The 72089-nt window shown below is 34.2% G+C and overlaps 2 protein-coding genes across 2 annotated transcripts; both read left to right on the forward strand.

The window, feature by feature from the left end:
- The first annotated feature begins 7380 nt into the window (after positions 1-7380).
- On the forward strand, positions 7381-34069 carry LOC133179288 (transmembrane matrix receptor MUP-4-like). The gene is made up of 12 exons (XM_061314075.1): positions 7381-7492; positions 8483-9043; positions 9170-9298; positions 20210-20272; positions 20475-20501; positions 22855-22965; positions 25173-25208; positions 25410-25439; positions 26202-26321; positions 26403-26468; positions 31748-31867; positions 33861-34069. Exons 1-12 carry the CDS (start codon positions 7381-7383, stop codon positions 34067-34069), a joined length of 1584 nt encoding a protein of 527 aa, XP_061170059.1.
- A 31614-nt stretch (positions 34070-65683) lies between these two features.
- Positions 65684-68910, forward strand: LOC133179443 (ankycorbin-like). The gene is made up of 5 exons (XM_061314199.1): positions 65684-65791; positions 67163-67506; positions 67741-67842; positions 68118-68324; positions 68509-68910. Exons 2-5 carry the CDS (start codon positions 67167-67169, stop codon positions 68724-68726), a joined length of 867 nt encoding a protein of 288 aa, XP_061170183.1. The 5' UTR covers positions 65684-65791; positions 67163-67166; the 3' UTR covers positions 68727-68910.
- Positions 68911-72089: the final 3179 nt, after the last annotated feature.

A 72089-nucleotide genomic window follows, 5' to 3' on the forward strand; every position in this document is an offset into this window, starting at 1 on the left:
GAATTGAGAAAAATTAATTGAAAGGAATTAACAAGAACATATTGGACATAAAACTCGTGTGAATTAAGAGAAAACATCAGTGAAACGGGAAAGTGTAACTTTGGAATTACTGTCATCGTGTTTTTCTTCCATCAAAGCTCTTCCCTCAGTTGTCCGAGTATTGTCGAACGTCTGTACATACGGCAACGAAGGACTGTACATGTACACTTAAAAGAGTCTGTATTTACAATTAAATACCAAGTTCGTCTTTACTTGGCCATCTGGATCCCTGCCTTGAAGGCCTCCAGGGTTGGCAAGACAGCTAGTGTGTTTGACAGGGTATTCCACAGGCGGGTGGCTGAAGGGAAGAATGGATACTGATGAGTCTTGATCCGGGAGTGTGGCACGGTATGTTATCATCTTTGATACGATGCTGTATGTCGAATAGTCCCCATCGACAAAACGTGCCTCTCTACGTTGGACTTGTTCCAATTTGTCGATGTTTTGTTTAGTATGTGGTTCCCATACTGTGGCAATGTATTCAACGTTAGGTCTGATTAGGGTGGTATAATACTGGGCTTTTACTTTCTTGCTGCAGCTGCTGATGTTACGTCGCAGAAAGGCACAAGTGGAGTTCGCCTTCTTGGTTTTGATATCAATGTGTTTGTTCCATGTCATGTTGGTGCTATAGGTTAGACCCAGGTATTTAGCACGGGGTACTTGAGCTAGTGTCTATCCATGCATGTTACAGTCATGGTGTACATGTGATCTTTTGTTGGATATGTTGATCACCTCACATTTGTCGGGGTTAAATTCCATAAGCCAGATTTGTTCCCATCTTTGAAGTCTATCCAGATCTTTTTGGAGTTCTTCAACATTCTCTATACTGTTGCTTGTTTGATAAGAAACAATCGTCAGCAAATAATCTAGCTGTTGGTGATATCTTCTCTGGCATGTCGTTTATGAACGGGAGACACAGTAGCAGTTCCAACGTTAACACAGTTCCTTGAGGGACGCCTGATGTTACGTTTGATGATGTTGAGTTTTCTCCTTCTAAGACTATTTGTTGTTTTCGTCCATCTAGAAACTCGCTGACCCAAATACTAGAGTATTAGGGTTATCTCTGATGCCGTAATGTCTAAGTTCTGCTAAAAGTCTCTGATGAGGAACCTTTACTTTACTAAAGTCTAACAGTATCGCATCTACTTGCTGGTTCTTGTTGAGGCTGGATGCTAGGTCTTCCACTGTTAGAAGGAGCTGCGATTCACATGAATGTGATTTCCTGAATCAGTAAGAATGCTGTTGGTTTCTAGATGTTTCATGACGACGCTGAATATAATATGCTCCAGTATCTTGCAGCAAATGGGTGTTAGGGATACTGGCCGGTAATTTGATGGTTTACTGCGGTCGCCCTTCTGGAACAGATCGAGGTGTAACAAAAGCATTTCTCCAGTCAGATGGTATTTTGTCCTGTGTGATGGAAGCTTCATAAATTAGGGTCAAAGATGGTGTAATCTCATTGGCTAGCACTTTTAGAAACTGTCCAGAAATGCCGTCTGATCCTGTGGCTTTGTGTGGATTTAAGCCAGATGACAGTTTCAGAACTCCTTTTTGGTCGAAGTCCGGTACCTTTGGATGGGTTGTTGTGTCTAGTTCAGGTACATAAGTTTTTTTCTCGTATGTAAATACAGAGGTGAATTAATCGTTAAGGATGTACACTTTCTTTATACTGTCACTATGGGTGATTCCGTCCTTGGTTAGTGGAGCAACCCCCCCCCCCCCCCCGAAGCGTCGTGTTGATCAAGGTAATGGTATTTTCCCTTACTACTGACATCAGTATGTTAAGCTTCTAAGGTAATCCACCAGAATCCAATAGTAAGCCTTCAGAGAGGAGTTGCAGTCCGATTGTGTCAGCTTAACCTAGAGAAGGAATATGATGTACGGGTACATTTGGACAGCTGTTTTAACAGTTTAATAGGTAGGATTTAATATAAATTCACAGTTATAGATGATTATTAATTAGATTTTATACAGTAAAATTTGTATGGGGAAAATTTTTCGGGATGGCCAGTTCCTACATGCCATATCAATATCATGTCCATTTTGAAAAAAAAAAAATGACATCTTGCACATGTACAAGTTAGAATAATGTTACTGTGTCTTGGGAAAGGCCCTCACCACAGTTACAATGCCTTCCATATTCCCGCAATGTAGCAGAAAGTGGCAGAAACGCTCTGAAATAATTTTAGAGAAAAGAAATGAAATTGCATGGAAAATAAGCGTCAAGTTAATAATAACAAACCTTTTTAGCTCACCTGAGCCGAAGGCTCAAGTGAGCTTTTCTGATCACATTTTGTCCGTCGTCCGTCTGTCTGTCCGTCCGTCTGTAAACTTTTCACATTTTTGACTTCTTCTCAAGAACCACTGGGCCAATTTTGACCAAACTTCGTACAAAGCATCCTTGGGTGAAGGGGAATTTAAATTGTTAAAATGAAGGGCCAAGTCCCCGCACAAGGGGAGATAATCAAGAGAAGACAAAAATAGGGTGGGGTCATTAAAAAATCTTCTTCTCAAGAACCACAGGGCCAGTAAAGCTGAAACTTATATGGAAGCATCCTGGGGTAGTGTAGATTCTAAATTGTTCAAATCATGACCCCCGGGGGTAGGGCGGGGCCACATTGTGGAATCAATGTTTTACATAGAAATATATAGGAAAAATCTTTAAAAATCTTCTTCTCAAGAACCACTGGGCCAGAAAAGCTGAAACTTATGTGGAAGCATCATGGGGTAGTGTAGATTTTAAATTATTCAAATCATGACCCCCGGGGGTAGGGCGGGGCCATTATAGGGAGTCCAAGTTGTACATTGAAATTAATAAGAAAAATCTTTTAAAATTCTTCTTCTCAAGAACCACTGGACCTGAAAAGCTGAAACTTATGTGGAAGCATGCTGGGGTAGTGTACTTTCTAAATTGTTCAAATCATGACCCCCGGGGGTAGGGCGGGGCCACAATAGGGAATCCAAGTTTTACATTGAAATATATAGGAAAAATCTTTAAAAATCTTCTTCTCAAGAACCACTGGGCCAGAAAAGCTGAAACTTACGTGGAAGCATGCTGGGGTAGTGTAGATTTTAAATTGTTCAAATCATGACCCCCGGGGGTAGGGTGGGGCCACAATAGGGAATCCAAGTTTTACATTGAAATATATAGGAAAAATCTTTAAAAATCTTCTTCTCAAGAACCACTGGGCCAGATAAGCTGAAACTTACTTGGAAGCATCCTGGGGTAGTGTAGATTCCAATTGTTCAAATCATGACCCCCGGGGGTAGGGCGGGGCCACAATAGGGAATCCAAGTTTTACATTGAAATATATAGGAAAAATCTTTAAAAATCTTCTTCTCAAGAACCACTGGGCCAGATAAGCTGAAACTTACTTGGAAGCATCCTGGGGTAGTGTAGATTCCAATTGTTCAAATCATGATCCCCGGGGGTAGGGCGGGGCCACAATAAGTACTACGGGGGGGGGGGAGAGAAATCAGGTGAAAAACAGCAAGGCCAAAGTTACTCAGGTGAGCGCTGTGGCCCATGGGCCTCTTGTTTTTTTGCTCCTTTGTTATTCCTACAAGTCCGAAGCCAAGTCAACTAAGCTAGTTTTTTGATGGATTAAGAGAAAATAACAGCAGTGTTGAAAGTGAAAAAATGTCATTTATTCAAGTAAACGACGCAAAACAAAAATACACATAGTTAGGGGGTCAGAAGAGACTAGAATAAACTTCTAAAGAACACAAAAAGTTTGACATCATATTATGCAAGAACTGACCCCCTAAAGTTAAACATTCCATAAATCAGGCACTTATATCCATCAAAAAAGGGTGGGATAAAACATGCAACAAAATTTTCCCTCGCAATTTGGCATGGCTTTCTCCTTTGGTAAATAAATAAATATGATCACGTGATTGAGAGAAGCCAAGCCGATTGGCTGTAAATTTAGACAATCATGTCATAGATTAAAATTAGACAATTGATCCCGAGATAAATAGTTTGTAAACACCAAATACAAATACAATTACAAAAATACAATCATGTCACATCAAAAATAAATTAAAACAAATAAATCAAATACAGATTCTTCAACTCCTTCACATAAAGGATATTATAATTTATAAATAATAATAACTGATTTTGTCAATGTGGATACTTTTAACACCCCCCCCCCCCCATTGGTCTATATAATGTAAGAATTCAACACTTTTTGTCAAAGTATTTTACTTGATTCAAATATACACGCCATGTTGACAGTCAGATATCTCAATTTGTACAGAGTAAATGAGCTGACCAGAGTTAGAGTTATCGCCCGGTTCAATGTTTTGCTTCATTGCTAATACACATTCTATCATTAAACCGGGTCTGTAGGACAATATCATCTTAACAATAGAACGTTCTATCATCATATGTGCATGAAACATAGTCTGTGCGCTCATCGTTAAGAAATACATGTACCATACAACAACCATTATTGAACGTGGCCAAATTTAAAGGGATTCAGTGGAAAGGTCCGGGTGTATGGAAATTCAAATTTAAAATGATCATGTAAATTTTTTTTCTAATTAAAAGAAGTATATTAATGCTTAAAGTCATAGGTTTTGATTTTTTAGCTCACCTGAACCAAAGGCTCAAGAAAGCTTTTCTGATCAAATTTTGTCCGTTGTCTGTTGTTGTTCAAGGTGTCGGTGTTATCGTTGTTGTATACAGTGCTCCAAGTCACACTTACTATCAATTCGCTAAATGGCGACCCAACAAATTTGTTTGGGTCACCATCAACAGATATTTCACTCGCCATGGTGAAAACAATTTGTGAATAACACATTTATATATTACAAGAGGCCCAAGGGTCTTAACGGTCACCTGAGTATAATACAACAATTTAGAGGATCCATAGAGTATAAAAAGAACTGAAAGGTGAAGCTTTGTTGCCCAAAAGCAAGAAATTTAGAGTGATCAGGATCAACAAAATAATTAGTCTAACATTCATTAACAGTTCATAAATTAGGTTCTAATCTGTTCCCCATTTATCACTATCACCATACAGTATATTAACAAACAATCAGTGCTTCTGTACTATCTTATTCCTTGTTGAAATCTCTTACATTTGCCTCTCTTGTCTTTGATGAACATTTAATAAGACAAGTTATTTATGTCTCATTTTTATTTATCAATTAATTACAAGTTTACGTGATCATTTAAACTATGAAAGTACTTTTTGTATTATACAATAAACATTCTTGCATAATTCTCTTATTCTATTAACCTTTCAAGTACATTATTTACAGTGATTAATTATCAAAAGTAAATGGCAAAGGGGAATAACTCCTCTCAGTAGATTAAAAATTAATAGAGCCCTAGCCAGGACCAGAGCACTTGACCAAATGGTCCAGATGTTCAAAAATCTGGTAAAAATACCCTTCCTTATGAAAGCTTTTACTCTTTTTGCCTCTGATATGCCCAGGTGCAGAGAAGATTTTTAAAGAAATAATGCATTTTTACTACAGATTCACTATATTATCAATAGAGCTCTCCTCCCCATTGAGAAACACCGGAGCCTCTCACCCTGGGACCAGAAGTTTGCTCATCATAAGTAATCACTTTGTTTATCTGCTTAACACTAAGGAGCAGACAGGATTATTTAATAGAATTAATGCATTTTCACATTATCAAGATCCCCACCCTTACACCAGCACATCTGACCCAGGGGTCATGCAATTCACTACTCTGGAAGAAGCACTCTTGCTCATCATAACTATGCACTTAGCTTCTTTGCTTTCTAACCAGAAGAAGAAAAGAATATTTTCAAAGAAATTTTGCTTTTTCACTATATAATCAATAGAGCCCCCCCCCCCCCCCCCCCCGTTTTCACCAGAACCCTTGACCCTGGGGCCATGCGAATTATAACAATATACTTAGTTTGTTTAAATAATACCCAGGGACTGAGAAGATTTTCAAACAAATAATTCACCTTCACTATAGGACCTGTGTTGCCCCAACCTAGCACCAGAACCCCTGTCCCTGGGGCCGCCATGAATTTCACAATTTTTGGAAGAGGCATCCTTGCTTGTCAAAACAATGTACTTAGTTTGTTTAAATAATACCCAGGAACAGAGAAGATTTATAAAGCATTAATGCATTTTCACTGTATAATAAATAGATCCTCACCCTAACACCAGAACCCCAGATCCAGGGGCAATGAAATTCACAATTTTGGAAGAGGCATCTTTGTTTTTCATAACTATATATTTAATGCACTTTCACTATATGATCTATATAGCCTCGCCCTAGCACCAGAACCCCTGACCCTGGGGCTATGAATTTCACAATTTTGGTAGAGTTCATCTTGGTTATCATAACTATATATTTAATTTGTTTCAATAATGCCCAGGGGCGGAGAAGAAGATTTTCAAAGAAATAATGCACTTTCAATATATGATTTATATAGCCCCGCCCTAGCACCAGAACCCCTGACCCTGGGGCCACGAATTTCATAATTTTGGTAGAGTCACTTTTGCTTATCATAACTATGTATTTAATTTGTTTAAATAATACCCAGGAGTAGAGAAGAAGATTTTCAAAGAATTAATACATTTTCACTATATAATCAATAGAGCCCCGCCCTAACACCAGAACCCCTGACCCAGGGGCCATGAATTTCACAATTTTGGAAAAGGCATCATTGCTTGTCATAATCATGCACTTAGTTTGTTTAAATAATACCCAGGAGAAGAGAAGAAGATTTTCAAAGAAATAATGCACTTTCACTATATGATCTATATAGCCCCGCCCTAGCACCAGAAACCCTGACCCTGGGGCCATGAATTTCACAATATAGGTAGAGGGCCCAATGCTTATTACAATCATGTCAACAGTTTGACTGCTTGATGTCCAAGAGTAAAGAAGAAGATTTTTAAAGATTGCATTAATTATGGTGGTTTTAGCCCCACCCCTCAGGCCCCAGGGGGGCAGGGACATGAAATTCACAAATTTCGTTCCCCTTCACACATAGATGCTTTATGCTAAAATTGGCTGAAATTAGTTCAGAGAAGAAGCTGAAAATGTTCAAATGTTAACACACGACGGACGACGACGGACGAAAACAGATAGCAATAGGTCACCTGAGTGACTCAGGTGACCTAATAAGTTCAATGCCGCATAAAATTTAAAGATAATAAGTTCAATGCCGTATAAATTTTAAAGATAAAAAGAACAAATTCATAGCTGACACCGTTATTTTATTCTATAACGTAGGATTGACCTTATTTTGGGATGGAACATTATAGCAATCGTGACCTATCAGATCTTATCTAGTGTTACGAAACCAGTGAAAGGGGACAAAAGGAAACACCGTAAAAATGATTTATTTCTTAATTCTTGGTTTTCTTTGTTTACGGGCAAATGGATTCTTGATGGACAGCATAAGTAACATTCTTACCAACCCAATGGGTACACCAAATCCTCTCCTTCGTAAGTTTACTATAAAAGCAATTCCAGGAATCTTTATTCTTTTTGAAATATATTTTCAATTTCAAAGAGCATTTAATATGCCAAAATGAATATATAGCTGAGGACCACAGAAAAGATGTAGTTTAATTGATGACGTATTTAAAGGAGCTGTGAATCATTACTAAAAATTATGAAGTTAAATATATATAAAATAATATTTCAATAACTCGGTAATTTCAATAGATAACATCTAGTATTAGGGTTGTCACTTTAAACTCGAACTAGCTTTCTAAATTGTCCTAGGAAACTAAAACTAAGTTTTTATTGTGTATAAGTGGAGTCCTTCGAAGCTTCCTGTATAACGCAGAAGCTTTCTTCTCCAGTGCATGGATTGTTAAAGAATGAAAAAGGTAAAAATAACAGTTATCAGTCTCATAAATCCCGTAACCATAACAAATCGCTTATCATGGACCGACGGACACAGGTACCCAAGAAGAGTAAGCATTCCGTGTCAACCTGTCACACCCGCCCTGGGACAGCTATATTGATAAGATAAAATTCGTAGTGAAAATTAGTAGAAAATCAACGCCTTAAGGTATTTCACTCTTGACATGAGTTATATTTTAAGGATTTTTTTTTAGAAGTATATTTTAACTATTTCTACTCATAGCATGACTCATTATCGCAAAAGAAATTCGGGGCCAGTATAAATAATCACGAAAAAAAAATATATATATATTTTTGCAATATGAATAAATCTGAAGTTTATCTCGTTTTCATGAATTTGTCCCGGACGGTCACATCAACTTGTGTTTTTCTATAAAAACGGGTTGTGATATTAACCTTTCACAGATTGAATCTGGAGCTAGTCTTTCGGGGACTCAAGTAGCGTTAAGTGCAACCAAAAGACAAACGCAAGTGTATTTTCTATTCATACTTCATCTACTGCTCCAAAAATCAAAAAGGAGACTAGAAGTTCTATTACTTTTATGTTCAATATTTACTTTTCAGATTGCAACTTGAAACCAGCTGATATTGTCTTTCTGTTGGATTCCTCTGGAAGCGAAGGAGCGCGTCATTTTAGGGAACAATTAAACTTCGTTAAAAATTTTGTAAACGAGTTTGACATAGGCCCCTCCAACGTACAAATAAGTGTCGTTTCTTTTGCAACCAGAGTCCGTGAAAACTTTAACTTAAAAAGATATCATACTAAGGCAGACCTTCTTAATGCCATCGATAAAATTCCATATATGTCTGGTTCCACACATACTGCTGACGCGATCACCTATGCCATTCAGCACAGTTTCACCCCAATAGCTGGTGACAGGGCACCTGTGACTGACGTTATGTTCGTAGTGACAGATGGTCAGTCCATTTCACCTACAGCAACAAAGCAAGCAGCAAACCTTGTTCATAAAGCCGGTGTTAAAACATTTGCAATAGGTGTTGGAAATTCCATTTCAAAACAGGAACTTTTGAATATAGCCTCTGATCCACAGCATGTTTTTCATGTCTCCTCATTTGATGCCCTTCACTTACTGCAAAGTGAGCTGAGAAATAAAACTTGCGAAGGTAACTATTATCCATGTTATGTTTTAAGTCAGATAACTGGATAAATCACATAATAAAGTGCATAGTTACTTACTGAAACATTACTTGTGTCTTTGTATTAACATCTTTAATTTCACATTTGTACAGCGTTATCATACAGCAGTCTATATTGCTCCAACCACATCACTAACTGTGGAAGCTATGGTCATTCTGTTTGCATTACTTACGCCCAGTGGGGACGAGATAAATGTCCACTGTACTGTGGATACTGTCAAGGTAATACACATATAATGATCTTCATATGTAATATTAATACGGCATTTGACTTTAATGTTCGATTTGTTCAGTGCATTTCTTTAAGAAAGGACAAGGTATGCAGACGCCGAATTTGGCCCGGTAGAGCACTCGCTCCTTGATCGGAAGGTCGTGGGTTCATACCCCGACCGCCCCAAGTCGATAAAAATATGTAGCAACTGTTCCTTATCCTCGTCTCTTTGAAGTGAAAGTTGCGGGTCTTTCAGATTAGACCTTGAAAACCGAGGTCTCATGTCACGGCAGGCGTTGGCACGATAACGATTCCTCGCTGCTCAATGACCGAGTAAAGGTCAAAATTTAAAGCCCTTCACCATTATATGGTGACGTCTCTATTTGAGTGATATATTCTCAAATGGAACGTTACCATATAATCAATTAATCAACGTTTAATTTAAAAACAGAACACATTTGAAATTGTAATCGTTTGCAATTAAGAATTTGAAATGACGTGTATATTAAAACCAACACTGGTTTAGATTCCAAGCGTACATGATGGAGGCCACTAGAGGGTGACAGAATGGAAAATTTCATCAAGTTTCTTCATAGCTGATGGAATTTCGTCACATTTGAGATACTTTACACTTCGGGAAACAAAAAGTGCAAACCTTCCTGGGATTTTACATACTCAGGAAGCATCCAAAAGTACTGCAAATAAAAATTGTAAATTTGTTGATAGGCACGCTTGCGCCCTGTGTTTTCTAAAACAAAATTTTGCTTAGGATTGTTGAAAATTTGATTAATAAGAAAATTCGAAAAATTGATCATTTTTTTTACTTTCTACTGACCTCTTTGTATCTTATCACTTAAAATTAATTCTACTCATTTTGTCCCCCGCTTTCACTGAAAGTCATTCTGTCTGTGTGTAACACTCTCGTTTCCGGATGATATCTCAGAAAGTCTTGGAACTTTTGCAATGAAATTGCATATTTGCTCGAAAGAGGATTCCCGTTGATTTTGAGGTCAAATATCAAGGTCAGAAGTTGATACGTTGTCTGTGTAACACAGTTTTGTTTCCGGAAGGTATCTCAAAAAGCCCTTGGACTTTTGCGATGAAATTGTATATCACAACTGTAACGTATTTACATAAAACACTTGGATCGTACCTGGTCATTTCCAGGGTTTGGGGTGTTCAACATTAATTGATTTGAAATAATTGGTATGATTTTAGCGGATTGCCGAAATATACAAATATTTCCTAACCTTATCTAGGATAACAATAATCAAATAGTAAATCACTAATAATCAGAGGCAAACTATAAAAGATTGAAACAAAAGACCAGTTGCCCTCGGATTACCGCATATACTGAAGGATGCCTTATTCAGGACGGACAGTATATGTGATAGCCCTTCAACTACTACACTCACTAAAGGATGCCTTATTCAGGACGGACAATGAGTATAGCAGTCTGGACGACGGTCTGTTCATCCAATGCAGACGAGACACAATACTTATGGCTAGTCTCTCTACTGGAGATCAACCTTTCCGTGGCAGGCCTTAACTGGTTTTGGCAAACCTCAAATGACCTTCCAAATCCTCTCACTTAACTGTAAAATAGGCGAGGAATAATCGCCGTAGACTTTATGTACTAAACTTACTCTCATCTTCTCTCCTTAGCTAAGTCATCAACAATATGATAAAATAAGATAATATTTATTTAAAGTCGGGTAAATCAAAACAAAAAACATTAGCTCTCAAGAGCTATTTTCCAACTATAACAACAGATTGCGGAGTTTCAGTATATATATATATACACAATGTCACGTGATGTGAACAGTGACTAATTGAGAACTCCGCATGGCCGTACCTTAGAATCCCGGAATCATTACACAACTCCCTTAGGCTTAAGAAAGAATTGATTTTGAAGTCAAAAAGTAAAAGAAAGAAATTGATACATTTTGTGTGGAACACTTTCGTCTCCGGTCGATATATCAAAAAGCCTTTAATATTTTACTCACAACTTCGTATTGTCTAAAGAAGACACCTTTTGATTTTGAGTTCAATAGATCAAGATCAGAAATTTATACATTGCAAAATATGTTTTCACGAGTTTTCTTCAGCTTCTGCCCTCCCCCCCCCCCCCCCCCCAAATGTCGTAACTCCTAATGACATATTTATGGCAACCCCTATTAATTTTGACGTAAAAGAACAAGATAAAAATTCATTGAAAGATCGCTGAATAACAGTTAGAGAAATAGTTGAAAAATATAACAACATACTTGCTCCACACTAGATACATGACGTACCAACGTTGTGATGGACACCATGTTCATAAAAGGAAAGGAAATTCTAATCGACTCATTCTATTTACTTGTTGGGACATTTTGTAATGAATTGAGTATTCTTATAAAAAAAATAACCTGTGTGAGTGAGAAGAAATAATCTCTGGGCTGCTGTGAACAGTACGCTTCGGAGCAGGTCACGTGACCGCCTGGACCACGTGCTTCTTGCATGGGCAGAACAGTGGCATATGTGGATTAAAACAGGAAGTGCCTACATCACAAAAGAATTAACACTAAAACTCAATTTGATTTCTTTTAGAGAATTCATTCAATTAGTCCGCACATCCCTTATATATATATATATATATATAATTTCAAAAACAAAATGAAGAACCGGTACAGTTTTGCTGGGTGTATTAAAAATAAAAAATCCAAAAAATCACAGAATATTTTCTGCAAGCGCTTTCGCCATGTTAGGCTCTTCAGGCAGTTATACAAATGTCAGGTAGGTTACCTGGTAACGTCCAAAAGCAAAAGTTCATTGTGACGTCATAATAGATCAAGGTAGCGTAAAGTTGCCGTATTAGATAATGTACAAATATTGCATTAACTTGAACACATAATATGCATAAAATCTTACAATATGTTATATAATAATGTATCATTTTCGATTAAGCTTTGGTTTAAAGAGTTTGATAAAGTAGTCCTCTTTTGCCAAACGTAGATTTTCATTTTCATTGGGAAGTTTATAAAAAGGGAAAATCTTAAATATTCCTTTGCCGCATTTTGTAAAATGTTCACAACATGGTGTATTACGCACACTAGGGTCTTTAATTTGTTGCTTGTGTACACGAACCCGGGCATTTAGTTTCCCCGTTTGTCCAATATAGAATTCCTTGCATGTCGGACAGATTGCACAGTAGATAACGTTTTCGGATTTATAGTTCATTGGTGAATTGGTTCTAATTTCCATTCCTGATTTAAGTTGGATTCTATTTCCCTCTTCTAAATATGTACACGTTCCGCATCTTGGATCTCCGCATTTTTTAATGGTTGGAATTTCCTCCTGTGTAGTAAAACGGGCCTTGGTTAACAATTTCTTAAGATTGGGTGCCTGTCGTCGACTATTGATAATATCATTTGGTTGTATTAAACTTTTCATATTTTCCGATTGTTCTAAAATTGGGTAGGATCTTTTAGCGTCCATAAGGATATTTCTGTTTCGTGGGTTATGGGTCACAACAAAGGCTATTTTCCCGTCATCGGTGGTGTCATCTACACGACGTGGATTTCTAAGGTTCTCTATTGGAATTTTGGACGCCTTGTCTATTCCAGCGTTGATTAAATCAATTGGATAGTTTTGTCGTCGTAGATATATTTTTAATTCCTCCAAACGTCTAGAACGCAGGGTTCTATCTGTAATAATTGTACAAATTCTTCGTGCTAAATTAAACGGGATATTACGTTTTGTGTGGGATGGATGGCACGATCTAAAATCCAAATACTGATGCGTGTCCGTAGGTTTACAGTATAAGTCTGTAGTTATACAGGATCCATTCTTTATAATAAGAAGATCTAAAAATGGAAGTTCCGCACGACTTTTTTCTATTGTAAATTGTATAGAATCATGGAGGTTATTAAGAAGTGAATGGAATTTATTTAAGTCTTCTTCACTCTTGGTCCAAAATATGAAGCAGTCGTCTAGGTAACGTTTCCAATTATTTCTAATATAGTTACCAAAGTCGTCATCAAAGAGTTCCGGTATTTTCCCATATAATTGATCCTCTAAGTATCCCATCACCAAGGTTGCATATGAAGGAGCAACTTTTGTCCCCATAGCTGTTCCTTTTATTTGTAGATAGAACTCATTGTTGAAGTGGAAATGATTATTTTCTAGAACTAACTTAAGTCCTTCTAAAATGAATTCCTTTGAGAATCGTTCATTTATAATATCCGGATGTTTGTCTATCCAGTAACTTACTGCTTCCAGTCCTAAAGCATGTGGGATATTTGTGTACAAACTTGTTACATCAAAGCTGACGAGAATGGTGTTTGGGTCTACATTTTGAGGAATAAAATTAAGGAAATCCATATCATCTCTTACGAAGCTAGGTATTAGTTTGCATAGAGGTTTCAATAATATGTCCAATAAATTACTCAGTCTCTGAGTGCTTGATGCAGGTCCGGCGATGATTGGACGTATTTTAAGGTCAGCTGGTTGAGGTATTTTAATATATGCGTTATCGCAATTTTTCACTGCTTCTTGGATTTCCTTAGATTTGTGGACTTTTGGTAATCCGTAGAAATTACTAGACTTCAACTCAAAATGTGTTAAGAAATCAATTTCATCTTTTGTTAAGTTGTCGGCATATTTTTTAGTTAATTTCTCAACTTTGAGCATTGTGTGACGATCCTCGTTAGTGGTTAATTTCCTATAAAACCGACAGTTTTGAAGCTCGTTTAACACCATTTCCTTGTAATGGAGTTTGTCCATAATAATAACAGCGCCTCCTTTATCGGCTTCTTTTATAATTATAGATGAATCATTCCGTAAATTCTTTATAGCATTTTGTTGGGATTTAGATGTATTACTTTTTGTCCTTGTTTCTACTTTGTTAGAGTGAGCGGAGGACTTAAGGCATGTTATAAATTCTTCTAAATGTTTGTCTCTGTTTATTGGTGGTCTAAATCCTTTTTTGTTTCTAGCAAGTGATTCATCGTCATAAGAAGAATTTTGAAAATATTCTCTTAAACGTAATTTGCGACAAAACTCGTCCGTATCAGCAATTAAGTCCACTTCGTCCCTGTTTGGTGTTGGTGTAAATTTTAATCCCCGTGTTAATATCTCTTTTTCAGTGTCATTTAAATCTCTCTTTGAGAGATTAATAATTTTGGGACCTGTTGATTTATTTTCTAAAGATTCTTGAAACGAAAAGTCACTTGTTTTTTCCGTGTCCTTTGAGGTTGGCGTGGTCCTAAAAAATATTTTCTGTTATTCGAATTTTGAGCCGTCTTTCTCTAATCTCATGATCCTGTGATGGCTGATTTTGAGGGCCGCCATTTTGTCGTCTTCCGCCAATAAGATTGGTTCTCATATTGTTGAATCTTCCTCTGATCGGGGCATAATTGTTTTGATTTTTTGAGGTAAATCCTCGTGGGTTGTTTGGTATTCTGTGTTCGGCATTTCGCTTAGGTAACTTATTACCATTTTTTACAGCATCTGCATATGATGTCTGACGTTGTTGAGGTGTCTTTGATCTAGATCTAGAGTTGGTAAATCTGTTGTATGTTCTTTCCGGGAGGTTGTCTCTAGTTTTTCTACTGGAATTTTTCATGGTTGACCTGCTTTTTGGTTTTGATTTATTGGGAGCTTTGGTTATTTCATTGCCGTAGTTTTCTTTGTATTGATCTAACCACATTTTTTTAGATTCCAAGAATTTTTGTGATTTCTCCTCTTCTCTTGACACATCCTTCAGCCATAACTCTAGAAGTTTTTCCTCCATTTTGCCATTACTGCATTTTCATATTTCTTCGGCCATGTTTTTATCACAATTTTCGAACTGATTTTTGAATTTAGGAACTCTCAGTCGAAGTAATGTAATTTCCGTCTCAAATCGTTGCAGTGCTAAATTAATTCTAATTTGTGTTTCTTCACTGGATTCCGAGTCGATGTTTTTGATCCTAAATTTCCTGGGGAAAACAATTTCTTCTTCATTTTTCCAGCTTTCGTAGGTGTCTGCAAGATTTTCATTCTTGATAGCATTCCAATACGCTTGTTTCCGTTGGTTAAGAAGTTTAAACCATACCCTTTTCAGCTGTTTCCTCTTCTTGTAAGCTTCCTTTTCAAGATTTATTTCATTCCATTGTTGAATTATATCTTGTGCATTAGTCGCATAATTATCTCTATGTGCCATAATATTTCCATCGTTGTCATCACTCCTAATAGATAATAGAATTTGGACTTCTTCTCGAAAAATGCGATTCAGTTCCTCCATATCTCTAATTGCAGTAGTAAGATTCTCATACTTACTACAAAGAGTAGAAATTTTCTCTGAAATTTCTTCTAAAATCCGTTCAATTCCGTTAGATTCCGCTACCGTCTTAGCTCTGGTTTGTGACATCCTGGATTCATGTACCGATCAATATATAATTTCAAAAACAAAATGAAGAACCGGTACAGTTTTGCTGGGTGTATTAAAAATAAAAATCCAAAAAATCACAAAATATTTTCTGCAAGCACTTTCGCCATGTTAGGCTCTTCAGGCAGTTATACAAATGTCAGGTAGGTTACCTGGTAACGTCCAAAAGCAAAAGTTCAATGTGACGTCATAATAGATCAAGGTAGCGTAAAGTTGCCGTATTAGATAATGTACAAATATTGCATTAACTTGAACACATAATATGCATAAAATCTTACAATATGTTATATAATAATGTATCATTTTCGATTAAGCTTTGGTTTAAAGAGTTTGATAAAGTAGTCCTCTTTTGCCAAACGTAGATTTTCATTTTCATTGGGAAGTTTATAAAAAGGGAAAATCTTAAATATTCCTTTGCCGCATTTTGTAAAATGTTCACAACATGGTGTATTACGCACACTAGGGTCTTTAATTTGTTGCTTGTGTACACGAACCCGGGCATTTAGTTTCCCCGTCTGTCCAATATAGAATTCTTTGCATGTCGGACAGATTGCACAGTAGATAACGTTTTCGGATTTACAGTTCATTGGTGAATTGGTTCTAATTTCCATTCCTGATTTAAGTTGGATTCTATTTCCCTCTTCTAAATATGTACACGTTCCGCATCTTGGATCTCCGCATTTTTTAATGGTTGGAATTTCCTCCTGTGTAGTAAAACGGGCTTTGGTTAACAATTTTTTTAAGATTGGGTGCCTGTCGTCGACTATTGATAATATCATTTGGTTGTATTAAACTTTTCATATTTTCCGATTGTTCTAAAATTGGGTAGAATGTTTTAGCGTCCATAAGGATATTTCTGTTTCGTGGGTTATGTGTCACAACAAAGGCTATTTTCCCGTCATCGGTACAATGTTACATTGTACATTATCTAATACGGCAACTTTACGCTACCTTGATCTATTATGACGTCACAATGAACTTTTGCTTTTGGACGTTACCAGGTAACCTACCTGACATTTGTATAACTGCCTGAAGAGCCTAACATGGCGAAAGCGCTTGCAGAAAATATTTTGTGATTTTTTGGATTTTTATTTTATATATATATATATATATATATATATATATATATATATATATATATATATATATATATATATATATATATATATATATAAATATCATACATAGTTTCAGATGATACCTTTAGTTCTTTGTTAGCTCTTCCGATGAAACCTAAGGTCATGACAAACCTTTTTTTCTTTCTACATCTGCATTCCGTTCAGTCCTTCCACCCTTTTCTTTTTTCTGCAAGCGGGGGAACAAAACTTCCCTTAATTAGCTTATCTAAACTCTAGTTAATTATTTTAAATTGGGCTATGGCTGCATTGTCTCTGTCTCGGCATGGACTTTATATAATACATGTAGGTCTTCACACAATCCATATCAACCCCTACACCCTGTATTCAAAAATAGCGGTGCGAAAATGTCGTTCGATTTGATATTATGCCTTAATAGATGACGATTGTGAATGAAAATTACATAGAATTAGGCTATCATTCTGTCGCAAAATTTAAATTTCCTTTCCGTATCTAAAATATCTAAGTGAAAACTTGTTTAACGCATTTTCGGACTTGCTGTTTTGCTTATAAAATAAAAACACTTTTAGATATATTACTTCAGTATTATCATTTCACACAATATAATTGAATTTTACTGGATTAAAAGTACTAGTATATTGGTATCCTTGACAACATTAAGACTCATAGTGCTACAAAAACTACATTTCAGTATGAAATTGCACACTTCAAAATTCCTTATGCTGATCCAACACATTTGTAAAAATTTTACATAAATGCTCTTTGGTAATATATATATATATATATATATATATATATATATATATATATATATATATATATATATATATACATATATATATATACATATATATTATTGAAATTTTGTGATATACACTTAAACTTTATGCCATGGAAAATAAAATTAACAAATCCAACAACTTCGATCTGAAAAATCAAGAAGTAATCATTTAAGAATATATTGGTCAATCACAAATATCTCACTTCTTCTTACTCAATGGGGAACTCCAGCTTAAATGCATATGTGTGAGTCCTTTTACTATACTCCTTATATTCCTTTAAGCATGTACTGATTTTTCGCCTATTCGATCCGCGAAGGAGGCAACTAAATGATATGCAAACGATGCATGAACTATTTATAAATATTAACGTTTATACAATTTTAGATTTTATGCACAAAACGTATTTTAAAGAAAAGGTTTAAAAGTGCATAATTTACTAAATGCTGAATCGGTATTTAGAAATATATACGCTTTATCAATAAAATCTATTCTCATTTTTAGTTATAAAAAGGACAACAGTTTTTTTTTAAATTATGAAGTATTTAATCGTTCTGAAAGATGTACATTCAAGCCTGTCTTTGTCTATCTTGTCCTTTGAATTCACAACTATTGGAACCAATTAGAATTTTTTAAGAGGGCTGGGTGGTTGTGGCCATTTTTAGACTATATTGATCTCCTTTAGAAGAAGAGCTCCATATAAAGATATACAAAAATGATCAAATTTTAAAACTAAAATGTATGAAATTTTTGTGTGCCAAATGATAGTTGACACCTTAAGATATCATATCTAAAAAATAAAGTTATATCTGATGGTTAATTTGTTGACCCCCAGCCTCCTTAAGCACCAATGAGCTCCTGACAGATTACCAAATATTTATGAGCTGTTACTTTATCATTTTTTTCGATCTCTTTCACTGCAGAATATCTGAGTAAGCTCTCTTACCACAGCATGTTGAACATAATTTAAAGTCATCATAGGTTCCATTGTATGAACATTTCAAATCATTAAATTTTATTTTCATTTTCTCCTTCATCAATTTCGCAAGTTGGACAATAGCTCAAACACGACATCAAACTTAACTCAACTTTCATTAGATTCATTTACAAATTGCTGGTGTCGCCCGCGTGGCGCAGTGGATAGAGCGTCTGCTCTAGAGTCGCAAAGTAAGAAGCTGACCCTGACCTCGCGGGTTCGAATCCACTGCAGGACGTGGAGACCGGTCCTTCGGATGAAACCGTATAAACGGAGGTCCTGTGTCGCAGTAGGTGTTGGCACGAAAAAGATCCCTCGCTGCTCAATGGCTCTGAGTGCCATGTTTAGGTATAAATTTTGAGCCCTCCACCGGCACGTAGTGGCGTCCTCGTATGAGTGAAAAATTCTCAAGAGGGACGTTAAGGTAGTCCGATCCTCTGGTTCTGAAAATCAGCTTTTTATTAATTGAAAATGCTCACAAAAAAGTCTCTGATTTCACATAGTAACGTTAATTTACCCATGAAATTTCTTCAAAGTTCATCATTACAGTTAATCATATTATATAGGGAAAATTATCAAATCTAAAATATATTTACAGGAAAAGCGAATAAAAACACCAGCTATGCATTTTCTAATTGAACATTGATCAACAAATATAATTTAGGATAGAAAAATATAGGTATCCAGGCATTTGGAGAAAACTGTATCTTTTTATGCTTATACAGTATTTTAGATCCTCTTTTTACTTCAGTTGTCATGTAATACATAGTGTAAAAAAACTTGTGCTATCATTGCTAGACATCACATATTACAACTAATTTCATATCATGCTAATAAGCAGTCGTACATGTATCTAATGCTAGACGAAAGGAAATTCAATTTCTCAAGAAATGAATTCATTTTATAGGGTACAAATGTCAACTTTTTACAAGACTTCAAAAAACCTTGAATCATATTTAGATGCATAAAATGAAAATTGTTGCACGAAAAGATCTCAATTTCAAGCTTCATTTTGAGACTTTTTAAATAAAATAATAAATTTGAGAGTTATCCTCGCTGGCTGAGGATCGGATATCCTTTAACAATACGAAACAAACAAGTTGGTGGTCTTCTCATAACACCTGAAATGCAAATTTTCCTGTAACTAATATATACATGTTAGAATATATTATAGGAAGACCTACTTTCTCATACATTTTGATTGATTGTATGGTGTTTTACGTCCCGTTCGAAAAAAAATTTCACTCCTGTATCCACGTCACCAAATACCAGTTAAGGGCTTTCTACTTTAGACCTTTTCTCGGCACTCAGGGCCATTGAGCAGTGAGGAACACGGGGCCTCGGTTTTAAAAGGTCTCATCCGAAGGACTCGCAACTTTCACTTCAACGTGCCGAGCGCTTTGTAAAGGAACAGTTGCTACCTATTTTTTATCGACTGAGGTCAGTCGCGGCTGGGGCTCGAACCTACGACCTTCCGATCACGAACGAGCGCTCTACCGAACGAGCTTCCGGGACGGTCATACATATTAAAAAAAAAAATGTGAATCCTTAGTACATTATTATAGGTATAAATCGTGCATTATTTAAAGTAGATATCGTTTTAAATATCTTTATGACGATAAAAGAATTTAGCATCTTATATATTCTTCTTGTATCGACAGCTCAAGGAACGCCAACACCAATGGCGCCTGTGACCACAACACAAGGTACAGACCCTTTTATCTGTTTGATCTGAAATTTCTTATCGGTAGAATGCTGCTAAGCACCGTTTTAAGAACAGCCGACTTAGTGTATGCTTCAGAATTAAATCAAGATTTTTTTTTCAAATAAGCTCCATGAATTCTTTTTGAAGTGTTTATCAGAATATAATGTCAAAATTTGTTTTTTTAGAGATGGATAATTATGCAAATTTTTATCCTTTTACAGCTAATACACCTGCCCTGATTACTCAAGGTATGCTCATTACGACCAAGGTATCAATGGTATCACTCAATGTTCATTTTTCGTCGATTTCTTTGTCATTGGATGAGTAAGGAATGTGATTTTTAATCCTATTTACTTATTATATTTTTTATTATTCTTTAAAAATTAAAAGGAGGCAGTAATTGTTAATTCATGGTTTTTCTGCAGTTTTGAGGGGAAAAAAGAACAAAACATTCATTAACAAAATTTGGAAAAGAATTATTTTGTTACGACATGAATATAAACTGCAGCGCGAAAAAGACGAATTAAAACCATGTTTACAATACAGTTGTGCGAAATGTACATCATGTCATTGACCTTGAACCCTTTCTTTTATTAATCCGGTTTAGCATTTTAAGAAATCCGAAGGAAGGAACTAACATGTTAAATGTTAAAGTTTTTGCAAAACTGGGTCAAACTCCAAGGTCAAGGTCAAAGTTGTTGGTATCCAAAGTAAGGTCTTGTCAATTACATATGTGAAGTATGAAAGCCCTAGCACCAACCGTTCAAAAGTTATGGCCAAAGTTAAAGTTCGGTAACATTTTGCAAACTGAGTCAAACTCCAAGGTCAAGGTCAAAATGATGGTACCCGAAGAAAGGTCTTGTCACAAGGAATACACATGTGAAATATGAAGGCCATAGCTTCAACCAATCAAAAGTTATGCGCAATGTTAAAGTTTTTGCAGACAAACAGACAGCCGGCGGACAGGGCAAAAAATATATACCCCCGAATCTTCGATACGGGGGGCATAAAAAGAGCATCTGGATAGGGGCATTAGTTGTTCTGATATCCGAAATTAATATCCAATAAAGTAAGTAAGAACGCTGAGTGGGACGTATCAGTAGCACGCCACATCTCCAGTAAGCCTAGTAAGACTATCAGTAAAATTTATGAGAAAAAAGTTATGAGTAAAAATGGCAGATATTGACAATGAAGAAAAGACTTATAGTGGTGTAGATTAGGGAAATGTGTTAGTATATATATCAAGCATTACAAAGATGCAATGTTTTCATTATAAAGGTATACGCATTAACACTGCCCCTTTGTTGTCCAGTCACCAGTTGAGGAGTATGTTTATTGAGATGGGGAAAATTGTAAAAGTAAATCAATAAAGAGTAAAATGAAACGGTCAATTAGACTAAGACAAAGACCTTTGAATACGTAAAATGTATACATTATTTTTTATATTACATGGGTCTATATATTATAGCTTGTAATGTGTACGTTTCCATTAACATGTAAAAACTTGTACTAAAAACAATAATCATAGGGATATCAACAAAATTGTACTTGTAAATTTGTAGATCAAATGATGCTGGTGTACCTACGCGTGTATATTGTGATAAAAATTATCTTTTAAATAAACTTACAATATCTTGTATTAAATATCAATTTTGAACGCTACAACGAAAGAATTTCCTTATTTAAAATTGTTGTTACATACAACGTATGTAATATAACAACAGCCATGGTTTTTTTTTAAATTTATTATTAACAATTATCTAGTCCAAATTATTTAACATTTCAAGTATTTAAGTATATCTTATCTGAATTTTTTTTCAGAAACAAATTACATTTATATTCAGAAGCAAACACTTATTTAAATACAGATACAGACACACACTCACATACAGACACACACTCACATACAGACGAGTACACATGGAAGAGGGATGAAACAAGTATCTGTATTACATAAGTTTACAATAATGTAGCATTAGTAATAAAAAACTCCTATGCTAAATCATACTTGAAAGAGACATTTCCAATTTGACCATCTTTTTTCAAATAATTCCTCACCATATAATTTTTTCTCTATAATAAATTAATTATTGAGGTACAATAATAATTCATTTAATAAAATGGTACTCTTTTTTGACGTTTGAAAAATATATCTCTTTACTAATACAATAATCATATTTAAACCCACATCAATCTATATAGTACAGAGTATTACATTTTGTATATTAAACTCTACTATTCTACCAGATTTTTGTCGAATCCAATCTTCTAAGGATAACCAGCTAGATTATCTTAACTACTTCACATTCAAAAAATAAATGTCTAAGTGTCTCAGGTTCCTGTGAGCACAGTGCACATTGTTGATTATCAACAAGTTTGAAAAATACAAATATTTGTTCAAACTAAGTATTCCATGTAAAATTCTGTATTGAAACCAAAAACAATGTTGTATCTTTTGTTAGATTTTTAAGATTAATATAAACTTGTTTCCAATTAAAATCATCTTGTAGTGATAAATCATTAGTCATTTTCTTTTTACATATAGGTTTATGTTGCCCTTGAGACATTAACAAATCACATATTCTATATTATATTTTATAGGAATATGTATGGATCAAATTTCGAATTGCCATGACTATGGTTTGTCCGTCTGTTCAACCTACAGACAATGGGCCGATACAAACTGCCCTCGTTATTGTGCCTTCTGTAAAGGTTTGTAATTTTTTGTTAAATTTTAACAGTAAGGATAATTAATCAGTTACTGCTCTTTAAACTTGTCGTTTATGCATCAGATAAGAGAACCAAACGATGCCTTGGAGGAAAAGTCTTCTTGCCGCAATACAATTATAGATGCTATCAGCTATTTTTATTTGCCTTGATTGGACCATAAAGACATCAAATTTTTTATATGGACATGTAAAGGAAAAAAGAGACCCCCTTTAAAAAGAGGCCCATGGACCCCTAGCTCACTTGGGCACATTGACTAAGAAAATCAGTTCAGTATTGGAAAGTTTCCGAAGGGGGGGGGGGGACTTAAATTTACACTCTTTCAGGATGCTTCCATATCAATATTACTTATCATTGCTTTGCTGTTTTTGAGCGGAAGAATTTTAAAGATCTCCCCCCCCCCCCCCATATGTTTTCCTATGTTAAACTCTGATCGCTCTGATGGCCCCACCCTTAATTTGAACAAATTTGAATCTACAGTACCTAAGGATGCTTCTAAAATAATATGACTAGTCATGGCTTTGCTGTTCTTGAGCAGAAGATTATTTCAAGATGATTCCTATATATTCTTATGTAAAACTTTGACTTTCTGTTGTGCCCCAAAACCCATGGGGGTCTACTGGATAAGGTACTACTTGTACCGTGTTTCTCCCCTATGTTCTTACTGATAGATTAAAAACCGGGTGTCTCGATCTTTTTCAGATTAACTACACCCAGAACTTAACATCGGTTCCTTAGGATACTTGCCACTTATGCTTATAACTTTTTTACTTTTACTTTACTCTTACCTTCAACTCCTTTATTGCTGATTCAACCGCCAACTTTTTCAGCTAACTTCTGAATGCTTGACATTCCCAAGGTTTTGTCTTATATACCCTTTGGCTAGTCCAGGGTTGTAAAGTCATTCCACTATTTGAAACTTTCGATTCGTTTACGCAAATGCCCCTTAAACATAACACTTATATATTTCTATGTAAAACTTTGAACCACCGTTATAGCCCCGCGTTACCCCGGGGGACATAATTTAAAAAACTTGAATCTACACTACCTGAGGATACTTCTACATTACTATAACTAATAACAGCTTAGCTGTTCTTGAGAAGATAATTTTTAAATATATTTCCTATCTATTCCTACATATATGTAAAACTTTGGCACCCTGTTTTGTCTGTGCCCTACCCCCAGGGGTCATGATTTGAACAAACTTGAATGTACACTACTTGAGGATACTTCTATATTAATATGCCTAATAATGGCTAAACTATTCTTGAGAAGAAGATTTTTAAAGATATTTCCTATATATTCCTAAGATGGAAAACTTTGACCCCTTGTTATGGTTCTGCCCTACCCCCAGGGGTCATGATTGGAACAAACTTGAATCTACGCTACCTGAGCATACTTCTATAATAATATGACTAATCATGGCTTAGCTTTTCTCGAGAAGAAGATTTGGAAGACATTTCCTATATATTCCCATGTAAACCATCGACCCGTCTTGTGACCCCGCCTTACCCCGGGGTTATAATATGAACAAACTTGAATATAGAGTACGTAATGAAGCTTTTACATAAGTTTCATTTTTTTTTTGCCTAGTGGAACATATTTAAATGATGCCACCAAATTTTCGCGAATTATTAATTATATCCCCTTGAAAGATGGCGTGGCCCTTCCCGTGAATAAACTAAAATCCCCTTTACCAAAGGATGCTTTGTGGCAGGTTTAGTTGAAATTGGCCCAGTGATTCTTGTGAAGAAATTGAAAAATGTGAAAAGTTTACAGACGACAGACGGACGCTGGACACTCTTTGATAAAAAAAAAATCTCACTTGAGCCTTCGGCACAGGTAAGGTAAACTTTTATACAGTCTTTATATACATGTACTGTAAATTCGATTTCGTTCAAACAATTGCCTTTGAACATTTTAACATCGAAACATTCAAGAACAATACATTGAGGATGTGAATACAAACATGTTCCATTTTTTTACGCAATACAATACACAAGGAAAAACAGCTGCAAATTATCAATGTAATATTAAAACCATAATTCACTTGATATGTATATGTAGATTAAAGCTTTGTGTAGATCATGGCCCTTTAAATATGAAGGAAATGCATTTAAGGTTTGAGAAAGAAAGATGAACTAACACTTTTAATGATATTGCTACTTATCAATGATCTCGTATATTTTCAGCACCTTCCACTCCACCACCACCAGTGACTACAACAGGTTTGTAAACTTCGAATTAGAACGTACATCTGGTAAACAAAATACATATTAAGTTAACAGTTCCAGTAACTAGTATAAAGAAGTATTATAGATAAAATGCTAATATTTACCTATAATTATGAATGGTATATTTTTAGGTCCTAAGAAGGCAAGTTTGATTTGTAAATAATCTTTCAAAACGTCAAATATTTTTAATTACAGTTATCCCAACTCCCCCGCCTCTTGTTGCAGGTAAACAATATACTGAACAGCCATCACATTCTGATTGAGTAATAAAATGAGATTTCAAAACTGTGTCATGTTGTAAAGAACAAGGTACGGTTTCAATACAAATCTTGCCCTGTGTATTTCTTTAAAAATGAAATTGATGTAAAAAGTTACAACTCATGCTTTCTGAATCACTGAAATTCCATGCAGAAAGATCATACAAATCATTTTTCTCACATGACCTTATAAATGCTAATTGTGACGTCATAAACTTGTATATTTTACCGTATTTTCTTAAAAAGTTGCAGAAGACACCAATTTTCAATGGAATTTTCTTTCAGATAATATTGTCCACAGCCATCGCCCACCAAGATTTTGACATATGTGATTTTTCAAAGAATTTTACACAACATATCCAAAAATTAAAGTGGGCGACGACTGTGGACACTATTTTCCTAAGGAAAATAACCCTTGAAATGGGTCATTTGGTGGCCTTTTCTGTTTGAAATTGAGAAATGCATCAAATTTATGATATCATATTTCCAGAATGGTACTCCTTCCTGCTATATTCTTTCCTGATTTATCTTTGAAGACATTAAATGGTAGGGCACAATACAGCTATAACCGTACCTTCTTCTTTTGAATTATGCCTGGTAGCAGAAAATTCAAACTTTGCAACATGAAAATTGCCAAAAAGTCACCATTATTAACGATAAATTCTATACATTATCATCATGCATTATGTAATCTAAAGAGATTCAACACACTGTATAAATCATTTCATAGGACCATGTGAGGATAAAATGCCTACCTGCAAAGATTACCTTGCCCGTGACAGTAACACCTGTAACAGATATTTGGATTGGTCAACCTTCAATTGTAGAAAGACCTGTGGAATATGTCATGGTAGGTATATAATACTGCATTTAATGCTTTCACAACTAGTCACATTATAATTGGATGTATAAGTGTAGTTTTCTTTTGTAGATACATTCAGCTCTCCCCCTCCATTATCAGCTACAACAACCTCAACTAGCGCTCCCTCTACAACATGTGAGTCAAATACTGTCTTTCAATAATTGACCAATGAGTACATGACAAATTGAAAAATTGTTACATGTACTTATTCAAAGACAATATAGCGATTATGCTAAGATAATGTTCCTGGCTTTGATCTTTTTTCTGGTATATATCTCAATTATTTTGCCTGGAAATTTTACATCTACATATAAGATAACTGTATGGTATTATAAATTATAGCTTTTTAATATAAATCCGGAAAATCGTCCCTTCGTCTAAAGTAAAATGAAAAAAAATTAAATGTTTAGATAACGAGCAGTGATCATGCTCAAAACCTACATAAACAATACAAGTTGTGAGCAGAGTCAACAAGGACTTCTGAAAAAAGTTGAATCAGGTGCTATACAGGAGTAAATATCCCCTGTCGACCCATCATGCCTGGTGTGTGCCCCTTTGCATGATCGGCTAAACGGGAAAAAATCCTTGGACAATCCAAAATTAAAATAATGGCCTAAGAAATTGCAGTAAAGATGTCAGTGAACATTCGACCTAACGATTGACTGTATTTGCGAACAAGATCATTGTATATCTACCATAGACAATGCGAAATGTTGATTTTAAACGAGATAGTTGATATCATTGTATCATCAACTTATTTTTTTTTTTTTTGGATAGCCTGCTTCGTTTTAGAAATTATATTTACGTGGAATGATTACCTGCACATACATATAAATCATAATCATAAATAACTTATTAATAATCGCTAACCGAAACTTCGAATATACATACCTAACAAGCATTGTTTTAGCTGTCACAGGTTCCGTAAAATGAGGTAAGGTTCCTGAAAAAAATATTTGAGATGGCTACATGTATTTGCCGAACGTTCAGGTGTACGGAAAGAGGTTCTTTTTAGATAATGGCGGTCATACTTTGTATCAATTTATACAAACACAATTGATACAAATATAATTTGTATCAATGTCAAAAATAATTTTTTTTTTTAAATTAGTTACATATTAAAGAATTAATAATATTATATCTACTGGAAAAAGTTAATAGAATCTTTGCCTTAAATCTATAATGAAATGTTAATTATATTCCTTGCAGATGTTCTGCAATAAACAAACGTATAAAGTTAAGCCTATTCAATAGATATTGCTTGAATTATCTAATCAGGTCTCACGAAAGTTCATATTTGAACGTCATAAAAATAATTGGTATGATAAGATTTTATTATTTGTTAATTTTACAAATTGATGAATGTTCAGGAATGTTTTTCTTATTGTTTACATTATTTTCAATATTTAAAAAATAATTTATCGAAAACAGCTATTAAAATTGATTTCGCTAATTTTCTTAAACGATCAGTTCAAAATATGAGTTCATGTCGAACCCCCTAGATTTGACAAGTTTGAAAGAATTTCGCTGATAAAAATAACGTGAATCAAATGATATCATTGGAAAATTACATTACGTTGCGTATAATAACATTATATTAAAATTAATGGCATTAAAATTGCTCTATTAAAGTGAGCAGTGTGCTGTTGATAGGGTTTGTTTAGCCGTCAGTTTAGTTTCAGATAGATTAAGGGCCGTTTATGGACCCTGGTTTGGAGTGTCTCTTAGAATGGTGTAAAATAACATAATTTAAAACCTGTTACCAAATGAACATTGATTCTAAGTAATCGGAGATCACAGTAAGGTCGCAAAAATTCGCCATTTTTCGAATTTTATCATTTTATTCTAATTTTCATCAATTTTAAAGCATATTTGTTTCAGAACACAAACTTGCTTATCTACCAAATTTATATTAGTTCATGCATAAGAATCAGAAACATCTTGTGTATGAAAATCTCAGGTAGGTAAGCTTGTGCTCTGTGTTTTCCGAGATAAGAAGTATCTCAAATTGATGCAATTTCATCAAAACTGAGGAAAATCGGTGAATTGTATTACTTTGTCACTCTTTTGTGGCCATGTACACTGTAAACAATGCAAGTTATAAAACGAGCATCATTTTTACTTTTCAATTTTAAAGTTCACAAATTTAATTGTTTTTATTTTTATACCAAATGCGGGGACAGATTTGGTTGTTACCGTACATTGTCCTTTACCTACTACTGTAGATTCCTAAATATACGGTATAAATTATCGAGTAATTACGCGAGAAGCACCACTCGCGAAATAAAATTACTCGCTTTTATTTTCTTGGTGCTTTAATGTATGTAAAATCTCTAGATAAATCACCCATTCGCGAATTATTGTTCTCGCGACTTGACGCCCTTGGGACATTTCGCGATATTAAGTACTCGCGTAAAATAAGGAATCTACAGTAAGAATACTAAGTTTTCAATAGTAAAAACTACTGTAAACCGACCACTATTCGCGACATCTTTTGTTCACGATTCTCCAGTTTAGAATCCATCTGCGACTTCTAATTTTCATGACCGAGGGAACATACTGCACATTCTGCATAAATTCATTGGAGAATAATTGATTCGCGGCGAGAAACATTGGCGAGTAAAAGAAGGTCGCGAGACTCGCGGATATTTCTCACTGGCGAATAAAAGTTGATTTACAGTATTCAATTCTTTCTCTTTATTGAACTTTCAAGAAATTTTTTAATCATTTTTGTATGTCTGATATTTTCAAGTTAGTTTGTAAATACCGTATATACTCGCCTATAAGTCGGTTTTTTGGGAGTTAACTATTGGTCCAAAACTCTATGTCCGACTTATAGGCGAGTCATCAAAAGCTTGGTATTTTTCTGGACGACGAAATGTAGTATTATCGTATGATTATCGTTGAGAAATGTCTGGACGTATTATATTACCCCCCCCCCCCCCGTTTTTAAGTATTCTAAGATTATATATAAAGTAAAAGTATTTTCATGTTTTGATGATTTTATTTTGATCTTAAGTGTATATTATTTATTTTATTAATTATTAACAAAAATATTTCTTTAATTAACTTGTGACTTACTGTAAATCTATCGTTTATCGGTAAAATAGAATTGCGAACCTGATATAATACGTTTAGCATTAATGTATAATTATATGTTTTGACAACAGATATGATGTTCTTAAAAAATAATTCAGAATATTATTCTGGAGTCTATTAAAAGTCGATTGTTTATGAAAATGCTTCCCATGTGTGGTACACAATTTTCTCGGGGCGCGTGCCACTAAATAAACATGGTGTCAGGTAAGGGATACAGGTGATTAAGAGACGATAATTGCTAATAAAAGATCAAACATAGCGTTATTAAAAACTATAGATATAGCTTGGACATTGAGCACCTCCTAATTAAATATCATCAAAATGTTGGGAGACTCGTTACATAGTTTATCACCATGCCAAAGAAACAGAGATCCGCCAATGATCGAGATCGATGTATGAAATATACAATGTACAAGACAAGGGATTTAACGCTTAAACAAAACAGTATAGAAAGAAACTAAAATGGTAGTGGTTTGGTTTGTTGAAAAATAAAAATATTAATTACCGATGTCATATCCTAACATATTATTTGAACACAGGTAAACACATTAGAGTACTGATATGAAATTTATAAAAGAAGAAAAAAGAGAGATAAAATATCGGCGTAATTTCTCAAAATATTATTTGAAACACATGTTAAAACATTAGAGCATTGATTTGAAATTGTCCACCGATCCTGGCAAAAAAATGTACCGACTTATAGGCGGGTCAATGACAAATCCCTCCAAAATAACCTCAAATATAGGCGGACCGACTTATAGGCGAGAGTTTACGGTACATGTACTATTTGAAGGTTTCATCTCCAGTGACATGAATGATACGATTGTAGTAGAGAAGCTATAGAAGCTCAAATTTGGCCCAAAGCGAATGCTGTTTAAAAGTGTGTCACAACTATGTTAAAATTTAGATAGTGGTCAAGGTTACCGAGTATAGAGGTGTTTCTATGTATTGGTCATTTCTTTAAAAAAAAAACACATTCGAAGCTCGGTTATTCATGCATTAATCATCAGGAGATTTAAAGGTGCTTAGACACAGATTTGAAGTTAATATTTACTCAATTTTTCTGTGTAATTTCATGACTTATATGTTGCTATAGCATTTCATACGAAAATTTGATAAAAATCTTATTTTATCTGGAAGTTATTGAAACTTCGAATTTCTGGACGCGTTTGGTAGACACATCCTTGCACTTTCACAAATTTTAACTTTATCCTTATTACTTTAGAAAAGTAGTAATTTTGTTGTTTATTAATGAAAATTATTAAAACTATAATGCAGAAATTTCAGAGTAGAAATGTAGAAAGCAAAATCCTCTCACCAGTATTGTCAGTCCGTGCTCAGTGGTGTGTGCAGAGTTTAACAATTGAACACACCCGGTGAAACGTAAACATTAACAACAACAGAGCCCTTGCCCTGTTTACAAAAACAGTTTATCTTTCACGGGTGTATTCAATTTGTTAAACTCTGTACACAACTACACAACACTGAGCACGGGCTGACAATACTTAAGTGAGTGGGTTTTGCTTTCGCACATTTCTGGATTATAGATGTAATATTATTCATTAATACACAACAAAATTGCTACTTCGCTTAAGTATTAAGGATAAAGTTAAAAATTGTGAAAGTGCAAGAATGTGTTAATCAAACGCCTCCCAAAATTCGTAGTTTCAATAATTTCCAGATTAAATAAGTTTTTAATTTTATTTTCGTGTGAAATGTTATAGCAACATATAAGTTGTGATATCATACAGAAAATTTGAGGAAATATAAACTTTAAATCTGTGTCTATGCACCTTTAAAGGGTAAACCGTATTCTTTTTAACGTGCTTTTGCTTGTGATAAGATTATGTGATAAGGTCAATATAAGTGTTGTATTTAGGAAAAAATATCAGTTCCATAAGTTTTTAAATAAATGATTTTTCGTTTGAAGCTTATTTGCAGGGATTATTGAACCTCGTGCTTTTAAAACAGCTTGTAATACATTAATATTAGAATAGATATTTTAGAAAGAGATACTTATACGAAAAGTACGTTAAAGCCATAATAAATTTGTATGTGTGTGTGCTTATGCTATTTTCAATATATCCTATTGAGTTACACTGGAAGGGATGTAAGGACATGTTAAATTTCTACAAAACACTTAACCCAAACTTGCAGAATCTTTGCAAATAAACTTCACATAATACGACAAGGAAGTAACATTAATTTCCTGCTAGAATGTTGTTTCTACCTTGGGGGGGGGGGGGGGGGGTTCCGTCTTTTTGTGCCCAAAGATAACATTTATTTTAAAAGTCATAAATATTGTCGATTTTCAGTGCACTATGACATATGTGAAGACGTTGTACATTCCTGTGAGTCCTATGGACCTTCTATCTGCTTCAATTACAAAGACTGGGCAGCGAAAAAATGTGCCAAATTTTGCCTTTTCTGTGAAGGTACAGGATTTTAAAATGTTACTCGGCTACATTTTCATAGATTAATGATAATGCTCCTTAACCTCCAAACATTTTGCAGACAAGCTTGTCGGAAACATATTCTTAATATGATTTTGGAATTTAATATTAAACCCAATACTTTAGGAATGACTCTAATTCTTGGCCAAATTATTCGAGTATAACCTGGTTTGGGTCAGTTTAAGCTTTTATAAGATTTAAGATTAATAAAACAGCGTAAACTGTCCCAAACCAGGTTATACTCGAATAATTTGGCCAAGAATTAGAGTCATTCCTTATAATTTCGTTGCTTTTTATTAGTTCAAATTTGCCGCTCAATAATACAACCGTAGTAACGGAAGTGATGGGAAGCGAGGGGATGTAAACACTGATACATAGGCCTAGCAGCCTTATTGTTAGTTTACATGTGGTACGATCGAATTATTGTTTGAAGTTAAAGGTACATTTATTAAATCTGGAATTTTCCATGAATCCCGAGGACTGGAAATGAGAGAATTGTATGGATACAGATGATTCAGCTGGTTGTCGGGGGGGGGGGGGGGGGGCATACCAAACCAGGTTAAACAGCAATAATTTGTGTTCCTTTTTGGATATTAACCAATCAGAGGATATATATATATATATATATATATATATATATATATATATATATATATATATATATATATATATATATATATATATATATATATATATTAGGAATGACTCTAATTCTTGGCCAAATTATTCGAGTATAACCTGGTTTGGGTCAGTTTACGCTTTCCAAATTATTCGAGTATAACCTGGTTTGGGTCAGTTTACGCTTTATAATCCGCGAAGCGGATTATAAAACAGCGTAAACTGACCCAAACCAGGTTATACTCGAATAATTTGGCCAAGAATTAGAGTCATTCCTTATAATTTAATTTTAAAATCATTAAATAACTATGGGTGTAAAATTTCGTTGCTTTTTATCAGTTCAAATTTGCCACTCAGTAATACAACCGTAGTAACGGAAGTGATGGGAAGCGAGGGGAGGTAAAAACTGATACATAGGCCTAGCAGCCTTGTTGTTTGTTTACATGTGGTACGATCGAATTATTGTTTGAAGTTAAAGGTACATTTATTAAATCTGGAATTTTCCATGAATCCCGAGGACTGGAAATGAGAGGATTGAATGGACACAGATGATTCAGCTGGTTGTCGGGGGTGGGGGTGGGTCCCCATACCAAACCAGGTTATACAGAAATAATTTGTATTCCTTTTTGGATATTAACCAATCAGAGGCTAGAATACAAACAAAATTAAATTATATATAATTTAATGGACAAGGTTTGGTATATCTGTTTGCAAAGACAATTAATGCAAAGGCAGTCCCAAAAAAATAACATATATGGACTGGTAAGGTATTGGTTAACTGAGTCCGAAGGCCGAGGTTATTACCAATACCTGCAGCTGACCAGGTCTGTATAGTCACGAGCAGACCAGATTTATAAGTCAATAACCGTTATATTAAATAATCATGAATTTTTCAACGTTTTTATCATTATAGTTCTTGTCTCCAACAAATATTAACACTCTAAATTTGATGTGCTTTTGTCAAATAAATATATTTGCACAGTTTTACTATTGTTTTAAAAAATGAAAAACAATATTAATAAGTAATGAAAATTCAACCATTACCAATAAAGGAACTCAATAATCTCTTCGTTTCTGGCTTCTGTCATGTTTACATTCACAACGACACCTTTAAAAATTCAATCCAAAAGAGTTGGTTAAATGTAAAAGAAAAAAATCGAATAAACCTTCCGGAACTTTATTTTTAGGTTAACTCAGCCTGAGGTACACCTCAGGGGAGCGAGTCTAGACCAATCAGAAAACATCAAAATTCTGATCATTTAAAAAGAACAAGAAATCCAGTGCCATTGATCGTAATAATTACTGAAACAGACTTAAAAGTAAGAATATTTAAATGCATTCAATACTTTGTATTAAGAGACGACCACCACCACAACTACCACCACCACTACACCGGCGCCCACCACAGAACCACCTTGTGTGAATGTCGATCCCGACTGTGAAGACAGAGGACCAGTCGTATGTTTCCAAAACCAGACTTGGGCTCAGGCTAACTGCAGGGTCTTCTGTGCTTTTTGTACACGTAAGCCTGTGAACTTCTTAACATGTTTTAATACTGCGTATTAAATATTTCTGCTTAATTCAAAGATACATCATAGTTTACAGCTTAATCTTCATCACTTTTTTTTCTAAAATATGGCTTATTATTATAATTTTGTTTTGTCAATCTTAACTGCAAAAATAAATAATTATTATAGCTACAAGTACACCTGCAACCCTACGTAAGTGATTTTTATTTATATGTTTAATATATATTTTATTTTTAGGTCACCTGAGTCACTCAGGTGACCTATTGCTATCTGTTTTTGTCCGTCGTCGTGCGTTAACTTTTGAACATTTTTAACTTCTTCTCTAGAACCGCTCAACCAATTTCAACCAAATTTGGTATATAGCATCTATGGGTGAAGGGGAACAAAAATTGTGAATTTCATGGTCCCTGCCCCCCTCCCCCCCGGGGCCTAGGGGGTGGGGCTAAAACCACCAAAAATAATGCAATCTTTAAAAATCTTCTTCTTTACTCCCGGACATGAAGCAGTCAAACTGTTGGCATCATTGTAATAAATTGAAAAATCTTCTTCTCTGCTCCTGGGTATTAAATAAAGGAACTAAGTACATAGTTATGATGAGCAAGAGTGCCTCTTCCAAAATTGTGAAATTCATGGCCCCAGGGTCAGGGGTTCTGGTGTTAGGGCGGGGCTGTATAAATTATATAGTGAAAAAGCATTAATTCTTTGAATGTCTTCTTCTTTGCTCCTGGGTATTTAATAAAGGAACTAAGTACATAGTTATGATGAGGAGGTGGGCCTCTTCCAGAATTGTGAAAGCCATGGCCCCTGGGTCAGGGGTTCTGGTGTTAGGGCGGGGCTCTATTGATTATATAGTGAAAATGCTTTAATTTTTTGAAAATCTTCTTCTCTGCTCCTGGGTATTATTTAAACAAACTAAGTGCATGGTTATGATGCATAAGGATGCCTTTTCAAAAATTGTGAATTTCATGGCCCCAGGGTCAGGGGTTCTGGTGTTAGGGTGGGGCTGTATTGATTATATAGTGAAAATGCATTGATTCTTTGAAAATCTTCTTCTCTGCTACTGGAGACTATTTAAACGCATAGGGATGCCTTTTCAAAAATTGTGAATTTCATGGCCCCAGGGTCAGGGGTTCTGGTGTTAGGGCGGGGCTCTATTGATTATATAGTGAAAATGCATTGATTCTTTGAAAAACTTCTTCTCTGCTACTGGAGATTATTTAAACAAACTAAGTGCATGATTATGATGAGCAAGAGTGCCTCTTCCAAAATTTTTAAATATATGGCCTCAGTTTTTGGGGTTCTTGAGGAGGGGGGGGGGGGCTAGGGCAACAATGCTTCATCTATCAGTGTATTTAACTTCTAAATTGTTGTATTATACTCAGGTGACCGTTAAGGCCCTTGGGCCTCTTGTTATGTAAATATGTTCATTTGGTACTTCCAATCTAACCGGAAAACGTTACTAAATATTTGCCAAATGTCAATATAATCAGTCTTATGCCAATCATAAGTAAAGTGTATGCAGTAAAATGCAAGATATAAATGGAAAATATTGCTACATGTACTGGTGATAAAGTTTTGCGTATGATTTTAAATGCGCATATTTGCAAAGTTCACATAAAAACTTTTGATGCACATGACGTGTAAAATTTGCACACATCACAGCTGCGGCATCACCAGAAGTCCCTACAACGGTACCTAGTACCTTGTTCCCTGTTACACAGCCCCCGATTCCGACCACAAACGCTCCTCTCACTTCAACAACTACTGAAGAACCATGTAAGTTTTTGTTCAGTCATTTATAAAAATAAGACTGATATAATCCATTACGTAAGTATAAATGTATTGATAATGGCTAAAGTCTCTACCATGCAAGTGCAACAGTTTAGGCAGGCATTTTTTCTATTGTGATGGAGTCTCGTAGGAGTAAAAAAATATGAATTAAAAAAGTTTTCTCACTTTCATATAAAATTCGAATGACAGCATACTTCTTGGTCTGTGACCTCTAGGAATTGTTCTCCCATAATCATTTTTTTTACTTCCGTAAATTTACTCTACGCTGCTTTCTTATATCTACTTATGAAATCCAAATTAGCCATCTAATTAAAGCTAATATATAGACCAGAATTATATGCAGATCATATCAGCCTATTGAAAAACCTGAATGTGTGGTTCTTTGGAGCTAATTATGATGAATTACCTTTTTCTGAACATTATATAGCGGTATTTTCTTTTTTTTTAATTTGCATTATTTCTTAACTGAAGAACGGACGGTCTAATTATTATTCCTGAATTTTATTTTTTTTACAGCTACAAACCCCACCATAATTGTGATTGGATAATTTTGGAACGCTTGGAATAAAATTGTTGCTTTTGTACGCTTAGATTATTTGTGAAAGAAGAAATGTATTCATGCAGAGCAAACATGAGTTGGCCTTCAGTCCAAGTGGTTGATATTAATTAGATAACATAGGAATGGTAATTTGCCTCTGTAAAATGCTCTCTTTCCGGGGAAAAATGATTGAAAAATAATGCAGCTGGTATGCAAGTTTTATGGTCGATACAATGACCTTGCCAGCACATACAACCTATCATTAAGTCAAATGATGACTAATGTTTTTCATACTTATTGTTAGGCCATTACTTGTACACTTAAATGTCTACGGATTTTCCAGTTTTTTCCCCCGATCATGAAAAGGAGCACACGGTGGGTGTGACCGGTCGGCAGGGGATGCTCACTCCTCCATGGCACCTGAGTCCACCTCTAAATTTTGATGTCCGTGTTTGCTCTGCTCCAAATTTGTATCGTTTCATTGGACTTTCGAGATTGAATACTGTTCCTTATACATATTGCTCAGATCAATGTTGAAGACAACCAACATAATTGATATTCGTTGATCGTATATCGTTACACCTGGCATAAAGTAAAATATTTTCAAAAACATTCTCCCCAATATACATCATAGATCTTCAGAACCATGATTAAATAAATAATTCACCTAGTTTTACAACTTCATCATTTTGACATTTTAGTTGTAAACATTAAAACCATTAAGTACATTTACCTTTAAGCTGTCAGTTATTACGGTGAAGTACTCTTGGATTCCTGAAATTTTCTTCTGCCACAAAAACAGCAACCGTTAATTTTTATAACTGAGTTTGTCATGACTTTCTTCTCTTTTAGTCCAACGAGTGTATATTAATATAAAGATTGAAAGATTTGTAAGAGTATGACAGATATACTACATGTAGCAGGGGCGGATCCAGAATTTCGCTTTGGGGTTAATGTAAGGCTACACTTCCATACATTAAATAAACTTTCAGCACCAAGTTTCTGCAGAGAGATTTTGAAGGTTGGGGTAGTGGACGATAACAAATGAGGAACTAGCTTATTCGTGCCGACATAACCCAGGGTTATCGAAAGGATGAAATGAATGCTGTTTTAAGCTCACATGAGCTTAAAGCTCAATTGAATTCTGATCATCTGTTGTCCGGTGTCTGTACATCTGTAATTTCTTCACACTTGTGATTTCTTCTCAGGAAACACCAGGCCAATTTTATCCAAAGTTGGCACAAAGCATTTTTCGGAGAAGGGAAAATGAATTGTTCAAATAAAGGGTTAATGGCGCTTTCGTGGTAAGAGAATAGAGATTAGACACAAATATGGCGAGATAATTAAAAACATCTTGTCCTCAAGAACCATTAGGTTAGAAAAAAGTGAAACATAAGTGATTTCATTTTTTGGTAGTGTAAATTCTTAATTGTTAAAATCATCATGATCCCCCGGGGTAAGTGAGGCCACAGGAGGAGATGAAAGCTTTACATTTGAAATTTATAAGATTTTTTTTTAAATTAAAGAACTACTAGACTAGAAAAGATGAAATTCGTGTGAAAGTTTCCTTAGTGTATAATCTAAATCGATCAAATCATGGCCCATGGGGTTGGTTTGGTCCACAATAGAGGATCAGAGCTTAACTTTGAAATATGTAGGAAACATCTTCCTCTTCCTGTGGTAGTATACAAATCATGGCCTCGGGGCTTTGGAGAGGCCACAATAGGGGGATCAAATTTTTACGTGGGACAATATAAGATTTTTTTGTTCTAAAATGTGTTCATAAATAGAACATTAATTTGCAAACATTTCAAAAATTAGACCTTTACTCGGCACTCAGGTTTATTGCGCAGTGAGGGATTTTTATCATGTCAACGCCTGTTGTGACACGGGGTTTCGGTTTTTAAGTTTTGCAACTTTCATTTCAAAGTGCCGAGCGCTTGGCGAAGGACATCTGCTCCCCCTTTTTTTTTTCCGAGTTAGGTCAGTCTCAGCCGGGATTTGATCCCATGGCCTTCCTATTACGGAGCGCTTGCTCTACCGACTGTGCTACCGAAGGGTGTGAAGAATATAACGGCTAAAGTTTCTAAGGTGAGCTTTGTGGCCGATGGACCTCTTAGTAGCTCACCTAGTAAGTCTTTAAAAATCTTCCACATGACAGCAAAACCATGATCAGGCATATTTATATGGAAGCAACCTCAGGTAGTCTGGATTTAAGTTTGATCAAATCATGTCTCCTTGGGCTAGGGTGGGGCCATAATGGGCAAATAGAGTATTATGTAAGAAACATAGGAAAACTTTTTGAAATTTTCTTTTCTAGAAGAGCAAAGCCATGATAAATCATTTTAATATGGAAGCATCCTCAGGTAGTGCAGATTAAAGTTTATTCAAATCATGACCCCGGTGGTAGGGTGGGGCCACAATGAGCAATAACAATACATACGAAAAATCTATAAAATCCTTTTTCAATAACAGAAAAGCCTTTATTAATCATTTTTACCTGGAAGCATCCTCAGGTAGTGTAGTTTCAAGTTTGTTCAAGTCATGAGGCCCCCCAGCCTACGGAGGAGGTGAGTAGAGTAGGGCTACAATGGCGATCATAGTTTTACATGGGGATATATAGGAAGAAGAGTCTGCTGATAAAGAACAAAAAGGTACCCAGGTGAGCGTTCTGGTCCATAGGCCTCTAAGGTTTAAGGGGGTCATTCTGAGAGCTGAAATAACATTTAGAATTGTTAATAGAACAGATCAATACTTCAGGAAAAGTTCAAACATGTATTCTAATATAATCTTTAAGTTTCGAGAGGATCCTGACAGCCCCTCTGGACTCGCCAGTTTATAAAGTTTTAGGATCAAGATTAATATTCTATACTGTACATGAAGAAAGATGTTGCAAATATAAGACGTTTTCAATATAACCTTTTATATTAATATAATCAAATAGACTTTGGAAATGTTTTAGTCTGATTCATTGACTAAATCATTTGTTTTAGCGTAAACAGGAAATAAGGAATGAGTAAAAAAAAGAAATTGGACGATTAACTCATTCCATTGATTTTTTTTTTCATTATATCATTCATTATAAGGTCAAATGCATTAGGCAGCTCGTATAGCCCATATAGTTATCATTCACTTTGGCAGTCATCTTCTTCTATACTTTCTTTTTTATGCAAAAAAATATTTCTGACCGACTTTATTGACTTTCCACCTATTTTAAATTTTTTGTGAAATTGTATCTTCGATTACTCAAGCAGATATTGAAATAAAACAAAGCGGATCAGTCGTCATATGTAGGATTTTACTTAGTGAATCTTTTTCAGATTTTATTTCAACGGACTCTGCTATCTTTTACCAACATCACAAAAGATTAAACAGAAAAATGTATACAAATCGGTGAAAATTTGAAAACTTGGAAGTAGTGGCATTGTTATTGCTACATGTAGTGGACAGGTGGTCGACTGTTTTGATTACTTTTTTTTAAATTTTGTTTTATTTATTTATTTATTTTTTTTTTACATAAATATAAAAATGTACTGATTACTTTGTAACTCCTGAGTAAAAATTTAACAATGAAAAAAAAAATATGGGCAAAGAAATAAAAATAAAAATTAATGTTAATTAATGCGAAATTAAGTCAAAGACATATCCTTATTATTTGTATAATTCTTGTCTGTGTCCAATAATAAATGAAGATTACATGACAGTTCCGTGATTTTTATGATACCTTTAATAGCAAATAATAGCAAATTGAAATACCGTAGTCAGATTATGTGTAGCAAATCAAACCAGCCATTATCAACTTCATACTCATATTATGCAGAATACTTATGGTTACATTGGATAAAAATTTTAACAAAACGTTTTTTTATTATGACATTGTACACACACAAATATATATATATATATATATATATATATATATATATATATATATATATATAAAATTTTATATATATATATATATATATATATATATATATATATATATATATATATATATATACATATATATATATATATATATATATATATATATATATATATATATATATATATATATATATATATATATATATATATATATTCCTTAAATATATTCCCTATCATGTCTGATGTGTATTAAGGTATTCAACGTATAACGACCATATTTTGTATCTAATAAATGAACTGTCCTGTATTTGTAATAATGGTATCATTTTGAAGGTGTTGTGAAATAAAATACTCCACTAAAGATATTTACAAAATTTTGATTATTGTCAAATTAATTGAACCTTGAATTTTACATTGAAGTCTATGGGCAATGCATGTGTTATTAAGATATTGTAAAAAGTATTTTGAATTTTATAAAAAGCGCTTGGTGAAAATATGCATACACTCTCTCTTTATTAAAATATGAAATAAAATTGATCATTTACCACAGATATTTTGACGAAATTAAAATTTTCTTCTTTGCACCAAGGGCAGATAACTCTTCAGAAACTTTCAAAGTGCAAAATGACCAGCTTCTTATATGAAATCAGTCATGTGAATTTGGATCATTTCTCTTTCATCGTTTTCTACCAGTGCATTTTTAACTAGTTTAAAATGATTCAAAATTGTTCAAAATCCCTTCATTATACATTGAATACCTTAATTCATTTATTCTTGTTGCTTTTGGCTGTCTAAAGTTAATTCTATATTTAACGTCACCCGTGCGCGTAGGTCTGATAGAAATCCGTCTTTGTGGGAAAAAAAACCCAAACAATTTTGAATTTAAAGTATCCGGTTGCGTTTTACATTTAACGACAGTCGCCCGCGTGGCGCAGTGGTAGAGCGCCTGCTCTAGAGTCGTGGAGTAAGGAGTTAATCCTTACGTCGCGGGTTGGAACCCCACTGTGGGACGTGGAGACCGGTCTTCGGATGAGACCGTATAAACCGAGGTCCCGTGTCGCAATAGATGCTGGCACAAAAATGATCCCTCAATGCTCAAGGCCCTGAGTGCCGAGTATAGGTCAAAATTTGCAGCTCTCCACCGGCAAGTGGTGGCGTCTCCATATGAGTGAAAAATTCTCGAGAGGGACGTTAAACAACAAACAAATATTTAACGACACAATTTTGCATACCTTAGTGAAAAAATATGCTGTAAAATCGCAGTCGCACTCGCTACCCTCGGCTCATACATTCAACTTTGTCGATGGCTCGTTTATATGACAGTGATAAGCACGAGAAATAGTGGATAACCAGTATGTTTTAATTCATTATAATTAAATGTCTGCGCTAATGGTTGTCCTTTAAGATAGATATTTACGAAATAAATCTAGAACTATTAGTTTAATTTGAAATAATCCTTGGAATATAATGTTTTTTTTTTTTTTACTTTGCGTCAAAAATCCTGACGCGAACCCATAGCAGAGGAGTCTTTGAGAGGTACGAACGACAATACTGCAAAGGAGATTATCGCAGTAGGTGTCTTATAAGAAGAAAACTGGTGATGTAAACAGTATGCGATCATAAAAAAAAACATAGATGGTTTTATAATTGATGTTTATGTAGATGTTGGTGAGTGTTTTATGTCAGTTGTCAAATCACAACTCAATTCGTCATTATTTCTGCTGAACCATTCACTGTGTTGGAGATTGATTTTTATTAGTGTACATGTACAGTATGTCGAAAACCAACATTTTACAAAATAGAGTGAGATGTATCACTTTTACTTTTATTTAATAGTTTCATATCTTGAAATATTTCTAAATATTAAAAGGAAAGTAAAATGATCCGATTATACATGTATACATGTAGCTGCAGATCTGTAGCTCGCTGGTCTGAAAGAATTTGGATGGACGGCAAAAGAGCTACAGTGCCACCCATTGAAAAAAGTGTATATTTATTGCGCACAAAAAATGCGCTGTTTCTCGATTTATTTCTAGGTATATATATATAAAAATATTACTAACCGTGTGTTCCTAACATATTCTCTTACTACTTCCACAACAAAACTCTATGTCCAAGTCGTGTACGAAGCGCGTAGGACCGAATTGTCTTGCCACCCAAGATGGCAGTATTAATAGGCGAAATTTTCCATGGTCTCAATTTCAGACCCAGAAGGGCTCTTTACAACGTTTTGGGAAATGTTCTATTGTGAAAGTAGTGCAAAAAATATGTTACGAACACATAGTTAGTAATAATTTGAGATGGCAGCTTAAATATACCGAAAATTAAATCGAGAAAAAGCGCAATTTTTGTGCGCAATAAATATACAATTTTTCAGTTGGTGGCACTGTAGTTCTTTGGTCGTCCATCCCAATTTATTCAGACCAGCGAGCTACAGATCTGCAGCTAGTACATGTGGTAGTCATATTCCTACAATATTAAAAGAATTGAAAATATTAGACATTGACATTTTAGTAGGAAGAAGCTTATAGACGAGGGCTTTCAAATCAAAGAGAGGAGGAAATGAGGGCAGATGAAGGAATTTTAATGACCCTGTCCTACATGTATATGTATGGAAGTCAAAGGTAAAGTAATCTAAAAGCCATGGTACAACAAATATTGTATTTTCCCTTCCAAAACCAAATGCTAGTAATGGAACGACAGAAAAACACAGCATACGTTTAGTTTTAAGACATTTAAATATAAGAATATAATAAATATTGTCATAATGATTTTAATTGTAGATATCGTAAAATAGTTCCCTAAGAGGAGTATTTTCCTACAGTGTACATGTATGAAGTGATATAAAATCCAATGGACACTAGACCTAGTTGGAATCCACTCTTCTGAACATTCAGTGTACATCATATGTTCACAAAGGATGCAAGCCATTAAGTGTCTCAGGAATAAACCTTTTACTTGTGTAATGCAAAATTATCTAATCCAATACTCTTATTACTCAGTAGAGTTTTTATGCACTGAGCAGGTTAATTTGTAGAAATGAACATTTGTATGAAATTTTTGTTTATTTTTTCCTCCCTCCCTGGTAGGTTTTAAATTTTATAGGTGATGTTAAACTAGAATAAACTTTGGACAGCCCTGTGAGAAATTCTAGACCGAAAAAAAAACAAACAAACAACGCACAACGAAATTTATATTGGGGTAAGGAAGGTTTGAATTTTATTGGAAATACCACAGTTTAATGTTTTAAAATGAAAATAGATGGAGGTAACGATAGTAAAATCTGTCTCAGAATCTAGTAGGAAGGATATTGTAAACATGAGAACATTTATTACATATTGTACATTAAAGGGTTGAAAATTTTGGTTATTTTTGAAAATTTTGACGGTCAACTAGCTAGAATTCAACATTTCTCTTATAATAAGAAAAACTGACAAATGCTAGTCATTCATCAAATTTTGCCAATGTTTCCACACAGCGTTAAAGTTTTCAAGTTCTACAGACTGCATATGTGAAGAGCTTCAGTAGTCATCTGTATGTGTGATCTGGAAGAGGTGATCCCAAGTATAGTATATACATGTACCAGACATATCCCTCATACTTAACTACCAGACATATCCAAACATTATCCGTTGATAAATTTGGAACTTAAATATTAAAGCAGCCATGCAAGGTTTTCTACTCTAATGTGATGTATTAATTACATGTATATTTAAATAAATTAAGAAGGCAAATCTAATCGTCGTTTTCTGTTTCAGTGTCATTTATCTATTTTTATGTTAGACAAATGTCTCGATTAGCAAACATCCTGGGAAACTCCCTATTTATTCATGCATTACTGGTTTTAAGCATAAACATTTAGTGTAATTAAAACTTTTTTTGGTTATTTTACACAGAAATGAGTTTAAGACTGTTGTCATCTCAATAGGGTAACCGTTAAACATTTGATAGATCATAAGCGGATCTTTGTCTCTGCTAACGGACATTGGTGTTTAGAATATAAAAATCAAGAAACAAATCTGTAGATTTAACGTCATGCTTTTCATTTTTTATACCCCTGTAATCGAAGATGCGGTGGCAAATAATTTAATTTTGCTCCATCTGTCTGTCCCTTGGGTACAAATATTTTTGACTTTGACCTTCGAGTTTGACCCACTTTTACCTTAGCCGTAATTTTTGAAAGGTTAGAGCTAGGGTTTGCATATTACACTTGTGTATTTCTTGTGAAAAGATCTCCCCTTGGGTACCAACAATTTTGACCCTTTTACCTTGAGTTTGACCTTCTTTTGAAAAACTTTAAACTTGGCCATATCTGTTGAACGGTTGATGTTAGGGCTTACATATTTTACAGGTGTATTCTTTGTGTCAAGGCCTTTCCTTGGATATAAACAATTTTTACCTATTGACCTTCTTTTAAAAAAAAATAATCTTGCTTATAACTTTTAATTTGAACAGTTGGTGCTAAATAGAATATCAAACTGCTGTTTTGATCTCGGCCCTGGTATCAGCTCGAGTGGTTGGTCCCGAGACCAACCGCTCGGGCTGATGACAGGGACGAGATCAAAACAGTAGTATGATGTTGTCAATATCATATATCTCAAACCAAAGAAATAATAGAAAAAAAATAAAGATAATTTCAATTTTGTCGCAAGAAACAAAATTAGAGTTACCTTCCTTTGTTTTGATGTTCATCGAGTAGGTGTTGCTTGAAGAAGGTGATTAATCCTGTAGAGAAAGAATTTGTATGATTAGTAGAGCTGTACAGGTGTTTCAAAACATATTACTTTCCAAGGCCTATTTAGATAAAGAGTGAAAGGTTCTGACTTTTAAATATCTCTACTTTCACTTTGGATCAAACCGGGTTTAACGAATCATTTAATACAGGTCTGAGGTTTTTAAAAACTGTTTGTTTTGCTTACAATAGACATTTAAATTACAAAAAAAAAACACATACATGTAAAAGAGAAAATTTAATATTGTCCTACTGTCAAAGCAAATTAAGGTCCATTTCATACATGTATGTTATGTTCTCAGTAAACAAGAGTTACCTCTCTTACGTAACAAGTAACGATCATTTGGCGCATTTTCAAAAAAATAAGTATTTGAGCATAGATAATTTTTTTTAAGATTCACATGTAATTTTAGTGTACAAAATATATTTCTTTAACACTCTAATACAAATTTACTCTTAGTTCAAACAAATTAAACAGAAATAATTAATGGATTAAAATTTGAGGGCGAGACAGCTTCTTGACAACGGACCGAGACAGAGATACATATGTATCTCAGACCTGTGGGCGAGACAGTCCTAGTTCTAAGATGCTGTTTCACCTAATCCAGTTTAGCTGTATCACGGCTGATACATGTACACTACTAGGTATATGATATAGGGCTTTTTTAACTTATTTCGAGTGTGAAATTGTCATCATTAAAATTTCATAATGTAAATTGATAATATGAAATCCCTACTTCAAATATAATTCAAACTAAGCATTGATATGTCTAAACTTTGTACCAATACAATTTTGCTTTCACTGGTTTGCTGCCCACTACCGTACTATATATTATAAATTCCAAAATATTCTGTTGCTTTTGAAACGTTTCCTTCATGAAGGAGCGCAAAACAATAGATATTTCCTTCCTAATTAGTTCATATTAAGTAGAATTGTTATACCTTTAAAATTGTTTCCGATATAATTCAATACTAAAAAAAGTCTAAAATTTCCAATGTTTTACTGAGCGGTCATAAAATATCGATGTTTGATCGCAGAGTGAGATATTGGACCTGACGATGAGATTTTGGACGGCTTACGTCACAGTGTGGGCGGGATCAGCTATATCTTATTTGCGTTATTTGGAGTTCGACAAAACTTTGCGGAATTGACCGATTTTAAACCGTAGTGCGGGTAACCGAAATTTACATCATGATTAGTCAAAATAAAAAGTAAAAGATATAACAACGTATTTATTGACTTTGTTCTCGGGCAAAATGCGTTTTGTCGACCCCTCGAACCAAAATGTTTGCCTTCGGCCTAACGGCCTCAGGCAAACAGTTTCATTCTTGGGTCCGACAAAACGCATGTTGCCCTCGAACCCAGTCAATAAATGTATAATATTACCATAGTATTGGTATATGTTGATAATATTCAGCAGTGTCTTTTGTTGTGTATCTTTCTGCAAAGAAATTGTATTGAAAATATATTTTACATGTAGGATGGCCTACATACTAATATTAATTATGAGGATTTATTCAATATAAATCGCAGAAATCACAGCCGTTTGGGTAAAACTGAACCAAATTTTAGTCTGCATCAAAAGATGCAGACTAAAAGAGTTGCCTAATCTCAGTGTGAATAAAAATATATATAGTAGAGCGGCGCATTTCAACTATGATTTGTTTACAAATATATGTACATTTTTAAAGACAAAAGCTTTAGGCAATTATAATCACAAAGGACTGCTTCCGTAGCAAAAAACTTTAAATTGTGAAAAAGTAACAAGTCGAAGGAATCAAGCAAGCCTGTAAAATTCTATGTTCATGTGAAAATGCTAATTAGAATTTAAAATATAATGTTGCAAACTACTTCACATAAATTATTTTTTTAATTAACAATTTATTTCATGAAAAGCAAGTAACAATAACTCGAGAACACGATTTTAAGGGGGAAAATTCACAAAAGTCGGTTGTCTTACTTACATATTAATTCAATAACATTCTACTTAATTCAATAAAATTCTACTTAGCCAGGATCTGCACCGAGTTACTCTATTGCAAAATTAATTTCAAAAAAACAAGACATAATGTAGATAACCAGCATTAAAATTACCTAAATTAACATGTATTTTACTGATATGAATTATCCTCCCAAAAAACTAATTTTATAACATGTTAAAAAACAAGGAGCAATTTATTCTGCTGTCTATGAATGATTCCATGCAATTATCTTGCAACTGTTGTACAGAAACTGAAGAGGTAAACACATGCTTTTCATTCCAAGTTTGGAAAGATCGTGGACCACATGAAGTGAGATATTTTTTTCATTTAATTAGTAGATCGACATAATGATCGCATACCAGTCAAGTCACTGATAAAAAAAAAAAAAAAAATTTCCTGCCAGGTTCGAGAATCAAACTCTCCTTATGAAAAGATTATAGGCAAGAGATTAAACTGAAATAGTGCCTTTTACTGAATCCTAGATAAACTGACTTAACCGGAGGTTTTAACGGAAAAAGACCAACAACTTCATATGGAAACTGATGATTTCATTTTGAATATATATTCATACACACAAAGGCAATGATATTGCTAACAACTGTCGAAGTGCTAGCTTATACAATACAATTATGTGGGGGGGGGGGGGGACTACGTTTTTGGAACTGTCCAATCCTTTGACATATTGTCAATAAAATATGTTCAAAACAAACAAAGTATTGTACAACAAATGTAACTTAAGTTTGTGAACGGTAATTTAAAGCCAAAAGTATTTCAATTAACATTCAGTGTCGTAACTATTACATAATTAAATATTATTAACATCATTTCTAGGTAAAATATGCATCTAATGTGTCTGTGCGTCTCGTTATGACACACAAGCACAAGATCTTCATCTGCCAACAGACAAATCATTAGGGCTGCGCAATAACATCGATATTCCGGTATATTGCGATTCGTTAACAAAACATATCGTATTGCGATACGTTTTTCCAGTACCGATATACAGGCAAACTGCATGGGCTTTAGATTTCTTAAGTAAAATATGAAATTTAATATGTCAGTAACGTTTTCAATTGTGCCGAACAGTACCAAACGGTAAAGTTGCTGTTGTATAGTTGCATTTCGTTCAGAAACTGTAGTGAAATCAACAAGAACTTTTTTGTAACACACCCTGCTTATCGATAAAGGTTAATAAACTAAGAAAAAGAGCATTTTAACTGTCATTTAAAGTATTACAATACATATTGCAATACAGTTAAAATTGTCGCAATATATCGCCATACGAAATTCCCACCCGATACCCAGCCCTACAAATCATGCAACATTTTTTTTAAATATGTAAATTGTATAAGAAACGGATAAATCATTAACAGAAAATATCACTTCCTCTACAGAAAAGATTTTACCACCGTCTGTCATAAATTAAAAATCTTGATGGTAATATCAAAATTTTTCAACAGTAAGATAATTTATATTTATTGAGTAAAATTAATATTTCACAATTTGAAACTAATTACACTTATAGCTAACAGGATCGAAAGAAAATGTAATAAACAGAAAATTTAATGTTTTATAGCTGGATATGGATTTTTTTTTTCATTAAATAAACAGGGTAATTTTTTTATTCTCACGAGTGCAGTACATTATTGAAATGAAAGAAAAAGTGAGCAAGCTCACAAACCCCACACTCCCCCAAAACTCGACAATGCAACACGTACTGAATGGCACAGTGCATTTTAAATACACAGTATAATTCAAAAAGGGGCATTACTTGCAAAAACATCATCACATCAAAACTTCTTGCATATAAGGATATTCAAATCTTTGTATGTTACAAATTTAATTAATTCCTCAGTGATTTCGATTTGTTAATGAGTGTAAGTCCATGTCCAACACATGCAATTTAAATAATTGATGGAAACAAAATTATGATGTAGTCATATGAATTTGTTTATATACTTATGAAATTATTTAAGGCAAAGCACCAATTTGAGGGGGGGGGGGGGGGTTGAGAAATATTCAAGATTTTGTGTGTGTGTTAAATCATTAATATTTTGATCTCAAAATCAATAGGGGTCTTTTAAGGTCATAAAATATTTCACATAAAATGTCATTACAAAGGCTGACTCCAGTGGATTTCCTTATTACCTAGCTGGAAAGTTTCTTCAATAATAGGCAAAACTCTTAGGGCAAAAATAATGGAATCGGAATTTCCTGGTTATTTGCACATCTACACACTGTGTCCTAAATATTTGCAAAGTTTGACGAAATTCTGTGCAGCGGTTTAAGAGGAGTTGCGCTGACAAACTGTTCCTCTCTATATTCAAGGTATGGCCAAAAATCTAAGTTGAAAAGTGCCGAAATTCCCAGAAAAAATAAAGGAATCGGAATTTCCTGGTAATATGCACATCTACACATTGTTTCCCAAATATCTGCAAAGTTTGACGAAATTCTGTGCAGCGGTTTAGGAGGAGATGCGCTGACAAACTGTTCCTCTCTATATTCAAGATATGGCCAAAATCTAAGTTGAAAAGTGCCGAAATTCCCAGAAAAAAATAAAGGAATCGGAATTTCCTGGTACATGTAATATGCACATCTACACATTGTTTCCTATATATCTGCAAAGTTTGACGAAATTCTGTTCAGCGGTTTAGGAGGAGTTGCGCTGACAAAAAAAAAACAGGACTGACGGATGACCGACTGACTGACTGACTGACGGACGGGTCAAAAACATTATACCCCCCGCAACTAGTTGCGTGGGGTATAAATACATAAGTATACATAGAAATGTAAGTATCCAAAATCCTGTTCCACGTGAAATATATTCCATATTCAACTACGAAACATTAAAAATTTTCTATGTATTCATTTCTTTAAAGCAAGAATCATTTTAAGCAGCGATTAAACTTGAAGTAATTGACCATAGATTGCATGTTTAAATTATATAATATGAAGAACCTCTGATTATACGCGTATTTTATATACAATAATTCTATTCTAATTTTCTCTCGTAAAATTTCCATTGTGTATAATTATATTGAATTAAAAAAACACTGTCATTGTTTTTTTTAAATAAGGTTGAAATTTAATTTCAGAAATTTGAATTAAATGAAGGGAAAATAGCAGACAGCTTTTGATTAACAAAAAAGAGAGAGAAAACAATGAGCGAATTGCCCAAAACTTCCTTTTTGCAAAATAAAATTACGTTTTGCAGAGTGGAAACATCCAGTGATCACATGTTTTGAATAAGAGACATTGAAAACTAAACGGGATGAAAATTAGGTTTAAGCAGTACCTAACTCACGGGAAACATGAAAGTTGAATAATGCAAAAGATTTTCGTAATTTGTTTAGTTTAGTTATACATATGTCATTTCTGATGTTTTATTCTGCAAAATAAAATCTGTAAGAGGTCTAACAAGAGGCCCATGAGACACAATGCTCACGGTACAACGCTCAAGTTTCTCTTTTTGTCCTGCTATTCCACAGACGTTTACAAGATTTCCCCCTCTTAATTAGCTAACAAGAGAGATTCTAAAATGTTCAAATGAAGGGCCAAGCACGGTTCATTGGGGAGATAATCAAGAAAAGGCAAAAATACGATCGGGTCATTATAAAACCCCAAGAACCACTGGGCTAGAAAAGATGAAACTTGGGTGGATGCTTTGTGAAAAAGTGTAGATTCTATGTTGTTCAAATTATGACCCCCGGGAGTAACACTGAACTACAACAGGAGATGAAAGTTTAACATTGAATAGTACAAGAAAAATTTAAAAATCTTCTTCCCAAGAACCAGTGGGCCAGAAAAAGTAAAATTTATATGCGTCATGATCTTGACCCAAGGCCATTTTGGCAAGTTCAAGCAGAAAAAAGGTAAAATTCATTTCTAGTCCATAACCTTTTAAGTGAGAAGTATCAATTTGGTTTTTCTTACTTCGCACAAATATTACGGGTGTCCTGAAGGTTTGTCAGGACGTTCATCCAAGATCCAAGGTCAATCTGGCAAATTCAAGGTCACTGTCAGATAAATATTTAATCTGTCTCCAATTCTTAATTCTCTAATGGATTGAACTACAAAGAAATATACTTGTTAGGTATAGTTTAAAGTATATTTTATTTAAAAATTACAAGCAAACAGTTCAGACATTAAGTAAAAATCAAACAGGATTCGGAAATAAGTTTGAAAACTGGTTTTCTGGTTGTGAATTGATGTATGTCATAATCTTGACCCAATTAGGTCATTTTGGCTAGTTCAACGTCACAGGGCTTAATGAACCTTTTTTACACAAGGTCTCAAATTGGGAATTTTAAATAAATAAGATGGTAACATTTGGAAAATTAATATTCATGACTTTTATGATGTTTTTCTGTCGAGAAAAGTAAGATTTTAGGCTTATCTACTTTTCCCATGGTTATGAAATATTAGAGTATCAAAATGCAAGATTTATAATGAAGAGCACTGAAAAAATCAATCTGCTTGTCATTTGGGAATCTTTACCTTAAGAGCCGATTCTCAATTCGGACAGGGTCCTTAAATTTTACTGGACCTACTGCAATGGACATTAAGCCCTGCGTTACGTTAAGAAAATGTATATGGGCACTTCAAAAAATGGCAGCGGAAATAATTTTGTGACCTCTCTCACAGTGTCTCTCTAGTGAAAGATTAATCCCTTATATGCCCGGTATTGCAATGGAAAATTTTGCCCCTTTTGTGATCCCGCTTTCGCCTCGGGTCTTGATTTGAACAACCTTAAATATAAAGTGGGGATGTTTTTAAATTATTTTTTTTTTACTAATATGTCTGCTCCGGTTGACCTTCTGTTCCTGAGAAGACATTGAAAGACCAGACCCCCTCCACCCAGCATTTGTTCCGAAAATAACCGAAGTAAATTTTCTTTGTCCCAATCCTAGCCTTGGGGACCATGATTGATTTCAACAAACTTGAGTTTGTACTCAATTAGGAAGCTTCCACGTTAGTGTTGTCTCATCAGGTTCAGTGCTTCTTTAGAGAGTGACTTTTATATGTTAGGCAAAAGACAAAATTGGCATTCCTGCCTACTGTTCAAGCTGGTTTCCTATTGGTATTAAATGATTCCACTCTATTTTTCACCATTTTTTAAATAATCTTTATCTTGAAAAGAGGCATACACTGTACCCCTTCGATCGAACAAATATATGAATTAACCTCGCACAAGTGTGTTACTTGGTAAGTCTGGTTGAAAGGTCATGACCATTCAGTTCAAATGTAGGTAATCATTGAGTAAATATTAATTTTGCGTTAGGTGAAATAACAAAGAGATGTTTCGTGTTTACCCTTCTATTATCCCTTCCCTGTTTTATAATCTTACTTTTATATTTATAACAATAATATGTCATGTATTAAAAAGAAATTCATAATTTAAATGCCCATTTCATGACCAAAAATGTACATGTAAACAATCAAATGACAATTTTGCAAATTTTTACAACCAAGAATCAAATTATGAATTACGATGAAAGGAGGAAGATAAACTTTAAACAGCTTTTAGAAAAATATCTCAGACTAAACAAAACATTAATATTTTCTATGCACGCATTAAATGATAAACTACGTCTGCATCATTTTCGCATTTCACTTGTGTTTCAAATTAAGTGTAAACAAGGTGTCACAGTCATTGGATACTATTAGAGTTTGAATAAATTATATTTAATTAGGTAATAAACTTATGACAGTCTCACTGACTTAAATATGACATTACAGTGTAGATAGTACTACTTTACGTGGGATGTAAACGGTATATATGTCATTTTGTCAATGCCAACTACATAGACAAGGAAATATTTCAAGTACAAGGTGGTATCTAGGATAACACTCATAGAAAGAAGAGTTAATTTTGTCACGTACACTGTCTTTAAGTATTTTACTTTATCTGCTTTGTTATCATTTGTTTTTTTTTTATTGTTTAACGTCCCTGTTGAGAATTTTTCATTCATTTGGAGACGCCACCACTTGCCGCTGGAGGGCTATACTCGGCACTTTGGGCCAACGAGCAGTGAGGGATCTTTTCATGTCAACACCTCCTGCGACACGGGACTTCGGTTTATACGATCTCATCCGAAGGACCGGTTTTATCATCATTAAGATAAGAGTTGTGGATTGTGAAGATGAGAGAAGTGGATTTGAAAATAAGAATATAGTAAATTAGTCAATCTAAAAAAAAAGCACTCCAAAAACCCTTTTATCAAGGTAGCTGGAAATCTCAAATTTTTCCGGATGTTGTCATGACAACCAAGACATACATGTAGCAACCAAATTTTATTTAAAATATTTTTTTGGTGTAAAGTTGTAATAATGGGCTAAGTTTCAACGTTGCAAAAAATGTTAAGTGGTTACATGACATAGCCGTAGGAACCGGGGGGGGGGGGGTGCCCCCCCCCCCCCCAATAATTTTGCCGATATATAGTTTACTATAGAAAACATAGCTACTATATGCTTGTGCCCCCTGAATAAAAACGTCTGATGACCTTTTTTTTTTTTTTTTTTTTTTTTGCTTGTCAAGGAATTTTTGGTAGTTGGTGGTGCCCCCTCAACTGAAAATGTATAGCTGTGCCCCCCCCCCCCCCAACTGAAATTGCTTCCTACGGGCCTGCATGACATTGTAAAGAGAATAGCTCTTATTTCGTTGTTCCAGTTCATTCTTATTTGAAACAGAGAGTAACACTTTTAACTTTCATTTATCACTGTGTTATGGATGATTCGAAATATTTGGTGTATTTATTTTTTAATTATAGCAAGACTCGGTATCTTAAAAAGTATGAAGAACGGGGGAGGAAGGAGGCTTGTTCTGAGATATGCATTGAAAAAAGCAACATTTTCTCCATTTTTTGGAAGTCAAAAAGCAAATTTACAAAACTGAGGCACGTCTTTCTAAAAAATAAATCTAAAGTGAAAATATCTCTCAAAGAACTATAATTTTAAGAGCATTTTCCCATCATTTTCTTAGCCTTGCTTTCTGTTGTTTATTATTTATTTTTAGTTCAGATCTAGTAGTTAAAACTATGTGATTTTTGATTCCTTTCCATAACAATTAACCTCTGTCTTGATGAAATACTTTCATATAATTTAAAGTTATTTCCTATATTTTTCTGTTTACCAGGCGCTTTCTAGATTTTCAAATCCTTAGAAACAAATTTTTCGGACCCCCCCCCCCCCTGCTTTGGTGCATATTAATTTTTCTTTTTTTTTTATTGCATCCTTAACTTAATGTTCTTTTATTTTGAATTCCATGTTCATTTATATGCTGATTAATGTGTCTATTTCATTATTAAAGAATGCTGAGTAAATTAAACTCATGAATGGGACCTACATTTTATCTATTAATGTTTGTGTACGCTGTTTAGCTTTAAATTTCAAACTTTTAAATTTTTTTCTCCAGGTTCCTCTTCAAACACTAAATAAAAGTTTATTTTGAAACTAAATTTCTCAAGTGGAACAAATTCTTTACATAATTAACCTGGCCTGAGTAAGAAATTTTGACCTTCAAGATCTATCTGCATATATCCCTTCAAGGAAAACTCAAACTTGACACTTCAATGGTGATTAGTGTCCCCAAAATATCTGTCATTTATTATTTGACATAATCCTACAAAATCATGGTTCGAAGAATTCATTTCCTTGTATTTAAGAAGATACTATTATTAAGACGAATGTAAAAGTACACGCTTCCTTTGCATTTTGTCAGATATATGAACTGGCAGTGATTTGGAGCCGAAATTCGACCCAGGACCAATCGATGCCTGAATTTTCCCAAAATGTAGTGGCAGGTTTCTTAAAGAAAAACTTCCAAAATATGTGATCAAATAATTCAGTTTGTATAATGCATGAAATACGGAAACAACGAACAGTGTTCAAGCTCGTAGTCCATTTAAAAAATACAAATTGGGAGCGGATCAAACACGGACCTACAAAAACATCGGAGGCGGGATCAGGTACCATGGAGCAGTGAGGGATCTTTTTCGTTCCAACACCTACTGCGACACGGGACCTCGGTTTATACGGTCTCATCCGTCACAATTCCTTCACTTGCATAACCCGTCCTCGATAATATCGAAAATAAATTAATTATCTGTCCTCACCTAGCTGCTAGGAAAAAAATTAATCTGTCCTTGACTGATGCTATCCCCCTCTAATCCAGCCATGAAAAAGTTTTGAAGTTTGGCAGTTAAATTATTTTTTCCAAATTCCACAAAAAGCATTTGTTCCTTTGCAGATATTCATGATATCTGTATTAACGGAAACTGCAGTGAAATGAGTTTACTTAGCATATCAATATACTTTAATATAATGTACATGTATATTGTGCATTTACATTTCTTTTATTGAACATTTGTACCTACGGTTTCCTATTCATAAGTACATAGAAAGGCAACTTACACAGATAACTCGTCTGAAACGAATTCGGACTTTATATACTTACTTGAGTAATCATGAATTTAATTTGACAATGTTACTTTCTAAATTATATCTTTATCTCTACAGGTTTCAGATTACCCTTCTTGGTTTAACATTGTGTACAAGCGGGATATAGGTGTATAAACATATACCTACAAATTACTTGAGGATTGGAAGAAAAGCTGAAAAATAACTTTTGAAAGAATAAAATCGTTTAAAATGGGATTTCTTAAAAAATTTGTTTTTTAAGAACCCAGCTATTGGAAAGCAGGTTTTGAGAATAACAGTCGCCCTCTCGCACTTTGCGATTAATTTTCCATGTGAGCGATTTAAGATTACGTTCAAGTTGCCCACATGTCAATTAGAAAATATATGATGATTGATTGATTGTATGTTATTTAACGTTCCAATTTGAGAATTTTTTCACTCATATAAAGACGGTATGCCGGTGAAGAGCTTCAAATCTAGACCTATACTTGGCACTCAGGGCCATTGAGGATTCTTTATTGTGCAAAAACACCTACCGTGACACCTTCCTCGGTCTCATCCGAAAGATTGCGATCGGTGACTTTCACTTCTAGTGCCGGGCGCTTGGCGAAGGAACAGTCACTACCTAGTTTACGTCTTAGGTTTCGAACCCCGGCCTCCCAATCACGAAGCGAACATTTTGGTAACAAATATTTGTTTTTCAGTCTAGTCTGACTGTTTTGTTTTGTTTTGTTGTTGTTGTTTTTTTTTTTGAAAAATTCCGTAATCAGTAAGTATAATAATTTTATAATTACTAGTAAGAAAGACCGTGTCTTAGTGATTGTGACGGACACAATGCGGCATTGTCGGGTCAGTGAGCCTAAGAAACAAAAAAAAAAAAAAAAAAAAAACACCGGTGTTGCTCTACATATTTAATCGCATCTTCTCTGGCCTTTCTGGCAAGCTCGGAAAAAACACCTCGAATATATTTACATCACCAGATGTAAAAATTTTTATACAAAATGGAGTCGCGTCCTATTAATTTAAGTATTGACTAAAGAGTTGGTTGACCCCCTTAGGTATATTTTTTTAATAAATACCTGATGAGAAATGAAAAGCAAATTGGAACGTGATAAAAACTATTTGGACTTAGTATTAAGCAATTTTTAAAAACTTTTATTGATTTCATAACTTTTATGAATGTTATCAATAAGAAATTATCAAATGAAGCAATGAAAAAATAACGTCTAAACATTCTAACACATGTACCGTGTTTTTAGGACACCCGAGTCACCCAGGTGACCTATTGCTATCTGTTTTCGTCCGTCGGTCGTAAACTTTTCAACATTTTTAGTTTCCTCTCTAGAACTGCTATACCAATTTCTACCAATTTGGTATATAGCATCTATGGGTAAACGGGAAACTAATATTGGGAATTCCATAGCCTTACCCATAAGGGATTGATGGGTGAGGCTAAAATCATCAAAAATAGTGCTATTTTTAAAAATGTTTAACTTTATTCCTGGACAATAAGCAGTTAAACTGTTTAACGACGACGGACCTAATTCATTTACGAATAGATTTTTTATTCAAATTTTAATATGAGGCCTAGATAAATAAACTGTGTGTTTCCGGTTCCCCGACCGACCCTAAAATATATGAGCCGACCCTAAAAAATTTATGGGTAAATATCTTTCCAGGAGTAAACTTTTCCAGTTTTACTATTAGAAATCCTAATTTTGATCACTTCCCTGTTTCAGAAAATGCATATTCTATACACATTAATCAAAAATGGAAAATGGTAGCATACTTGCCAATAAAATATTAAAATAAAATAAAATGTTTCCCTACCTACCTACCTTTTTTTTCTCAGGTTGGAATAGGAAACAAACTATTTATTTAACTTGGCATGTGGTAAAGTGACTTTTGTTGAGTTAAAATCAATAAAAAAATAATATGGTCATCAATGTAGATTTTTAATGGGGAGCGTTTCAAAAGTTGGCGATGGAAATCGATAATTACTATAGGAAGTAATGGGGAATTGCCAGTGTAGGGTATGAGAGTGATCACTCAGAAAAATTCTGCAATAGAATTTTTATTCATATTAAAGGACAATGTTAACAAGACAATTTACCAGCAAATTATGCCAAAAAATAAATGGGTCTTCGACTTAGATTTTTTAGAGGGGCATGTCAATCTCAGGTGTAGGGCACATTTTTGGGGATATTTTCAATGAAAATACCTTGGCCAAATAAATCATTTATAAAATCAAAAAATGAATATAAATCGAAATATTTACAATATTTTTGAGTTTGAATATCTTTAAAAGAATTAAAAGTGTATATTTTTTATCTTTTGCAATATTATATAATTAAGTCAATTAGATTCAAGGCATATGCGCGGTTTTCTGCGCAGTGGCGCGAAATTTTAAATTAGGTCCGTCGTCCTTAAATGATTGTATCAAGCACCGAGTCCGTCTACCAAAATTATGAAACCCATGGCCCCAAGATCAGGGATTAAGGTGGGGCTCTAATTACTATATAGTAAAAATGAATTAATTCTTCAAACAGTTTATTCTCTACCCCTATATATTTAGCAAATGAACTAGTGATGGTTATGATGAGCAAGGTTGCTTTTTCTAAAGTTGTGGCGTCGGTTCAGGTGTTCTTGGAAGAGGGGTCTCTTTATAATATATTATGTGTTATTTCTTTGAAAATCCTGTTCTCTGCTCCTGGATATTGAGCAAACAAATTGAGTGAATAGTTATGATAAGCAAATGTGTCTCTTTCAAAATTGTGAATTTCTTGGCCCATGGGTTGGAGGATCTGAAGTTAGGATGGGGCTCTAATGACCATATAGTGAAAATGCATTTTTCTTTTAATCTTCTCTCCCTCTGTATATCTAGCAGGTAAACTAGATGCATGGCTATGATGAGCAAGGGTACTTATTCCAAAATTGTGAATTTCATGGCCCCTGGGTCAGGGGTTCCGATGTTATGGCGGGGCTCTATTGGTTTTATAGGGAAGATGCAATAATTCTTTGAAAATCTTATTCTCTACGCATGGGCATTTTGCAGATAAACAATGTGCATAGTTATGAGCAAGGGTGTCTCTTCCAAAATGTTGAAAATTGTGAGGCTAGAGAAAGGATCTCTGTTGTAGGGGGCTCTATTAATTATATAGTGAAAATGTATTACATCTTTAGAAGTCTTCTCTCATATTGGGTATTTAGAGGAAAATTAAACAAGGGTGCCTCTTCTGAAATTGCGAATTTTATAGCACCTGGGTTAGGGGTTCTAATGATTATATAGGAAAGATGCATTAATTCTTTGAAAATTTGAAAATCTTCACCGTCCCTGGGTATTTTGCAGATATAATAACTGCATACATTGTAGTCATGATTAGCAAGGGTGCCTCTTCCAAAATCGTGAATTGCATCTCCTTGTGTTAGGAATTCTGGTGTTAGGGCGGGGCTCTATTGATTATATATTAATACATTAATTCTTTGAAAACCTTCTTCTCTGCTCCTGGAGTTTTAGCATGTAAACTAAATGAATGGTTATGATGAGCAAAAGTGATCCTTCCAAAATTGTGAATTTCATAGCTCCTGGTCAGGGGTTTTGGTGTTAGGACATCGTTCCATAGACGAGATGAGTGAAAATGCATAAATCATTTAAATATCACCTTCTCTAACACTGGGTATTTAGCAGACAAACTAGTTGCATGGTTATAATAGGCAATGCTTCTTCCAAAATAAATTCATAGCTCCTACTTGAAGGTCAGGGGCTTAGGTGTAAGGACAGGACTATTTATTATATAGTGAAAATGCATTATGACTTTGGAAATCTTCACTGCTCTGGATATTAAACAAAGTGCATAGTAATGATGAGCAAAGGGGGCCTCTTCCAATATTGTGAACTTCTCGGCTCCTTGGTCAGAGGTTCTGGTGTTGGGTGGGGCGCTTTTGATTATCTAGTGAAAATGTATTATTTCTTTGAAAATCTTCTCTGCTCGGTATTTAGCAGAAAAAACTAATTGCATACTAGTTATGATGAGCAAGAGTGCTTCTTCCAAAATTGTGAATAATATTGCCCATCGGTCATGGGTTTGGGTGTTAGAGTGGGTTGTGTTGAATCAATAGTGAAGATGCATTATTTATTTGGATATCATTTTCTCTGCTCCGGGCCATCTAGGAGGCAAGTTTTTATAAGCAAGGGTATTTTTAACATAGAATTCTGGACTACAAGTGTTCTGGTGCTTGACAGGGCTCTATTTATTTGTATTCTACTAAATTTATTACCCTTTGCCTTGCACCTATGATAATTAATCACTGTAAATAATGTAAGTGAAATATTAATTGAATAAAAAAAATTCTCAAGAAATTTATAATATATAATTCAAAAAGTACTTTCATTATTTTTATTGGTCAAGTAGACTTGTAAATAATACAGAAAAAAGTGAGACAAATATACCGTATCTTTGTACAATAAATGCTCTTTAAAGACCAAGAGAGGCCAATGTGAGAGGGAATGAGATTGGCTTACTAACAGTGCTCAAACGCCATTGTTTTGCTTAGTCTGCATTGTGACAGGGACGGAGGGGGGGGGGGGGAGTAAATAGATGTACTTTAAGATTTGTTACTGAGTACTAGATTATTTATTTTGTTGATTCCTGATCATCCTATTCGTGTGCTTTTAGGCAGCATAGCTTCATCTTCTGATTTTGGTCATTTTGTACTACAGAATTGTATTATTCTCAGGTGACTGTTAAGGCCCTAGAGCCTTCTGTTTAAAGTCCTATACATGCAGAGAATAAAACTTTATTGATTATAGAAGGAAATCGATGAAATCATTGAAATTTAAAAAAGACTCAAGTTATATTGCTCCTCGATAAAGTCCATGAGAACAAAAGTATTAGCTCATTTACACGGCCAGAACACGTTAAGTTCCTAGACAGTACCGTTGTCAGAAACCTTTAAAGTTAAGCACTGAAAGTGGTTCGTTGTCATGAACATACAGGTGAGGTTATGATAAAATCCGTCCGGTGTCATGCAAAAGATACAAGAATTTATACATAATGCCTAAAATTTAACGTTTTTGACAAATTCTAAGAATAAACTTGAATTTTGGGAAACAGATACAACATTCAGTATTCCATACAAAGATTTATGTATTTGATATCCTTAATACATTTTGAGGAGTTTTGGTTGGCGATCACATGCCCATGTGTGAGAGCATGATCGTGAGCTGAAAAATTATATATTTCTTACATTTAATTCATCGAAATGGTACTTTTACTTTAAAATATGAAGAGAAACTTCATTTGAAATGTATTAGGCAACTGACAGCCTTTTGTAGCTAACATGTTTTAAGAAATCGCAATTTATAAGCAAAAAGTCCGTTGTCAGTACATGTTAAGTTTATCTGATCCGGTGTCATTTTTCTTAACATGCAAGTAAATCAATAAAATGCAACAGAAATGATCAAATATATGCTTAATTTAAAAGATTACAAATCATATTACAGATAATATTGAATCTAGGAGTCGTCTTAAAGCAGCTCACACGAACGTGCTAACTATTCTGCGATGTTTTTATTTTCAATTCATTTTCTCTTAGGAACCTGCATCCTAGCTAGTATGCGCCGGTGCTAGATCCGCCTTTGGTTATTGAGCAGATTTTAAAGAATTTCTGTATACCGTATATTCCAACGTAAAACTTTTATCACCAATTATGGTCCCACCCTACCCATGGGGGTCATGATTTGAACAAAATTGAATTTGTTTTTGTTTGTTTGTTGTTTTAATATCCCTCTAGAAAATTTTTCACTCATAAGGAGACATCACCACTTGCCGGTGGAGGGCCAAAAATTTAGACCTATTCTCGGAACTCAGGGCCATTAAGAAGTGTGGGATCTTTTTCGTGCCAGAATCTACAAAATTAAAAGTACACTATGTACTTTCACATAAGTATAATTTCTTCTGATCCAGAAGTTCTTGAGAAGAAAATTTTGAAAGAGTTATTCTTAAATATTCTATTTAAACTTTGATCACCTATTGTAGCCCCACCCTTTCCCAGATATGATCTGAATAAAAATGAATCTACACTTTATAATAAAGCTTTCACATAAGTTTCAACTTTTCTGACACAATGATACTTGAGAAGATTATTTAAAGATGTCACTAAATTTACACTTAACTATTCTTAACTATACTTCCTTGAAAGAGGGCATGACCATTAATTTGAACAAACTTGACTCCCTTTATCCTCGTTTGCTTTCTGGCAAGTTTGGTTGAAATTGAAATTGGCCAGTAGTTCCTGAGAAGAAGCTTAAAATGTAAAAAGGTTACCGATAGACAGAGGGACGACACAAAAATGTGATCAGAAAAGCTCACTAGAGCTATCAGCTCAGGTGAGCTAAAAATGTCAACCCTTACACCAAATGAATTATATCGGCACTCGTATGAGAATTAAGCAAAAAAAATGAATTCCAGATAACATTACTACTGAACAAATAACTTTCAATCTAATATCCATGTATATATAATGAGAAAAAAGAATAGACTGATTTTTCAGATATCTCAAGAACTACGGTATTTTAACATATCATAGTCAAGTTAACCAATACACACAATTTTCTGAGCAACACCATTTCTCCCTACAGTATTGCGAGAAATGCTAAATAAATACAACTTGTTTACTTATTTATCAGCCAAACACTTTGTCTATCCTTGTCTGTCTGTCTCTCTTTCTCTGTGTATGTGTGTCAATCTCTCTCTCTCTTCACGACCTTAGGCTGTCCAAAGTTATTTCTATGTTTAACGTCACCTGCGCGCGTAGGTTTCAGAGAAATTGACACTTTGAAAAAACAAATAAATCCACATTTTATAATGTTTCTGTTCCGGTTTGCTCTTACTTTTAGCACTTAAAAATTACATTGCATAGAGATAGACAATACTTGGGCCCTCTATGAGGTATATTTGAGCTGAGTCTAATCAGTCTATCATTTAAAGATACAGGTTTACTGAAAATGATTAATTAACCAAGAGTCTGTACATGATTACAAATACTTACAGTATTTTAATTCATGTAGATGAGTAACGACTCATTTGTTTGAAAATTCTGTTTGTTTAATTTTTTCCTCCCGCCCTTGTAGGTTTTGAAGTTTATAGGTGACGTTAAACGTAGAATTAATTTCAGCCAGCCTTAGTAAATATCGGCGACAAAATGTGCAAATGTTCACAGTACATATTGTCGCCGACGACAAAACGTGCCCATGCTTGACTGTACATTTTGTCTTTCATTACGTAGGAGGAAGAAAAGGCTCGTCTCGGTACAAATTGTCGCAGGTGACAATATGTACCGATGGACGACGATATGTGCAGTCAGGGTAGGTACATTTTGTCGCCGACGACAATATGAACAAAACGACAATATGTACCGTCACACTCCTCTTTTTGATGGCATGCTTAACAATACCTAAAACAACATAAGATCGTCCTTCGTAATGTATAAAGTACAGTAGCGACAACGGACCGATGACAACGGACTTAATTTTAGTATCCTGTCATGACAACGGACAAAAAATGAAATAAATCAAAATTTTCAGTTTTAATTTGTTCTCATTTTTCTGTAAAGGCTTACAATATGTCTTGATACTGTCTGCACAAATTGGTGTGTATATTATATATTCTATTTACGAAAAAATATAACATTTCAGTAGGAAAATGAATCAAATCCACAAGTGATTTCAACAGGGTTAATGTCGCCAACGCAAACTCTTATTTTATTACTTCTTTTTAACGGCTGAAATTCATACAACACCAAAAAGGGTGTCAGCCCTGTTTCCCATTGCAATTTCATACATTGTTATAGATAATTTAACTTGAAAAATGAAAAACTTCTCACAGTCTGTCTTCTCAAGTTATGACACCGGACAGATTTTATCATAACCTCACCTGTATGTTCATGACAACGAACCAGTTTCAGTGCTTAACTTTAAAGGTTTCTGACAACGGTACTGTCTAGGAACTTACATGTAACGTGTTCCTGGCCGTGATTTAGCAAGCATAAATGTAATTAGAGTCAAGAAAACACATGCATTGAAGTAACTGCTGAATAAATAATTTTTCAAATAAAATATCTTAGTATTGTTCTGAACGATGGGATGAAATTGAATCCGTCTTTGCCCATTACGCAATCAAAGGAACATTCATGGATGAATCGGCAGGTTGTAATATTAATTGTACAGACGAAATAAAATTTCTAGTCGTCTACTTTTAATGCAGGTGAGAAGTACGTAATGAGCCATGAAGATGTGTCATTTCGTACGAGCTGAATGACGGACAGAAGGACGTGTCAGTATTCATTAGTAGCGCTACATTGTTAACCGTTGGATAAGAAGAAGGACAACATGTCAGTATTCATTAGTAGCGTTACATTGTTAACCGTTGGATAAGGGGAAAAAATGCAATTTGCTTGTTAAAAAACTGTTGTGATACATCGTGCCAACTCTTAACATTTTTTATCATTAGCATTTTTAATTGCAAATGCAGGTGCGCTCTTTGGGAAAAAAAAGAATATTCTGTATTTAACATGTAAAGAGAAAGCCGAATGACATTGTTTATTATAATTGGATGAGTAACCACTAACGATTCCGGGTTTAATCAATGTTTTATTTCCTAATTAACAATGATGGAGAAGTAAAAACACTTTTTTTCCTTCCTAGAATTCAGTCAGTTGTAGCACTGCACAGTGCAAAATGATCAAGTGGGTTAGGTTCATTCATAGAAATAGATACAATCAACACAAAATGCTATCACAGATTTTCAGAAAATCTCAGTCGAAACGGTAATACATTTTCAGATTTCTTAAACTTAATCTTGGTTTTTCTTATGCGTTGTTGACCTTCTTGTTTTGCAACATTTGTTTGTCGATGCAAATAATCCGTAGTTACGTAAAAGATGCAGCAAAAAACACGATCTTTACGCAGGTAGTTCAGAAAAAAACTGTTGTCGGTTAAACAGCTAATTAATTATTTAAATAATGTTTTAATACAACATATAACAATGCCGACGAACCAGTTCTCAGTTGGATTATGACAAGACTACCCTATTGTAGACTGTACTTGAAAACATTTTGATTAATTATTTAAGTTACAAGAACGTTTCAATATAGTTTACCCATATTTTTATTCTCGATAAAATAAAGGCCTTCTTTATTGAAAAAAAAGTTGATGACAATTTTATTCATGCATGGTTCCCTCTGAGTATAAGGTAACTTAACTTATATTAACTTGATAAAAGTTTATAAAAAAAAAAAAAAAAAAAAAAAAAAAACTTCATTAGGTTAGTTCCAATGACCAATAGTATAAAGATTGTTTGGCCTGATTTCTCGTAAGCCAAGATCTAAATCTGGTTATATGTAGTAAAAATTTATGATTGGATAGCAATCGCACCAAATTCAAAATAAGTGCAGAATTTCCTCGCGTAAGATGTACAGAGAGCACTTGGGGTGCAGAAACTGACTGTATAGCGCTATGACGCACTGTACATACCAATGAACGGTCACTTAGTGGATTCATTAGGCAGGATCATTAGATTCGCGAACGGCATGTACAAAACAGACCAAAACAGCCATCGTTCAAATACTTTAAAGCATATATAAAATCTTAAGAATGCTAAGCATATTGTAACAATTTCATAACAGATTGAATGGATTTGTCATTCGGTTACGACACTATTTTTGGAAAGACACATATCTACATTGTTTTTGTTTGTATGTTGTTTAACGTCCCTCTCGTGAATTTTTCACTCGTACGGAAACGTGAATTTTTCACTCGTACGGAAACGCCACCACTTGCCGGTGGAGAGCTGCAAATTTTGTCCTATACTCGGCACTTAGGCCATTGAACCCGCGAGGTAAGGATCAACTCCTTACATCGCGACTCCAGAGTTGACGCTCTAACCACTGCGCCACGCGAGCGACTATCTACATTGTAGATGGCTAATCGATAGGGAAAAAAGGGGGTTGTTGGTATTGTATTGCTGATCTGTTTTTTCCCAGCTTAACCTTGTGTAATCCTTAAATTTCTAATTCATCATTAGGCAATAATTAAAGATCCCCACAGATAAGAATTCACACCTCGAAATTGACTGGAAAAAACAAAATAAGATCTTAGAAATTTGAATATAAAATAAACATCTACGGGTTTTTCAACAGGTAGGTAAACTTCTATTTATACACGGGGAAAGTTGCCAGTCTTCATCATTCGACAACGTGACATGAGCATATATAAGACTTTTCCTCGACAAGGTTGTCATCAGTGTTTGGTTACCTGGACAAGCTTAATCATTTCTACGAGTAGTTAAGAAGCGTTTGTTCACTGTGAACTAGTTTTGTGTTGGTTTCAGGATTGTTTATTTATTCACTAATTTTTCTACTACTGAAAGGTGAGAAGATTATGTGATCAATTACATTTCAAAGAATCTAATTAAACGAATTCATATTTTGCATTTGTTAAACTGGACAATTCTGCATTAACCACATGTATCATTCTGCATTATCTAGTTAACACTTGAAAGAGAAAAGCAATTTTTTCTTTGTTTATTGAAATAACTCATTTCAGCAATATTTTTTTTTATTTTCATATGTAATCGAATTAAACAGGACGTTTATGATTAATGGATAAACCAACCGTAATCTTAATTCCAAAAATTCAGGGACATATACTAGACATATACCATTTGAAGCAAGGATGAATAGATTTTTACAGGGAAAATTGATTAAATATAGTATACTTTATAGCAATTTTCCTTCACATGTACATGTAATTATTCAGATTAATAGAAAAGAGTTTAATGTGCTTCTTTTAATAAAGTAATTTTTTGAAAGAAAAAGACAATAACTATTTCTATTTTAAATTTTGACGAAAGACTTAAACTAGTCTCATTAAAGCACTCCTTGCCTCTCTTTGACTTCAGAAGTTCAGTTCTTAATGACATAAAGCATTTAGATATGCATTCAGATTTATACTGAATATCAATTACACTTAATGAATTCAAAATATGCTCATGTTTTATGAAGTAGCACTTGAGAGAACTAGAACTGATTAACGATTGATAGACAGTACAAAGTGACGATAAATGTTTGAGTGATTTAATGTGATTATAAATTTAAAATTAATTTCCTAAAAATCCCCTTGTCTTTCCTTTTTTTACATCATATACAAATGTGAGTTTTTACTCCATAATGATTCTAGATCTTTAGGATGTTAAACACACTGAGGTCTTTAGACATAATAATTACGAAGATTTAGACATAATAATTACAACGATTTAGACATTATAATTACTACGATTAATTTCTTTTAAACTGGAACACATGTCACGCTGTAAACGTTGCAGTTAAAAGGTAAAGGTAAACATATACTGTCACCTAGTAAATTCAAAATTTGAATTCTGTTTTTTTTTTTAAATAGTTGACCATTTCGTAAAATAACCTAGTATACAAATTAAGATACTAGTACATTAACCAAATCCCCTGCCGATATAATTCGGTGAATTTATGATTTAGGAAATGACACATATTCGCTGAATCTTCCTCAATGATAAACGAGCATTAATTAATCTTTAAGTTACACGCTTCGTCAAGATGATTTCTTTCAAGTTGTAAACCATATAATCGCAGAAAAGGTCACTACATTATTTCTTATGTTAATATTAAGAACAAATACAGAATATAAATACTGTAACTACAATTAATCTGAAAAAAAAACACAGACCCGTTTTACTTATATGCCCATTTTTTTCTTTCTTTTTCAGAGATATGAAGCGATCTAAAAGTTCCTCCCCAAGAAACAGCTTCACACTGAGACATTCAAGCTCAACCTGGAGTATAATATCTTCAAAACGCAAAAGAAAAGGGTCGCCACCATTAACACGACAAGTGTCTTCATCAGACACTGTTTTGGCAGATATCAACAAACTCGATTCCAAGGGAAGGAGCTTGCTCTTCCTTGCTGCCAGATGTGACCAGCCGGAAGTCGCCGTCCAGCTTTTGGCGGCAGGATGTGATGCCAATCTAGCTGACAGCGAGGGCAATACACCACTGCACGAGGCTGCAGATTGTGGGCATCTGGAAGTTGTCCAAATTCTGATCAAGAATGGTACGATAATATTCCTTACTAAAAGAAAGATTACATAATTTCTCTGTTTTGTGTCGAACATGTCAAAGTTGACATATTTCTCAAGATTTGGAAAATGGAATAAATATATTACATGTAACTTGTATTCAATAGTTCAGCTTAGAATCCATAAAAAAGACAACAAAACAGAAGAAATAACTAGATTTTTACAATCTAACTTCAGTTGGTTATGTAAATCTGAAATGTATTTTGCAGGACAGTGTGACTTAGACGCAAGGAACGTTTTTGGCCAGACTCCACTCATGCGTGCAGTGTTTAATGAAAATCTGGAGGTCGTCAAGCTGCTCGTAAAAGCAGGTGTTTAGTCATAAACTATTATGCATGTCTACAGCCCAATATTTCCTGCTAAGACACCAACATGCAGCATATTCATGAATCTAAATAACACAAATAGAATTATATTAATTTCTGGGGAACAATAAATTTATGATTTATTTCCTTTTTCCAGCTTTTTTGTTAAAGATTTTTTTTTTTTGATTTAGGGACATTGATAGTAAGATACGTTTTATGAGTGAGGAAGCATAAACCTGTCCTATTTGACATGCGTAACCATTTTGTCCTCTGATTTACAGGGTCAGACCTTCACGTTTTGGATCACCTCGGGAAGTCCTCGCTGATGATTGGATTACAGGAGGGGGCAGAGAAATCATGCCTCTACCTCATCAAAGCAGGCAGTGACGTCAATATTACCGACCGCGAAGGCCATTCAGTTCTATTTTACGCTGTTCATTCGTCATACCTTCATACATTAGATGTGGCCAAAAAGCTAACTAAAGCTGGTAAGAACCTCATCTGCCTAAATTTATATCTATATGAAGGTCAAAACATCGTTTAATGCCCATGCCTGTTGCGATTTCACTTGTGTTATTGGTAATTAAATGAATCGAAGTAAATGAAATATGAATTATTCAGACAAATACTTTATTTCCTTGTTTTGTTTACATGTTATTATTTTCTTTCTAGGCTGTGATATCATGAAAAATGCCTCATGGTTATTGGAAAGTAAAAGTGATGAGAACTGTCTTCTACTACAGGATCCTAAATTCCACTCTTTGCTTTTATCTAAAGTTGAACCCAAAGAAAAGCAAAAGAAACATGACTTGATTTCTTCTTTAAAAATTACATTCCAAGGACGTTCACATAGAGAACAGAATAAGGATACCCGTAGTGCGACATTGTAGTATCATTTTTCACATCATTTCACCTCCAAAAACATGAAAAGAAGGAAAGAAAGAAAAAACAAGTCCGTGCATGTTTTGATTTCGATTTGCATGGACTTGTTTACTTCATAGAGTGCTATTCTAACGATTTATGCTTGTGTAAATTTAATGATTTCATATAATAAAAACTTGAAAAGCCTTGAAATTTAATATTCTATTTATTCAATATAAAAAAGAACTTGCATATATGTAAAATAAAATGACTAGCAAGATGATGTAAGGTATATCAAAAAACCTTTTACTGACAAATTCATGTTCCAGAGTGGCTTTCATATCTATGGATTATGGCCAAGGAAAAAACATTGCCAGCAATTAGATTTATATGACAAATTCATCTTATATTTAATACGCTTAAATTGTCCGTTAATTTTAGATCTCCATAGTGGAGACATTATCTGTGCTTAATGGTTGGTGTATGTGGTCTCTTTCCTGACAATTATATACATGATAATCTAAGCATAAAATAGTGTAATTCCATGTGCGTCTCAAGTTACCTTTTGTATGATTTAAAATCGCTTGAAAATTTGCATCTTTCTTGTACGTTAGACCACTTCTCGAATACGTTACATAATGTATCCGGCAATTTTGTTAATGAAGTTAACCAAATTATATCGAAGCTATTCGGACTCGTTTAGTAATCTGTTCTACGAAACTTGCAAGTCTACAGTCTCTATTAAGAGACATGGTGGGGGGAGGGGGGTTAAAGGAAAGAAATGATACAAATTCGCACGATGGTTTATGGTCAGACCCCTCAATATCTGAGAAATCGTCTCCCACCTCGAAACCAAGACATACACAATCATTCCACTGGACAAAAGTGTTACATTTATCAAGTCAAATGTAGAACTGTAGGCCTTTCAAAAAAAAAAAACAAAACCAAACCAAAAAAAAAAAAACAAAACAAAACAAAACAAAACAAAACTTACGACTAAGATTAAAACCTTACAACCATGTAATTTGTCAGTTAAAAAAATATATGATTTTTTTTTATATAGGATTTTTCACAATGCATTCTCAATGCATTCTAGTGAAATAGATATAAGTTTTTTTTTAATTGACTTGCCATACCCTGACCATGGATACTTATAAGAGATTTGGAAAGTTTTGGTCTTAGCTTATAGTCGTTATTTATTTTGTGAAAAAGTGTACTATCAGATCTTTACCTTTACTCCTCCTTCTCATCAACTATCAAACTTTGGAACAAATTCTCTGATGTTATCAAACAAAATCCATCACTATCAAATTTAAAACGTTATATAACTGTTGATTATGAAAATCGAAAACCCTAAGCTGTAGCGCACTGAACTATTCATTTTCCAGAAATTTTGCAAATAGTCCTAGGTCTAATTGTGGCAAGGTTTAACCCTCGGAAAATTTTCTTCTTCATTGTCAATATTTTGAGAGCACAGGAAATAAATTTATTTTCACTTTTCCTCATTTCATTAACACGCTCCATGGGTATTTTGTATTCTTTAATTGTATGTTGCAAGCGCCATGTTTTCTTTTTATTAAACGACAGTCACTATTAATATATTTCAGTAACTAGTTTACTGTATTTTTATTAAAGTTTGTAATAATTATTGTATTACTTGTTCTTATGCTTTTTATGTAACTATATAATATAAACTAATGTACTGTGAAGCTTATGGAATGTCTGTCCCATATTGAAATCAGGCTTTAAAAAAATCACCAAATTTTAAAATAATCATGAATAGGGATAAATGACCCTTAAATCTTTCCGTATGTAATATAAAACATACACATTGCATACGATTGGATTGATAAAATACAATTTTGTAGTTGTAATCTCATTTGAAATTGGAAATCAAATGAACATTTTCGCTGCGATTTTGTCTGCAAACATAAGTCCCCCTCCCCCACCCCAGCTTCACCTTCAGCGTGAACAGCAAAAGTTTTGGTATGAAATAAAAATGAGTATTTTCATAGCGTTTTTCGTCTGTAAACATACCACCACCCCCGGCCCGTAAACAACAAAAGCTTTGGTATAAATTTGTTATTCAAGCATGTATTACCAGTAATTTTTTTCACCGGGGTGGGTGGGTGATGTTTTAAATTAAATAATATTTTCCGTTTTCCATTGAAGCACAAGTTTTATCAAAACTATAGAGTTATTTCTTTTTGTTTTTCTATTTATTTTCTGTAAAAATTCATATGAATATCTATTCACTTATGAAAAATCAATCAAATATGTTAACTTTTATAATTGACTTAGTACGGAAGCCCATTAATGCCCATCTGTATATTTAAAGGAAAAGCAATATATAAAAGCAATCCTCAATATATAAATGAAATGCGAAATAAACAAAACCTTGATATATATAAAGGAAATGCGAAATATATAAACAAAACCTCGATATATATATAAATGTATGACAGAAAGAAATGGAAAGGGAGCATAGATGATTAGAACAAAGGGTTCAATTTTGATTAGAATAAATTTTTCAATTTTGTTCGAAGTACATGTATAGGGTAAGTTTTGCCAGATGTTAAACTCATTTATTAGTCCCCTACCGATGAAACCGGAGGGGACTATAGAATTCCTCTGAGTCTGTCCGTCTGTCTGTCTGTCCCACTTGGTTTTCCGCACTTTTTCCCCAAACGCTTGCAGATATTGAGCTGATTTTTAATATGTGAGTGTATCTTGATGAGTTACAGATCATGTTTGCATTTCGCTCCGGTTCATTGATTTTTGACGGAATTACGATCTTTTCAATTTTTAAGTGTTTTCCGCAATTTTTTTTCTAAACGCTTGCAGATATTGAGCTGATTTTTTGTTATGTGACTCTACCTTGATTAGTTATAGATTAAGTTTGCATTTCCTTCCGTTTCAATGATTTTTGGCGGAATTATGGCATTTTCAGTTTATTACGGGAGCCAGATTACACTTGCCGGTAGGGAACTAGTATAGCTAATGCAATACTCACAGAATGCTTGTTTTATTACAATCCTTGGCTGTGTATTTTAATGAATTAAAAAAAAAAAAAAGGAAGTCATTCAGAAAACTATGGGTAGAGAAATTAAGATTTTGACAACGAACTCAGAGACTGTGCATGTATTGCTTGATAGACATACTAGGCAAAATATTTAAATATTTTGATGACACTGTATCTCTTCTGTTTCCAAGTAAACTTTTAGAATCTAAATTTAGTAAAATGTCTCTTGAGTGACCAAATCTAGAAATTGCTTAACAACTTGACATTGCCAAATTAGATGATATTAATATTGTTGCTTCCTCTGCTTCACAGACTGTACAAAGATTAGAGTCTAGTTTACCTACATGTATTTTATACAAACCACTATTTG

The sequence above is a fragment of the Saccostrea echinata genome, unplaced genomic scaffold (genome assembly GCF_033153115.1).
Source record: "Saccostrea echinata isolate AGI-Se365-2 ecotype Australia unplaced genomic scaffold, CSIRO_AGI_Sech_v1 ptg000004l, whole genome shotgun sequence".
Lineage (NCBI taxonomy): Eukaryota > Metazoa > Mollusca > Bivalvia > Ostreida > Ostreidae > Saccostrea > Saccostrea echinata.

What these genes read in the sequence shown, in the direction of transcription:
- LOC133179288 (XM_061314075.1), top strand. Translation starts at nt 7,381, where the DNA reads ATGATTTATTTCTTAATTCTTGGTTTTCTTTGTTTACGGGCAAATGGA. An exon ending in ACCACCAGTGACTACAACAG is followed by an intron (nt 25,209 to 25,409) that starts GTTTGTAAACTT and finishes TTTTAATTACAG; the next exon opens with TTATCCCAACTCCCCCGCCT. An exon ending in TAGCGCTCCCTCTACAACAT is followed by an intron (nt 26,469 to 31,747) that starts GTGAGTCAAATA and finishes GTCGATTTTCAG; the next exon opens with TGCACTATGACATATGTGAA.
- LOC133179443 (XM_061314199.1), top strand. Translation starts at nt 67,167, where the DNA reads ATGAAGCGATCTAAAAGTTCCTCCCCAAGAAACAGCTTCACACTGAGA. An exon ending in CCAAATTCTGATCAAGAATG is followed by an intron (nt 67,507 to 67,740) that starts GTACGATAATAT and finishes TGTATTTTGCAG; the next exon opens with GACAGTGTGACTTAGACGCA. An exon ending in CAAAAAGCTAACTAAAGCTG is followed by an intron (nt 68,325 to 68,508) that starts GTAAGAACCTCA and finishes TTTTCTTTCTAG; the next exon opens with GCTGTGATATCATGAAAAAT.